This window comes from Melospiza melodia, chromosome 3 (assembly GCF_035770615.1).
Source record: "Melospiza melodia melodia isolate bMelMel2 chromosome 3, bMelMel2.pri, whole genome shotgun sequence".
Lineage (NCBI taxonomy): Eukaryota > Metazoa > Chordata > Aves > Passeriformes > Passerellidae > Melospiza > Melospiza melodia.
The window spans coordinates 138,746,246-138,800,708 of record NC_086196.1 but is presented as its reverse complement, the minus strand read 5'-3'; the positions used below and the strand labels follow the sequence as shown (position 1 = coordinate 138,800,708).

General features: G+C 53.0%; 2 protein-coding genes across 3 annotated transcripts; one reads left to right on the top strand and one right to left on the bottom strand.

Moving 5' to 3' along the window:
* The first annotated feature begins 26,147 nt into the window (after window positions 1-26,147).
* SCARA3 (scavenger receptor class A member 3) lies at window positions 26,148-33,075 on the top strand. Its single transcript, XM_063153393.1, has 7 exons — window positions 26,148-26,293; window positions 26,887-27,062; window positions 27,642-27,740; window positions 29,427-30,461; window positions 32,041-32,494; window positions 32,623-32,905; window positions 33,013-33,075. Exons 1-7 carry the CDS (start codon window positions 26,148-26,150, stop codon window positions 33,073-33,075), a joined length of 2,256 nt encoding a protein of 751 aa, XP_063009463.1.
* Window positions 33,076-36,365: 3,290 nt separating this feature from the next.
* LOC134416513 (coiled-coil domain-containing protein 25-like) lies at window positions 36,366-51,649 on the bottom strand. Of its 2 annotated transcripts, XM_063153225.1 has the most exons (10): window positions 51,452-51,649; window positions 49,292-49,339; window positions 48,584-48,623; window positions 45,419-45,470; window positions 44,621-44,696; window positions 43,288-43,391; window positions 39,827-40,029; window positions 38,553-38,598; window positions 36,556-36,617; window positions 36,366-36,519 (listed from the first exon to the last, which is right to left on the bottom strand). In XM_063153225.1, exons 1-9 carry the CDS (start codon window positions 51,474-51,476, stop codon window positions 36,588-36,590), a joined length of 624 nt encoding a protein of 207 aa, XP_063009295.1. In that variant the 5' UTR covers window positions 51,477-51,649; the 3' UTR covers window positions 36,366-36,519; window positions 36,556-36,587. The 2 variants fall into 2 exon arrangements, with proteins under 2 accessions (XP_063009295.1, XP_063009294.1); XM_063153224.1 differs by having other exon boundaries at window positions 36,366-36,617.
* Between the last annotated feature and the right edge of the window lie 2,814 nt (window positions 51,650-54,463).

Genomic DNA, 54,463 nt, shown 5'->3' with positions numbered 1-54,463 from the left:
TAAAATAGTAATAAAAATGGTAATAAAATAGCAATGAAATAGTAATAAAATAGTAACAAAATGGTAATAAAATAGTAATAAAAATGATATTAAAATAGTAACATAATAGTAATAAAATAGTAATAAGTGTTATTAAAATAGTAATAAAATAGTAATAAAATGTTAATAAAATAGTAATAAAATAGTAGTAAAATGGTGATAAAATAGTAAAAAATTAGTAATGAAAATAGTAATAAAATAGTAATAAAGTAGTAACCAAATAGTAGTAAAAATGGTAATAAATCAGTAATAAAATAGTAATAAAAATGGTAATAAATTAGTAATAAAAATTAGGATATTCGGAATATTAAAAGTATAACACAACAATATAAATAAACAATAAAACAATGGAAAGTAAAGAATTCACTTTAAAATTTACTTTAGAATACAAAACAATATAAAGTTTTTTACTTTAAAATTTACTTTAAAATGGGAAACAATAAAAAGTTTTTTACTTTAAAATGTATTTCCAAATACGAAACAATAAGAAGTTTTTTACTTTAGAATTTACTTTAAAATATGAAACAATAAAAAATTTTTTATTTTAAAATTGACTTTAAAATAGGAAACAATAAAAAGCAAAGAATTCTGGATTTTCGGGTGCCTGGGACTCGGCCAAAAAAGGATTTTTACATCTTTGCTAACCAAGGATTACCCTTGAATAGCAATAATTTATTGCGTATTTATACATTTCTACACGATTTAAACATTATTTTTTTTAACTCAGGGCGTTTGTGCTGAACTTCAGCTTCCTCCTCACCCAATTTGTAAATGAACCTTTTGTTCCTCCAGGTCTGGGAGTTCCTGATAAGGAGAAAATAAATTCAAGGAGAAAATAAATCCAAGGAGAAAATAAATCCAAGGAGAAAATAAATCCTTGTCTCGGGACCTTGGTGGCTGCTGCTCTTATCTCTGTGCGAATGTGAAGAATTTCTGGGTTATCTTTTTAAACTTTCTGTTAGCTACAGAAAGTATTTGACATCACAAGTTCCTATTTTAGTGCTATTTTACGGCCTAAAAACTGAATTTACCACACCGCTTAAAAGAGATTATTACAGCGCTAATTAAATGAGATTAATACAGCATAACGTCGCAACATAACAAATAGTGTATTCATTCTAATTACTATATAGGACTAATTAATTTTTATTAATTTTAATTCTTAATTTAATATTTGCCAAGAGCCAATCAGATCATGGGCATTTCACACATAATTTATATGCAGTATGCTAATAGACACTCATCAATAATTTCCTGTAAATATTCCTCTTATTTTCGATTCTTGAAATGTATGTCACTATAATATAATATATAATAAATAAAAGATAAAATAATATAATGTCACATATGATATGATATGATATATTGCATTGCATTGCATTACATTGCATTACATTACAATATTATATTATATTATATTATATTATATTATATTATATTATATTATATTATATTATATTATATTATATTATATTATATTATATTATATTATATTATATTATATTATATTATATTATATTATATTATATTATATTATATTATATTATATTATATTATATTATATTATATTATATTATATTATATTATATTATATTATATTATATTATATTATATTATTAAAATGTGTAATATGCTAAATACGTAAAATACTCTATACGTAGCATATATATCTAATATAGTATATAAATAATATATAATACACTATATGTATCATATATTACAGATGTAATATACCATATCTATAATATATATTATATTTAGCGATATAAAATATCGTGTATATTATATATAATACATAATATGAAGATATATGTGCTAATATAATATGTGCTAATATATATAATATAATATAATATAATATAATATAATATAATATAATATAATATAATATAATATAATATAATATAATATAATATAATATAATATAATATAATATAACATAACATAACATAACATAACATAACATAACATAATATAATATAATATAATACATTATATAAATATAAATATATAATAATATACTTAATATTATAAAGTAAATAAATAATATATTATGCAATATCTATATTATATCTGTTAAATGCTATATCTATAATATATAATATGCTGTATACAATATGGTATATATCATAAATACAATATAATATACAATGCAAAGTATATACTATATATAATATAGTATATTTTTATATATGATATACTATAATATATATTTTTATACTAGATATATAATTTACTGTATATATAATATGCTATGTATATAATCTATAATATACTATGTAAATTACATGCTATGAAAAATCTACAATATATTATATAAAGAACTTACTATTTATATAATACATTATATACTATGCGTATGGTATACAATTTATATAATATATAATATGCTATATCTGAAATAAATGATTTACTATATATAATACAGCATTAACATAACATCATAACATAATATAATATGGTATAACATAATATTTATGTAATATATATTGAGTGATTTATCCTTTTGTTCTCTTCCTTTTCTGCATCTTGGATTTTTGGGGCTCCTGCATTTTTGAGGGTACTGGACTTTTGGGGATCCTGGATTTTGGGGTCCATTCCTGCATCCTGGATTTTGGGGCTCCTTCCTTTTTCAGAGCACTTGGATTTTTGGGAGTCCTGGATTTTACAGGGTCCGTTCCTGCACCCTGGATTTTGGGGGGATGCTGGATTTTGGAGATCCTGGACTTTTGGGGATCCTGGATTTTGGGGGTCCATTCCTGCATCCTGGATTTTGGAGATCCTGGATTTCTGGGGCTCTTGGATTTTTGGAGATCCTGGATTTTTAGGGGTACTGGATTTTGGGGATCCATTCCTACATTCTGGATTTTGGGAGCTCCTGGATTTTCGGGTGTCCTGGATTTTGGGGGCTCGTGGATTTTGTGGGATCCATTCCTTCTCCCTGGATTTTGGAGGGATGCTGGATTTTGGGGCTCCTGGGTTTTTGGGGCTCCTGGATTTTTGGGGATCCCGGATTTTGGGGGCCCATTCCTGCACCCCGGACTTATGGAGATCCCAGATTTTGGGGCTCTGGATTTTGTGGCTCCTGGATTTTGGGCTCCTGGATTTTAGGGCTCTGGTTTTTGGGGGCTTCTGGATTTTGGGGCAACTGGGTTTTGGGGGGATGCTGGATTTGGGGCTCCTGGATTTTTGGGGCTCCTGGATTTTTGGGGCACTGGATTTTGGGGATCCCGGATTTTGGGGATCCCGGATTTTGGGGCTCCTGGATTTTTGGGGCTCCTGGATTTTTGAGGATCCTGGAGTTTGGGTTCCATTACTGCACCCTGGATTTTTGAGGATCCTGGATTTTGGGAATCCTGGATTTTTGGGGTCCATTCCTGAACCCTGAACTTTTGGGGGTCCTGGATTTTGGGGCTCCCAGATTTTGGGGATCCTGGATTTGGGGGACTCCTGGATTTGGGGGCTCCTGGATTTTTGGGGTTCTGGATTTTGGGGATCCATTCCTACATCCTGGATTTTAGGGGACCCCGGATTTTGGGGCCCTGGATTTTGGGGCTCCTGGATTTCTGGGGCTCTGAATTTTAGGGCTCCTGGATTTTAGGGCCATGGAGTTTGGGGATCCCAGATTTTGGGGGCTCTAAAATTTGAGACTCCTGGATTTTGGGGATCCTGGATTTTTGGGGCTCTTGGATATTTGGGGCTCCTGGATTTTGGGGCTCCTGGATTTTTGGGGCTCTTGGATATTTGGGGCTCCTGGATTTTTGGGGCTCTTGGATATTTGAGGCTCCTGGATTTTTGGGCTCTCCCCGCCTCTCCCTCGCTGCCCCCTGGATAACCTTTAAATCTGCGCATGCGCACTGAGCTCTGAGTTACGTAATTAAACAATTATGCTCCAATTATCCTCATTAATTCATAGATAGAATCGCAGCTTGGATTCCAAACCTGGAATCGTCCCGACTTTGTCCGTCCCAAGGCCAGGATCAGAATTGGGATCTTGTTTATCCCAGCATTCCACGTGTGTCCTGATTTTCACATAAAACATTTGTGATTTTATTAAAAGTAATAAAAGAAAAATGTATATATTATATTATATTATATTATATTATATTATATTATATTATATTATATTATATTATATTATATTATATTATATTATATTATATTATATTATATTATATTATATTATATTATATTATATTATATTATATTATATTATATTATATTATATTATATTATATTATATCATATCATATCATATCATATCATATCATATCATATCATATCATATCATATCATATTATTATATATTATTTTTCTAATATATATTAGATATATCTCTATAATTCTATTATACATAATGTATATTTTAATCCATATATAAAATAAATGTAATATTTATAAAATATCTATTCTATGTAAATAATTATATACATATATATTTTTTTATTTTCTAAAATATTGATATAGTTACAATTTACTCAGCATAAATCATGTCCATTTATCACACTAATCACATCTACTTTTTATTTTCTACTTTATAACAAGCAATAACAAAAAAGTATTTATATATAATATATTACAATATATTTTGGAAATAAATATATATTTTTCTTATATGTATAATATATATATCCATATATAACTATATCTATATTATATATAATATAGAATCGTTTTATCTATAGATAATATAGATAAAAATACTTATATTAATAGATATACTAATATATATTAATATATATTTTAATATTGTAAATTATTGATATAGTTACAATTTAGCTGGCACGAATCCGATCCATTCATGACCCCCATGCCCCCCTCCAAATTCCCACCCCAAATTCCTTCTCCTTCCCAGAGCTGCCACATTCCTGGGTGTTATAAATGATCAGCCAGAAATCTGAATTAATGAATTAATTAGAAAAATCTGAATTAATAAATTAGGAAGATTTTATTTTTGTGACTAAAAAGATACAAAACCCAAAGCCCAGAAGCTCAAAGCCACCACAGCCAAAGGAACAGCACCGAGCCAGGAATGGGCGCTGGGTGCTCCTGGATCCTCTTGTCAGATCGGATCTCCCTCTGTTCACGTCATAAATGATCAACGAGAAACCCAAATTAATAAATGCGAAAGATTTTATTTTCGTGACTAAAATTTCAGTTCTCAAAACCCAAACTTGATTCTAAAAACCCACAGCCAAAGGGACAGCGTCGAGATTGTTGCTGGGTGAACACAGATCCGGCCTCCATCGCATCAAATCCCCTCTGTTCATGTTATAAATTATCAACAAGAAATCCAAATAAATAAATGTGAAAGATTTTATTTTCTTGACTAAAAATTCAGTTCTTTAAAACAGCCAAAGGGACAGCGTGGAGCCTGGGATCGGCTCTGGGTGAACCCAGATCTGGCCTCTATTGCATGGGATCCCCTCTGTCCATGTGATAAATGATCAGTCAGAAATCCAAATTAATAAATGCAAACGATTTTCATTTTGTGACTAAAAATTCAGTTCTGAAAACCAACAGCCAAAGGGACAGCGTTGGGATCAGCCCTGGGTGAACACAGATCCGGCCTCTATCACATTGAATGCCCCTCTGTTCATGTTATAAATTATCAACAAGAAATCCAAATTAATAAATGTGAAAGATTTTATTTTCATGACTAAATATTCAGTTCTCAAAAACAGCCAAAGGGACAGCGTGGAGCCTGGGATCAGCTCTGGGTGAACCCAGATCTGGCCTCTATTGCATGGGATCCCCTCTGTCCATGTTATAAATTATCAACGAGAAATCCGAATTAACAAATGCGAAAGATTTTAGTTTGGTGACTAAAACTTCAGTTCTCAAAAGTCAAAATCAAAGAGACAGCGTCGAGCACGGGGTCAGCACTGGGTGAACCCTGATCTGACCTCTATCACATTGGATATCCCTCTGTTCATGCTATAAATTAGCAATCAGAAAGCCAATTTAATAAGTGCAAAAGATTTTATTTTCATGACTAAAAATTCGGTTCTCAAAACCCAAATTCAGTTCTGAAAATCCCCAGCCAAAGGGACAGCGTGGAGCCTGGGATCGGCACTGGGTGAACACAGATCCGGCCTCCATCGCATCAAATCCCCTCTGTTCATGTTATAAATTATCAACGAGAAATCCAAATTAATAAATGCGAAAGATTTTATTTTGGTGACTAAAAATTCAGTTCTCAAAAGTCAAAATCAAAGAGACAGCGTCGAGCCTGGGATCGGCACTGGGTGAACACAGATCCGGCCTCCATCGCATCAAATCCCCTCTGTTCATGTTATAAATTATCAACAAGAAACCCAAATTAATAAATGTGAAAGATTTTATTTTCATGACTAAAACTTCAGTTCTCAAAAACAGCCAAAGGGACAGCGTGGAGCCCGGGATCGGCTCTGGGTGAACCCAGATCCAGCCTCCATTGCACCGGATCCCCCTCTGATCATGTAATAAATTATCAACAGAAATCCAAATTAATAAACGTGAAAGATTTTATTTTGTGACTAAAAATTTTGGTTCTCAAAACCCCCAGCCAAAGAGACAGTGTCAAACACGAGATCAGCACTGGCTGAACCCAGACCCGGCCTCTATCGCATCAAATCTCCCTCTGTTCATGTTATAAATTATCAACAAGAAATCCAAATAAATAAATGTGGAAGGTTTTATATTTGTGACTAAAAATTCGGTTCTCAAAACCCAAATTCAGTTCTGAAAACCCCCAGGCAAAGGGACAGCATCGAGCCTGGGATCGGCTCTGGGTGAATCCTGATGCCGAATTTTGCCCCAAAAGGCAAGAATATCTGCTTAAGAGACTCAGTCTAAGTCAGATAAGCAGGAGGTATTTTATTGCGACGCGTCGGAGAAATCACAAAATGGATTTCTGAGCTATGCACAGCAAAAGCGGGTTTTTTATACAATTTTAAACAAGGATTACATCATTTATTACATGCATATTCATAGGCAGGCGGAGTCCTCCGGGAATTCTTGGTCTTCCTTAGTTGAATTTTAAGCTTTTCCTAATTTGGACTTCTTCCTGTTATCTTTGGTATGTTTTTCCATGGCTTGGCTGAAGTTACTGTTGTACTTGGCTTGATCCTAACGGCTTGGCAGGTCACTTTAACTTATTGGCTTCCACTTCTGTTTCTTCAAATATTCTAATTCCAAAGTTTCTTCTGTGAGTGTATTTTAGATTATTTATTAATGTATCTAGATATCTGATTAAAGTTCTTCCTAATAGTGTATTTTAGGTTATTTATTAACTTCTGCGATTCCCTTGATATACTTTTAAGTGTCTTTTAATTCCTTTATTTCTCAAAAACTATTGTTCATTATAATAAATGGCTTCAGTGTTCAGATTTGTGTTCCTTGGGGACTCCGCTTATCTCGATGGATGGGATTTATCAGGTTCTGGTCACCCCGGGGTGTTCCATGGGAAGCGCATCCCTGCTCCAGCCACGTCCTTTCATTATTAAATAAAGAATTTTCCTCCTGCTGCCGCCAAGTTTTGTGATTCCAGCGTCTCTGGGCTATCCATGCTCAGAGGCCCATTGGCTATTTACTTTATTTTACCATTTTTATTTTGTACATTTCCCGCCTAAGCATGAATTATTTCACATTATATATTACATCCATAAGTATGAATTATTTCACATTATATATCACATCCATAAGTATGAATTATTTCACATTATATATTACATCCATAAGTATGAATTATTTCACATTATATATTACATCCATAAGCATGAATTATTTCACATTATATATCACATCCATAAGCATGAATTATTTCACATTATATATCACATCCATAAGTATGAATTATTTCACATTATATATCACATCCATAAGTATGAATTATTTTACATCACATATTACAGTAATTCCATTGCGCCAATCTGTCTGTGGTCTGTCCGTTGTCAGAGGCTGGTTGGATATTTAATTTATTTCACAATTTTTTATTTTATATATTTTCCGTCTAAGCCTGAGTCACTTTACATTACAAATTACACCCTTAAATATGAATTATTTTACATTGCATATCACAGCAACTTCGGTGTGGCAATCTGTCTGCGGGCTGTCCGTGCTCAGAGGCCCGTTGGATATTGAATTCATTTTACAATTTTTATTTTATACATTTTACACCTAAGTATGAATTATTTTACATTGAATATCATAGTGGCAATGTTTCTCTGGGCTGTCCATGCTCAGAGGCCCACTGGATTTTCCTCAGACGTTTAATTTATTTTACAATTTTTATTTTATACATTTCCCGCCTAAGCATGAGTTACTTTACATTGGGATCCCCCAAATTCCTGCCTGAAATTCCAGCCTCAAATTCCTGGAGTTGCACATTCCTGGGGGAAACTGAGGCACAAGCCCCACCTTCATCCTGGGATCCCTCAAATCCCTGCTGGTTCCTGCAGCATTCCTGGGGAAACTGAGGCACGAACCCCACCTCATCCTGGGATCCCCCAAATTCCGGCTCTTTACTGCAGCATTCCTGGGGAAACTGAGGCACAGCACCCCCAACATCCTGGGATCCCCCAAATTCCCGCCCCAAATTCCTGGAGTCGCACATTCCTGGGGAAACTGAGGCACGAACCCCACCTCATCCTGGGATCCCCCAAATTCCGGCTCTTCACTGCAGCATTCCAGGGGAAACTGAGGCACAGACACACACACACACACACCCCCCCCCCATCCTGGCATCCTCGAAATTCCCGCTCCAAAATTCCCACCTCGAATTCCCGCTCCTTCCTGAAGCTGCCGCATTCCTGGGGAAACTGAGGCACGAACACCCACCTTCATCCTGGGATCCCTCAAATTCCGGCTCTTCACTGCGGTATTCCAGGGGAAAACTGAGGCACAAACCACCCAACATCCTGGGATCCCCCGAATTCCCACCCTGAAATTCCTGCCTCAAATTCCTGGAGTCACACATTCCTGGGGAAACTGAGGCACAAACACCCACCTTCATCCTGGGATCCCTCAAATTCCGGCTCTTTACTGCAGCATTCCAGGGGAAACTGAGGCACAGACACACACACACACACCCCCCCCCCATCCTGGCATCCTCGAAATTCCCGCTCCAAACTTCCCACCTCGAATTCCCGCTCCTTCCTGAAGCTGCCGCATTCCTGGGGAAACTGAGGCACAAACACCCACCTTCATCCTGGGATCCCTCAAATTCCGGCTTTTTACTGCAGTATTGCAGGGGAAACTGAGGCACAAACCACCCAACATCCCGGGATCCCCCAAATTCCTTCTCCTTTCTAGAGCTGCCACATTCCAGGGGGAAACTGAGGCACAAACCACCCAACATCCCGGGATCCCCCGAATTCCCACCCTGAAATTCCCGCCTCAAATTCCCGGAGAAACTGAGGCACAAACCCCCTTCATCCTGGGATCCCCCCAAATTCCCGCTTCTTCCTGCGGCATTCCGGGGGAAACTGAGGCACAGCTCCCCCAATCCTGGGATCTCCCAAATTCCCGTTCGTTCCTGCGATATTCCTGGGGAAACTGAGGCACAGCCCGCTCCAATCCTGGGATCTCCCAAATTCCCGTTCGTTCCTGCGATATTCCTGGGGAAACTGAGGCACAGCCCGCTCCAATCCTGGGATCCCCCAAACTCCCGTTCGTTCCTGCGATATTCCTGGGGAAACTGAGGCACAGCTCCCCCAATCCTGGGATCTCCCAAATTCCCGTTCGTTCCTGCGATATTCCTGGGGAAACTGAGGCACAGCCCGCTCCAATCCTGGGATCCCCCAAATTCCCGGGCTGCAACATTCCAGGGGGAAACTGAGGCACAGACCGCCAATCCTGGGATCCCCCAAATTCCTGGAGCAGCACATTCCCAGGGGAAACTGAGGCACGGCCCGCCGGGTCCCGCCCGATCCGTCCGTCATTCCCGGGGAGCAATGGGAACCGGGAACCGGGACAGCGGGGCGGGGGCGGGGCGGGGCCGGGACCGCCCCCATCCCGCGGGGACTCGGACCCGGATCGGGACCGGGACCGGGATCGGGATCGGCACCGGGACCGGGATCGGGATCGGGAGCTGCACCGGGACCGGGATCGGGGACCCCCGGCCCGACCGCGGAGCCCGGAGCGGGTACGGGACACTCGGGGGGCTGCGGGATCCGGGAATGGGAGGGGAAATTCCGGGAATGTGCGAGGATCCCGGGAATGTGTGCGGGACACTCGGGAATGGGAACGGGCCCCGGGAATGGGAGAGGGACCCGGGAATGGGAGAGGGACCCGGGAATGGGAACGGGATCCGGGAATGAGAACGGGACCCCGGGAATGGGAGAGGGACCCCGGGAATGGGAACGGGACCCCGGGAATGGGAACGGGCCCCGGGAATGGGAGAGGGACCCCGGGAATGGGAACGGGACCCCGGGAATGGGAACGGGACCTCGGGAGTGGGAACGGGTTCCCGGGAATGGGAACGGGATCCGGGAATGGGAGCGGGACCCCGGGAATGGGAACGGGACCCCGGGAGTGGGAACGGGACCCGGGAATTTGGGGGGATCCCGAGAACGCATGCGGGGGACTCGGGGGGCTGCGGGATCCAGGAAATGCGGGCGAGGTCCCGGGAATGCAGGAGGGACCCCGGGAATGCGTGCGGGACACTCGGGGGGCTGCGGGGTCCCGGGAATGCGAGCGAGACCCCGGGATTGGGGGGGACCCCGGGAATGGGAGCGAGGTCCCGGGAGTGCGTGCGGGGATCCGGGAATGTGGGAGAATCCCGGGAATGCGGGGGGGGACCCCGGGATCGGGGCGGAACCCCGGGAATGGGAGCGGCGTCCAGGAATGGGAACGGGACCCCGGGAATATGAGCGGGACACTTGGGGGGCTGCGGGACCCCCGGAATGGGAACGGGACCCCGAGAGTGCGGGGGGATCCCGGGATCGGAGCGGGACCCCGGGAATAACGGGGAAGTCCGGGAATGTGGGGGGACGCCGGGAATGCGTGCGGGACCTCGGGAATGTGGGGGGATCCCGGGAATAGGAACGGGACCCCGGGAATGAGAACGGGAGGACCCCGGGAATGGGAACGGGACCCCGGGAATGGGAACGGGACTCTGGGAATGTGGGGGGATCCCGGAAATGGGAACGGGACCCCGGGAATGGGAACGGGACCCCGGGAATGAGAACGGTACCCCGGGAATGCGGGGGGATCCCGGTATCGGAGCGGGACCCCGAGAATGGGAACGGGACCCCGGGAATACGGGGAGGACCCCGGGATCGGAACGGGACCCCGGTAGTGCGGGGAGGGATGCCGGGGTTGGGCCGGGCCGGGCCGGTCCCTCCCGGGTCGCGCTCCGCGGGGGCCCTGTCGCGACATGTGGGGCCGTGTCCGGACATGTCAGGACACGTCGGGCCGGGTTTTCCCCGCGTTGTGCGGGACGCGCCCTCTCCCGGGGGCTCCTTTTCCCTTCCCGATCCCGGGGGTCGCTGCCCCCATTTTGGGGGGTCCCAGCCGCGCTTTGGGGGGGAGGGGAAATTTGGGGCGCAGCCGGGATGGGGGAGGGGCGGCCGTGCCGGGGGGGAGGGGCACTCCCGGCTCTGCTGATTTATTAAAAATACCGATATCGATATCGATCCCGTACCGATATCCGACTGTCAGGGACAAACGCTCGCACAGTTTAGAGTTGGAAAATACGGGTTTATTGTGGGATCGCTCCCAAATTCACACCGCAATTTACAGGCGATCGATCACAGAGCCCTCATTTTATCCATATTTGGGTACTGAACACCCAAAATACAAATATTCATCACTTCGGTAATTAGTTCAGAAGTCCTTAAGCATGATAATTAGTTCAAAAGTCGTTAAGCATGCGCAGTTTGTTCCTCGAAATGGGTCCGTGGTCCCTTCCATGGGGAGGGGTCCCAAAATGAGGAAGTGAATGAAGTTTTCCTCCTTCTGACCTTTTCAATGCAAACACGACAAATTAACCCTTCGTAGAACTCCCACTCCCGTCTTCAATTGGTGTCAGAACAGAGGAATTTGTCTTATGTTCCTACAATTGTCCTATATTCATCAATTTCTATTCATCAATTTCTATTCATCGATTTCTATTCATCAATTTCTATTTATCGATTTGTTTTTCCATTTCTATTTATCCGTTTCTATTTATCAGTCAAAAGCTATTTATCAGTTTCTTAATTCTTCATTATAAACTCAGCTAACCCAACATGGTGCTAACAGACAATCCATTATTGGTTAACTACTCTTAAGTTCATCAAGGCCTGCCTATTTATTTTAATTAACTCCAGCAAAGCTGATCTCCAACTAAAATCTTCTCTAAAAATCTCCGAATCCATTAAAGTTTGCGTCTCTCTGAATTCACTACAGTTTCTGTTTCTCTGACTTCATTACAGTTTCTGTTTCTCTGACTTCATTAGTTTGTGTCTCTCTGAATTCACTAAAGTTTGTGTGTCTCTAAATTCATTACAGTTTGTGTCTCTCTGAATTCATTAAAGTTTGTTTCTCTTAATTCATTGAAGTCTGTGTTTCTCTGAATTCCTTAAAGTTTGTGTCTCTCTGAATTCACTAAAGTTTGTCTCTCTCTGAATTCGCTAAAGTTTGTGTCTCTCTGAATTCATTGCAGTTTGTGTCTCTCTAAATTCACTAAAGTTTGTGTCTCTCTGAATTCACTAAAATTTGTGTCCCGCTGTTCCCGCAGCTCCGACGTTCCCTGGGATCGGGAATCGCGGCCCGGAATCACCGGAGCGGGCACGGGCTCGGGCGGTGACCTCGGTGGCCCCGGAAAGAGCGCGCACCTTCCTCCTCATCCTCCTCATCCTCCTCCTCCTCCTCGTGCCCGACTTCCTCTTCCTCCCCCGGGCACGGAACCGTCGGGCGGCGGCGGCTGCGACACCGCAGGGACACCGCGGCACTGGCGGCAATCCCGGGACATCGCGGCGCTCACGGCATTCCCGGGACAATCGTGGGACTGAGACAATTCCTGGGACACTCTTGGGACTGAGAAAATTCCCGGGACACCCCCGGGACACCCTTGGGTCATCCCCGGGACATCCCCGGGACATCTCCGGAACTGCCGGAATTCCCGGGACACTTTTGGGACTGAGAAAATTCCCGGGTCATCCCCGGGACATCTCCGGAACTGCCGGAATTCCCGGGACACTTTTGGGACTGAGAAAATTCCCGAGACACCCCCGGGACATCTCCGGAACTGCCGGAATTCCGGGACACCCTTGGGACTGAGAAAATTCCCGGGACACCCCCGGGACATCTCCGGAACTGCCGGAATTCCCGGGACACTCTTGGGACTGAGAAAATTCCCGGGACACCTTTGGGACACTCTTGGGACTGAGAAAATTCCCTGGGACACCCTCGGGACATCCGCGGGACATCTCCGGGACATCCTCGGCACTGCCGGGATTCCCGGGCCGCTTTTGGAATTTCCAGGACACTTCTGGGACTCTGAAAATTTCCTGGACACCCCTTGGGACTCAAAAAAAAAATTCTTGGAACGCCCTTGGAACGCTCTTGATACTGAGAACATTCCTGGGACACCCCCGGGACTGCCGGAATTCCGGGGCCGCTTTCGGCGCTGCCCGCAGCCCCGGCGAGCAGAGGAGGCGCCGTTGCCGTCCCGCTCTCCGGGGCCATGTTCCGCTTCCTGCCCCGCTGCAGGAGGAGGCGCCCCGAGGATGCCCCCGGGGCCGCGGATCGCGGAGCTCTCCCGGAGGAGTTTTCCACCCAGTCCCGGCACCGGCAGCCCGGGCAGGGCTGGGCCTGCCTGTGGAGGCACACCGGGACGCGGCATTGCCCGGGAACCGGGCACACCGGGACGCGGCATTGCCCAGGAACCGGGCACACCGGGACGCGGCATTCCCCGGGAGCCGGGCACACCGGGAGGCGGCATTCCGCGGGAGCCGGGCACAACGGGACGCGGCATTCCCCAGGAGCCGGGGACACCAGGACGGGGCATTGCCCAGGAACCGGGCACACCGGGACGGGGCATTGCCCGGGAACCGGGCACACCGGGACGGGGCATTCCCCAGGAACCGGGCACACCGGGACGCGGCATTGCCCAGGAACCGGGCACACCGGGACGCGGCATTCCCCGGGAGCCGGGCACACCGGGACGGGACATTGCCCGGGAGCCGGGCACAACGGGACGGGGCATTCCCCGGGAACCGGGCACACCGGGACGCGGCATTCCCCAGGAGCCGGGCACACCGGGACGGGGCATTGCCCAGGAACCGGGCACACCGGGACGCGGCATTCCCCGGGAGCCAGGCGCACCGGGAGAGACGCCGGGATACCGGGAGAGGCGGGAGCCGGGCCCGGGTGTGCGCAGGTGAACGGGAAAGGGCCGGGGAGCGGCGGAGCCCGGCAGGAGCAGCCGCAGGTGGGGAACAGCCCCAGAGGGACCCGAGCCCTCGGGAAGGACTCTGGGGACAAGCCGGGTGTCCCACGCCAGGCCAGCAACGGGAATGTGCCCAGGGAAGGGACGGATCGGCCTCGGCGTCGGGCCCCGCTCCCACCGCGGGCTGGGAACAGGGAGGATGAGGAGGGAGAGCCCGGCAGCAATTCCCGGAGCCAGGAGAGGGACACGAACAAGGACAGTGCCACCCACAACGGGAATGTGCCCAGGGAAGGGACGGATCGGCCTCGGCGTCGGGCCCCGGCCCCGCCTCCGCTCCCACCGCGGGCTGGGAACAGGGAGGATGAGGAGGGAGAGCCCGGCAGCAATTCCCGGAGCCGGGACAAGGACAGTGGCACTGCCCTCCAGAACGGGAATGTGCCAAGGGAAGGAATGGATCAGCCCGGGTGCATTCCCTCGGTCTGGATTGCCAAAAGGGAGGATGAAGAGGGAGAGCCCGGCAGCAATTCCCGGAGCCGGGGGACGGTCACTGCCGCTGCCACCACCCCCGGAGGGGACAGACGGACGGAAGCTCTGTCGGGAGCGGAGCGCAGGGAGTGGCTCTGGCAGAGGCTGCTCCAGCTGGGAGAGGACATGGCGAAGTGGGAAGGGAAGGCCACGGCGGAGCTGGCGGCCGGGCTGGCGCGGCGCATCGCGGGGACGCCCCTCTGCAGCCACCCCGAGGGGCCGGGGGGCACCCGCAGCGCCCGGCGGGAGCGGAGCTCCGGAGCCAGCCCGGACCCCGACATTCCCAGCGGGATTTATGGAAGCCTCCTCAGAATGCTGAGAGCCAGCGGGAGCACCGAGAGCGCAGAGGAGGACCCGGGCTCCGGCTCAAGCTCGGGCTCAGGCTCAGGCTCAGGCTTAGACTCAGGCTCAAGCTCGGGCTCGAGCTCAAGCTTGGGCTGGGAGCAGGGCTCTGGAGCCAACCCAGATCACGACATTTCCAGTGGGCGTTACAGGAGCCTCCTCAGAATGCGGGGGCCGAGTGGGAGCAGTGAGAGCGCGGAGGAGGACTCGGGCTGGGAGCAGAGCTCTGGAGCCAGCCCAGACTGCGACATTCCATGTGGAAATTGCTTCATCGGAATGCTGAGGGCCAGCGGGAACGCTGAGAGCACGGAGGAGGACTCTGGCTTGGAGCAGGATCAGGATCAGGATCAGGCCGCCATGAACGGCGGGCAGGCTCCCAGCCGCCTGGAGCTGAGGTTCCCGGAGGTGTGGGCGCGCTCCCGGCTGGACTGCGGGCGCGTGGCCGAGGAGGTGCAGCTGGACGGGGCCCCGGTGCCCTTCCAGCAGCAGCGCCCGCTGCGCCCGGACGAGGAGGAGCAGATGGCGGAGCTGCTGCAGGAGTACCAGGACCAGAAAATCGTGGAGGTGGGCACCTCTGAATCCAACAATCCCTTGATTCTCTACCAAAAACCGCATGGGCGCGGCGTCCGCCTCAGCCTGGACTGCCGCGCCCTCAACGCCGCCACCCCCGTGGAGCCCCAGGAGCGGCTGGACCGGGACAGGCTCCTGACCTCCATCAACCCCCGCAGCCGCTTCTTCTCCGTGCTGGACCTGTCCAACGCCTGCCTCGCCATCCCGCTGGCCTCCAGTTGCCGGCACCGCTTCGCCTTCACCTTCCGGGGCCGGCAGTTCCTGTTCACGCGGCTGCCGCCGACGTTCCACGGCACCGGCTCCATCCTGCACCGCCGCGTGGCCGCCATGCTGAGCCAGCTGAGCCCCGACACCGCCCGCGGCGTCTTCCACTACTCCGACGACATCCTGATCACCGCCAAGCGCCGGCGGCAGCTGCGGTTCCGCACCCGCCGCGTGCTGCAGCTGATCCAGAGCGCCGGCTTCAAAGTGAACCGCGAGAAGACGCAGCTGGTGCAGCCCGAGGTGAATTTCCTGGGCCTGACCCTGAGCGCCGCGGGGCGCCGCGTGCCCCGCGAGAGGCTGAACCAGATCTGCCAGCACTGCGACGCTCCCGAGCCCTGGCATCCCGCCCGGCTCCGCTCCGTCCTCGGCGAGTTCAACGATCTGAAGGAATTCATCGCCGACTTCTTGGAGCTGGCGATGCCGCTGCAGGCCCTGGCGGTGCCGGAGAAGTGGCAAGGGGAGCGGGAATGGAAGTGGCAGCGGGAATGGCGGCAGGGAGGCTGGGAGCAGCTGCAGCGGCTGAAGGAGGCTCTGAAGGCGGCACCCACCCTGCTTTTCCCCAATAAATCCCGTCCCTTCGTGATCCGGCTGTCGGTGCACGAGTGCTCGGTGGGAGCCGTGCTGCTGCAGGAGAGGGAGGGAGAGCTGCTCCCGGTGCGGCACTGCTCCCACAGGCTCCGCGGCCAGAGCTGGGCCCCGCAGGACGCCGCGTGCCTGGCGGCCGCCCGGGCTGTTGAGGCCTTCCAGAGCCTCACGGGGCCGGCTCCCATCCTCATCCAGGGCCCCGCCGGGCGTTACCTGCTCCGGGGCGAGCCGCTGCTCGAGGGCTACACCTGCGACCCCGAGCTCCCGGAGGGATGGAGGCTGCTGGTGACCACCGAGGGCCTGGAGCGGCAGGAATCCCAAACCGTGCCGATCCCGCTGGCCCCGGGGCTGCAGGAATCCCAAACCGCGCCGATCCCGCTGGCCCTGGGGCTGCAGGAATCCCAAACCGCGCCGATCCCGCTGGCCCCGGGGCTGCAGGAACCCCGACTGGTGTCGATCCCGCTGGCCCCGGCGCTCTGGCAGCTGCCTGCCGACGTTCCCAAAGCCAACGTCTGGTTCCTGGCCGTGGAGAAGGGATCGTCCGGAAAACGGTCCGTGGCCTTTGCTGCCGTGAACCTGGAGGAGCGGTGGCTGCTGGGGCTGCGGCAGGGCTGCCAGAAGGAGGAGGCGTTGCTGGAGGCGCTGCAGGAGCTGCAGGAGCAGCACCGGAGCCGCCGCCCGCTGTTCCTCTATTCCAGCTGGCCCTCGCTGGCGCCGAGGCTGAAGCAGCTCGAGCGGAGCTGGCGCTACAGGCAGGGCACGGTGCCTGCAGCGCTGCGCCGGCTCCGCTCCTGCCCGGGAATGCTGCAGGTGCGCCAGGTGGGATGGCACGGCAACGTGGCGCCGGACGAGAGCAGATGGATGCAGAAGGTGAGAGCCAGAGCCAGAGCCATGGCCGAGAACCCCATGAAGAGCCGGAAGGTCTGGGAGCCGTCGGCGTACGAGCGGCAGGAGATCGTGGCGCAGTGCCACCGCCGGTGCCACGACGGCGTGCAGGAAACGCTGCGCCGCGTGCAGCACGTGCGGCCCTGGACGAACGCCCACGAGGACGTGGCGCGCTGGGTGCGGCGCTGCCCCCGGTGCCAGGAGGGGAATCCCATTCCCTATCCCGACCCCGACCCGGCCCCGCAGCGCGAGCGGGGCCCCTGGTCCCGGCTGCGGCTCAGCCTCTGCACGGGGCTCCTGGAGAGCCCCGAGGGGTTCCGGGCGCTGCTGCTGGTGCAGGACGAGCTCTCGGGCTGGCTCGACGCCTTCCCGCTGCGGGAGCCCGCGCAGCCCGAGGTGTGCCAGCTGCTGCTGCGCGAGGTGTTCGGGCGCTTCGGGAGGGTGGGCACGGTGCTGCTGGAGCCCAAGCCCGCCTGGCTGTGGGGGCTGCTGCGGCGGCCGCCCCTCCTGGGCTGGCACGGGCGCCTGGAGCCCGCGGAGCCGGCGGAGGGAGCGGCACCGGGGGTGGCCAGGGTGGCGCAGGCGCTCGGGAAGGGCTGGGCGGCCGCGCTGCCGCTGATCCGGGTGGGATTCGCGGCCCAGTGGGTGCGGGAGGAGGAGCTGGGAGCGCTGCTCTGCATCCCCGGGCTGCCGCTGGAGGTGCGCTGCAGGAAATCGGACTGGAAGGGGGAGTGCGGTGGGAATGGGAGTGGGAACGGGAATGGGAAGGAGAACGAGCTCTTGTGGCTGAACGCGATGGAAATCCCGGAGGGATACCGGCAAAAGGTGCAGGAAGCGCTCTGCTAGGAGCTGGCATCGGGATCTGGGATTGGGAACCAAGATCAGGGGGCTGGGATTGGGATCGGGATCTGGGAGTTAGGATCGGGATCTGGGAGCTGGGATTGGGATCAGGAAGCAAGATCTGGGATTGGGATCGGGATCTGGGAGCTGGGATTGGGATCAGGAACCAAGATCTGGGATTGGAATCGGCATCTGGGAGTTAGGGTCGGCATCTGGGAGCTGGGATTGGGATCTGGATCCAGGATCAGAATTGGAGAGCTGGGATTGGGATTTGGGATTGGGATCCAGGAGCCAGGATTGGGATCTGGGATTGGGATCGGGAACCAAGATCAGGGAGTTGGGATTGAGAGCAGGATGTGGGAGTTAGGATTGGGAGCTGGGATTGGGATCCAAAGCCAGAACTGGGAGCTGGGATCAGGAGCCAGGATTGGGAGCTGGGAGCCGGGACGGAGAGCCAGGATTGGGATCTGAGCTCAGGATCCAGGAGCCAGGATTGGGAGCTGGAATCTGGGAGCCAGGATTGGGATCAGGGTCCGGGATTGGGATCCAAAGCCAGGATCGGGAGCTGGGATCAGGATCTGAGATCCAGGATGAGGATCTGTGAGCTGGGATTGGGATTGAGATCCTGGATTCTGCATTGGGAGCTGGGATTGGGATTTGGGATGTGGGACGCAGGATTGGGAGCCAGGTTTGGGATCAGGAACCAAGATCCAGGAGCTGGGATCAGGGGTGGGAGCTGGGATCTGGGATTGAGATTGGGATCCAGGATTTGGACCCCGGATTGGGATCTGGGATCTGGATCCAGGATTGGGATCTGGGACCCAGGATTGGGATCTGGATCCAGGATTTGGACCCAGGATTGGGATCTGGGACCCAGGATTGGGATCTGGGATCCAGGATTGGGATCTGGGATCCAGGATTGGGATGCACCAGATCCGGGCCCCGCTGTGAGGCGCTGGGGGAGGTTGGGCTGTGCTGGGGGATTTAGGTGGGACATGGGCTGGGTTTAGGGCTGGGAGAGGTTTAAGCAGGGCTGGGAGAGCTTTTAGGCTCAACTGGGAGAGGTTTTAAGCTGGACTTTGAGATATTTTAGGCCTGGTGAAGTTTGAGGCGGGACTGAGAGGCTTTAGGGTGGGGCTGGTCTGTTGGGCAGGGCTGAGCAGAGCTTTAGGCCCGGGAGAGGTTTTAGACAGGACTGGGGCTCTTTTAAGCCAGACTGGGTTGGATTTTAGGTGAGAATTGGAACCTGTTAGAACTGGTGAGGATTTAAGTCGGGACTGAAGGACTTTTAGGCCAGGGAGAGATTTTAGGTGGGACTGAGCGAGGTTTTAGGCCTGGGAGAGGTTTTAGGCTGAACTGAGGAGTTTTTTGAGCTGGTGAAGCTTTTAGGCTGGACTGAGGAGCTTTTAGGCCAGGCTGGGAGGTTTTAGGCTGGATTGAGGAGGTTTTGGGCAGGACTGGGACAGGTTTTAGGCTGGATTCGGGACCTTTTAGGACTGGTGAAGCTTTAAGCCAGGACTGGGGCACGTTTAGGCCCGGGATAGATTTCAGGCCGGACTAAGCCTGGCTCAACCTCCTGCTCCGCTGGCAGGGACATGTTTTCCCTGGAAGGTTTTCTTATGGAATGTTTTCACTGGAGTTTTTCCCGTAGAATGTTTTCTTATGGAATATTTTCGCTGTAGTTTTTTCCCTGGGATGTTTTCCCTGGGATGTTTCCCCTGGGATATTTTCCCCCTGGGATGTTTTTCCCCTGGGATGTTTTTTATGGAATGTTCTTCCCCCTGGGATGTTTTTCCCCCCCGGAATGTTTTCCCCCGGGAATGTTTTCCCTCCGTTTCTACCTCTCGTTGCTTTCATTAAAACCGAGTTTAAACTCCAGCCTTGACTTTTCCTCCTTCTCCCGTTCCCGTTCCCGCCGGCTCCGGGCAGGATGGGGTTAAATCCTTGGAGGAGATAAGCGGGAATTCTTCGGGAATTCTCTGGGCAATCTCCACAGCCCCAAGGCCATTCCTCCTCCTTACATTCCAGGGGGAGTTTCTATGGAATCCACCCCCAGATCCAGGGAATTTTGGGGGCTGAATCTCGATTTGAATTCCAATTAAAATCCCAATTTTAATTCCAACTAAAATCCCAATATGAATTCCAATTAAAATACCACTTAAAGTCCCAATCTGAATTCCAGTTAAAATCCCAATTTTAATTCCAATTGAAATCACAATTTGAATTCCAATTAAAATCCTAATCTGAATCCCAATTAAAATCCCAAATTGAATCCCAATTTTATTTCCAATTCAAATCCCAATTTGAATTTTTCCAGGGGCTTTTCCCGAGGCTCCTTCCAAAGGTTCCGGACCCTCCTTTCCCACTTTTCCCATTTCAGGCTCCCTGAGCCCCTCTGGCCCCTAAAACCCCGGAATTCTGGAAAAACTGGGATGGGAAAAGAGCCCTGAGTGGTCAAAATCCCAGGAATCCCAAACTGGGATCCACCAGCCGGGAAATCCCGGAGCAGGATTTGGGATCAGCTCCAGGGGCTGGGAATTCCCAGGGATGGGGATGATGATGAGGAGGAGGAGGAGGAAGATCCCGGGATCCCCAAAATCCGGGAATGAGCTGAGGACACAGCCCGAGGAGGGCTCCGCTCCCTCAGATTCCTGGGAATTTTTAAATTCCCTGGGTGGGATGGGGGGGCTGAGGAACCTCGGGATGTTCCTGATCCCGTGGGAATCCCAGCCCTGCCCTGGGATCACCGGGATCACCCTGGGATCCAGGTGGGACCCGGCCCCAGACCCAGAGAACGTTCCCAGGATCCCTGATCCAGCCCCAGACCCAGAGAACGTTCCCAGGATCCCTGATCCAGCCCCAGATCCAGGGAATGTTCCCAGGATCCCTGATCCAGCCCCAGACCCAGGGAACGTTCCCAGGATCCCTGATCCAGCCCCAGACCCAGGGAACGTTCCCAGGATCCCTGATCCAGCCCCAGACCCAGGGAACGTTCCCAGGATCCCTGATCCAGCCCCAGACCCAGGGAACGTTCCCAGGATCCCTGATCCAGCCCCAGACCCAGGGAACGTTCCCAGGATCCCTGATCCAGCCCCAGGGAACGTTCCCAGGATCCCTGATCCAGGCCCAGACCCAGGGAACGTTCCCAGGATCCCTGATCCAGACCCAGATCCAGGGAATGTTCCCAGGATCCCTGATCCAGGCCCAGACCCAGGGAATGTTCCCAGGATCCCTGATCCAGGCCCAGACCCAGGGAAGGTTCCCAGGATCCCTGATCCTGACCCAGGGAATGTTCCCAGGATCCCTGATCCAGACCCAGGGAATGTTCCCAGGATCCCTGATCCAGCCCCAGCCCCAGGGAACGTTCCCAGGATCCCTGATCCAGACCCAGATCCAGGGAATGTTCCCAGGATCCCTGATCCAGCCCCAGACCCAGGGAATGTTCCCAGGATCCCTGATCCAGACCCAGATCCCTGAATCCCATCCCAGCTCAGAGATCCCGCCCCAAACCCAGGAATCCCATCCCAGATCTCTGTCTCAAACCCAGGAATCCCATCCGAAACCCAGGAATCCCATCCCAGACCCAGGAATCCCATCCCAGATCCAGGAATCTCATCCTGATCCCTGTCCCAAACCCAGGAATCCCATCCCAGATCTCTGTCCCAGATCGGGAATCGGGAATCCCACCCCAAACCCAGGAATCCCATCCCAGATCCCTGATCCAGATCAGGATTCCAATCCCAGATCTCTGTCCCAGATGAGGAATCCCATTCCAAACCCAGGAATCCCATCCCTGATCCCTGTCCCAAACCCAGGAATCCCATCCCAGATCCCTGATCCAGATCCAGGAATCCCATCCCCAACCAGGAATCCCCTCCCAAACCCAGGAATCCCATCCCAGATCCCTGTCTCAGGTCCAGGAATCTCATCCCAGATCCCTGAATCCCATCCCAGTTCAGGAATCCCATCTCAGATGCAGAATCCCATCCCAGACCCAGGAATCCAATCCCAGATCAGGAATCCCATCCCAGATCCCTGAATGCCATCCCAAACCCAGGAATCCCATCCCAGATCAGGAATCCCATCCCAGATCCCTGAATGCCATCCCAAACCCAGGAATCCCATCCCAGATCCCTGTTCCAGATCCAGGAATCCAATCCCAGATCAGGAATCCCATCCCAGATCCCTGAATCCCATCCCAAACCCAGGAATCCCATCCCAGATCAGGAATCCCATCCCAGGTCTGTTTCCCACATGAGATCCCCAAATCCAGGGGCCATTCCCAGCATCCCCATTTTCCAATGTCTGCCCCAGACCCATCCCCTATTCCCGCTCCAAATCCAGGGATCAGACCCGAAATCCATCCCCCATCCCTGCCCCAAATCCGGGGATCAGACCTCAAACCCATCCCCCATCCCTGCCCCAAATCCAGGGGTCACATCCCAAATCCAGGGGTCAGATCCCAAACCAATCCTGCCCCCAAATCCAGGGATCAGACCCCAAACCCATCCCCAATTCCCGCCCCCAACCCCAGCCCCGTTCCCGACCCCATCCCCAATTCCCGCCCCCAATCCCAGCCCCGTTCCCGACCCCATCCCCAATACCCGCCCTCAATCCCAGCCCCGTTCCCGACCCCATCCCCAATTCCCGCCCCCAATCCCAGCCCCGTTCCCGACCCCATTCCCGATCCCGCCCCTTTCCCCTCCCTGGGGGCGGGCTCGGGATCGGCCGCTCCTTTTCCAGCCCCGATCCCAAATCCCGGTTTTTGGTGGCCGCTGTCCAACCCGGCCGGGGCGCGCTCCTCCTGCTCTTCCTGCCTTTCCCACTTTTCCCTTTTTTCCACCTTTTCCCTCTTTTCTCTCTTTTCCCCCTTTTCCCGTTATTCCCACTTTCCCCACTTTTTCAACTTTTCCCGCTATTCCCGCTATTCCCGTTTTTCCTTCCCGCTATTCCCGGCTGTCCCCGCTTTTCCCTTTTTCCCGGTTTTTCCCGTTTTTCCCGTTTTTCCCGGTTTTTCCCGGTTTTTCCCCGCTCGCTCCCGCCGGGAATCCCGCGCTCTGCCCCCGGGGCGGTTTCGGGGCCGCGGGGCCGGAGCGGGGGCGCCGCTCCCGGAGCTGCTCCGGGCTCGGAATTCCGGGAATTGGGGGCGCTGAGTCCGGCCCGGGGAACATGAGAGGTGAGCACCCGAAATCCCAACCGGGGGGGATCCCAAAATCCCACCCGGGAATCCCAAAATCCCACCCCGGAATCCCAAAATGCCACTGGAAGGGGATCCCAAAATCCCAAATCCCCTCCCCCAAAATTGGAGGGGATCCCAAAAACGCACAGGAGGGAATCCCAAAAACCCACCCGGGAGAATCCCAAAATCCCACTGAGGGAGGATCCCAAAACCTGTCCGGGAGAATCCCAAAACCTGGCCGGGAGAATCCCAAAATCCCACTGGGAGGGGATCCCAAAATCCCACTGAGGGAGAATCCAAAAATGCCAAGGAAGGGGAACCCAAAAATTTACAGGGGCAATCCCAAAATCCCACTCAGGAATCCCAAAAACCCACCCAGGAGAATCCCAAAAATCCCACTGGGAGTGGATCCCAAAAACCCACCAGGGGAGAATCCCCAAAATCCCATTGAAGGGGATCCCAAAAACTTACAGAGGGAGAATCCCAAAATCCCACTCGGGAATCCCAAAATCCCACCCAGGAATCCCAAAACCTAGCTGGGAGAATCCCAAAATCCCGCCGGGAGGGGATCCCAAAACCACCTGGGGAGAATCCCAAAAACCCACCCAGGGAGAATCCCAAAACCCACTTGGAGGAACCCCCAAAATCCATGGGCGGGAAGGAGATTCCAAAACCCCACCCAGGGGGGAATCCCAAATTCCCACTGGGGATATCCCAAAAATCCATTGGGGGGAGAGGGGGATGGGATTTGGGCTCCCAGGGATCCCTAGAATGGGATTTGGGATCTCGGGGATCTCTGGAATGGGATCTGGGCTCTCAGGGATCCTTGGGATAGGATTTGGGATATCAGGGATCCCGGAATGGGATTTGGGATCTCAGGGATCCCTGGAATGGGATCTTGGAGCTCAGGGATCCCGGGAACAGGATTTGGGATCTCAGGAACCTGGGATGAGATTCGGGATCTCAGGGATCCCAAGATGGGATTCAGGATCTCAGGGATCCCTGGATAGGATCTGGACTCTCAGGGGTCCCTGGAACGGGATTTGGGATCTCTCGGATCCTTGGAGTGGGATTTGGGATCCCAGGGATGCTCAGGATGGGATTTGGGATCGCAGGGATCCAGGACGGGATCTGGGTGGGATTTGGGATCGCAGGCATCCGGGACGGGATCTGGGTGGGGTTTGGGATCGCAGGGATCCAGGACGGGATCTGGGTGGGATTTGGGATCGCAGGGATCCAGGACAGGATCTGGGTGGGATTTGGGATCGCAGGGATCAGGGATGGGATCTGGGTGGGATTTGGGATCGCAGGGATCCGGGACAGGATCTGGGTGGGGTTTGGGATCGCAGGGATCGGGGATGGGATCTGGGTGGGATTTGGGATCGCAGGGATCCAGGACAGGATCTGGGTGGGATTTGGGATCGCAGGGATCCGGGACGGGATCTGGGTGGGATTTGGGATCGCAGGGATCGGGGATGGGATCTGGGTGGGATTTGGGATCGCAGGGATCAGGGATGGGATCTGGGTGGGATTTGGGATCGCAGGGATCAGGGATGGGATCTGGGTGGGATTTGGGATCGCAGGGATCAGGGATGGGATCTGGGTGGGATCTGGGATCGCAGGGATCAGGGATGGGATCTGGGTGGGATTTGGGATCGCAGGGATCAGGGATGGGATCCGGTGTCCCTGACCCCGCTCTCTGTGCCCGCAGAGGCCGTGGCAGCCGAGGAGGAGGAGGAGGAGGAAGAGGAGGAGGCGCGGCCGCCCTTCGGCCCCAAAGGGAGAGGTGAGCGGGGTTTGGGGTCAGGTTCAGGGTCGGGGTTTGGGGTCAGGTTTGGGGTTTGGGGTCAGGTTTGGGGTCGGGGTTTGGGGTCGGGTTTGGGGTCAGGTTTGGAGTTGGGTTTGGGGTCAGGGTTTGGGGTCGGGTTTGGGGTTTGGGCTCAGGGTTTGGGGTTTGGGGTCAGGTCTGGGGCCGGGTTTGGGGTTTGTGGTCGGGTTTGGGGTCAGGATGTGGGGTCGGGTTTCGGGTCTGGGTTTGGGGTTTGGGGTCAGGTTCAGGGTCGGGGTTTGGGGTCAGGGCCATGGGGAGAGGCCCATCCCAACGCCGGGATCCCTTCCAGGCCATTCCCGTTCCCAGTCCCGGTCCCGGTGCCGCGGGGATCCCGGGCTGGGCGCGGCCGTGCGGATCCTGTTCGGGATGGCCGCGATGATCCCGGCGGCCGTGGCCACGCTGGGAACGCTGGGTGAGCGGGATCGGGAATGGGATTGGGATTGGGATCGGGGTGGGGATCACAATCAGGATCCTGTTTGGGATGGCCGGGATGATCCTGGCGGCCGTGGCCACGCTGGGAACGCTGGGTGAGCGGGATTGAGTTGGGAATGGGATTGGGATTGAGGTTGGAATTGGGGTCAGGATTGGGATCAGGATCCTGTTCGGGATGGCCGGGATGATCCTGGCGGCTGTGGCCACGCTGGGAACGCTGGGTGAGCGGGATCGGGAATGGGATTGGGATTGGGATCGGGGTGGGGATCACAATCAGGATCCTGTTTGGGATGGCCGGGATGATCCTGGCGGCCGTGGCCACGCTGGGAACGCTGGGTGAGCAGGATCGGGAATGGGATCGGGATCGGGGTGGGGATCACAATTATGATCCTGTTCTGGATGGCCGGGATGATCCTGGCGGCCGTGGCCACGCTGGGAGCGCTGGGTGAGCGGGATCGGGAATGGGATCGGGATTGGGATCGGGGTGGGGATCACAATTAGGATCCTGTTCGGGATGGCCGCCATGATCCTGGCAGCCGTGGCCACGCTGGGAGCGCTGGGTGAGCGGGATTGAGTCGGGAATGGGATTGGGATTGAGGTTGGAATTGGGGTCAGGATTGGGGTTGGGATCCTGTTCGGGATGGCCGGGATGATCCTGGCGACCGCGGCCACGCTGGGAACGCTGGGTGAGCGGGATTGGGAACAGGAATGGGACTGGGAATGGGGATGGGATTGGGATCGGGATTGGGAATGGGGATGGGATTGGGATCAGGATCCTGTTTGGGCTGATCCTGGCCACCGTGGCCACACTGGGAGCACTGGGTGAGTGGCACGGGGAATGGCATTGGGATTGGGGTCAGGATTGTGATCAGGATTGGGGTTGGCATCGGGATTGGGATCAGGATCAGGATTGGGATTGGGGTCAGGACTGGGTTTGGGATTGGGATCAGGATCAGGATTGGGTTCAGGATCGGGACCAGGATCCTGTTCGGGATGGCCGGGCTGATCCTGGCCGCTGTGGCCACGCTGGGTGAGCAGGATCAGGATCGGGATTGGGAAGGGGATTGGAATTGGGATTGGGTTTGGTGTAGAGAATGGAGTTGGGAATGGGATTGGGGTTGGGATTGCGACTGGGGTCAGGATCATGATCGGGAACATGATTGGGATCCTGTTTGGGTTGATCCTGGCTGCCATGGCCACGCTGGGAGCGCTGGGTGAGTGGGATTGGGATCAGAATTGGGATCAGGGTCAGGATTGGAGTTGGGATCAGATTCAGGTTGGGATTGGGACTGGGGTTGTGATTGGGAGTGGGGTCATGGTCGGGGTTGGGATAGCAATCAGGATTGGGATTGGGATTGGGATTGGGATCAGGGTCAGAGCTGGGGTCGGGATTGCCATCGGGTGTTCCGGGAATACGATCGGGGTGGGACTCCCAGAGCCCCTGGGATCCCTCAGGAATTATCCCGGGATGGGGGGGATTGATCCATGGGCACCGTGGGCATCACCTGGAGGGGAGATCCCAGAGATTCCCAGGTGGATCCCAGGGATCTGCCACTCCCAAAGGATCAATCCTGGAGGATGTTGGATTCCAGCAATTCCCAGGGGGATCCCAGGGATCCCACATTCCCAAGGGATGGAATTCCCGAGGGGGTTGGACCCCAACCCCTCCCAGGTGATCCCCAGGGATCTCCCATTCCCAAGGGATCAATCCTGGAGGATCTCTGGCAGATCCCAGCCCCGGGAATGCCCATCCCGATCCTGCGGCATTCCCACATTCCCGCGTTCCCGGGCAGCGTTCCGGAGGGTGGATTCCATCTCCGCGGAGATCAGCTCAGCCCAGGCCTCGTGGGAGCGCAGGATCCTCTCCCTGCACCAGGAGCTCCAGGCAAGGGGTGAGATTTCCAGGGATTAATTCCCCTTTTCCCGGGATTCCCCTTTCCCTGGGATTGGGTGAGCTTTTCCAGGGATTCCCCTTTTCCAGGGATTCCCCTTCTCCAGGGATTGGTTGAGCTTTTCCAGGGATTCCCCCTTTTCCATGAATTTCCCCCTTTTCCAGGATCTCTCCCTTTTCCCAGGATTCCCCCTTTCCCAGGATCTCTCCCTTTCCCAGGGATCCCTCCTTTCCCAGGGATTCCCCCTTTCCCAGGGATTCCCCCTTTCCCAGGGATCCCTCCTTTTCCAGCTCCCCGCTTTTTTTTCCCAGGATTTTGGGCAGATCCCGAGGGTGGGGTTGGTGGGGTGGGGCTTTGGAGAAGATCTCCCAGTGCCCAGTGCCAGGATCATGGAATCCTGGAATTCCAAAGGATTGGGGTGGGATAAGGCTGGAATTGTCCCACTGCCCAGCTCCAGGATCATGGAAGCCTCCAATTCCCAAGGATTGGGGTGGGAAGGGATTTGGGTGGGATCAAGCTGGAATTTCCACAGTGCCCATCTCTGGGGTGATGGAATCCTGGAATTCCGTAGGATTTGGGTGGGAAGAGATTTGGGATCAGGCTGGAATTTCCCCAGTGCCCATTTTCGGGATCATGGAATCCTGGAATTCCAAAGGATTTGGGATAACAACGGGATAACAAGGGGATAACAACAGGATAGCAATGGAATAGCAATGGGATAACAAGAGGGCAATCAGATAACAACGGGATAATGGGATAATGATGGGATAATGGGATAACGATGGGACAACAGTGGGATGAGAACAGAATAGCAACAGGGTAACAACAGGATAACGATGCGATAACGATGGGATGGCAACGGGATAATGACGGGATAGCAACGGGATAACAATGTGATAACAACGAGATAACAACGGGATAACAGTGGGATAAGAACAGGATAGCAATGGGACAACAACGGGATAACAATGGGACAACAACGGGATAACAATGGGATAACAACGGGATAACAATGGGATAACAACGGGATAACAATGGGATAACAACGGGATAACAACGGGATAACAATGGGGTAATGACAGGATGGCAAGGGGATAATGAAAAGACAATGGGATAACAATGGGATAAAGATGGGATAATGGGGATAACGGGATAACGAGGTAATGGGATAACGGGATTGTGGGAAAACGGGATAACAATGGGATAACAACAGGATAAGGGATAACGGGATAATGGGGATAATGACGGGATAACAATGGGATAACAACAGGATAAGGGATAACGGGATAATGGGGATAATGACGGGATAACAATGGGATAACAACAGGATAAGGGATAACGGGATAATGGGGATAATGACGGGATAACAATGGGATAATAGGGATAACGGGATGGCAGGATAATGGGATAACAGGGCAATGGGATAATATGATAACGGGGTAATGGGATAATGGACTAGGGGATAATGGGATAACGGGGTAACAGGATAACAACAGGATAACAGTGGGATAACAGGATAATGGCATAAGGGGTAATGGGATAACGGGATAACAACAGGATAATAACAGCATAACAGGGTAATGGGATAACGGGGTAAAGGGATGATGGGATGGCAGGATAATGGGGTAACAGGATAACAGAAGAGTGGAATAACAGGATAACATCCAGATCCTGTCCCCATCTCAGGCGGGAGAAGCTCCGGGAACGGCTCCGTGTTCTGGGACACGGCGTCGCTGGGCCGGGAGCTCTCGGAGCTGCAGCGGGAGCTGTCGGAGCTGCGGGAGACGCTCCAGGCGCAGGAATTCCAGCTGGAGCAAACCGCCTACAGCCAGGCCCGCCTGGCCAGTGCCGGCTCCGACCTCTCCATGGGGCTGGAAATCTGCTCCGGTTCCCTGAGGAGCATCGGCCGGAGCCTGGAGCGGCTGCGGGATTGGGCTGGGGAGTGCCAGGGCGGCACCGCCCGCCTGCGGAATTCCCTGCGGGATCTGGCCTGGCGGGAATCCCAGCTTGGAGCAGCGGTGGAGCTGCTGAATTCCAGCCTGGCGCAGAACTCCTGGCGTCTCCGTGAGCTCCAGGAGGACGCGGCCGAGGAGGCGCCGGCGCTGCGGGCGGCGTCGGCCGCGGGGCAGAGCCTGACGCGGCTCCTCGGGACGCTCCGCGCGGATTCATCCCGGAGCGCGGATCAGCTCCGGAGCTTCCAGGCGGGGCTGGGCCCGGCCACGCGGGAAACCTCCCGGAATTCCGAGGGGCTGCGGGAGCTGGCGGCGCGTCTGCTGGCGCCGCAGCTGCGGCTGGACGGGGCCGCGGCGCGGCTGGAGGAGCAGCGGGACGGCGCGCAGGAGCTGCGGCGGCGCCGCGCCCGCGGGCACCAGCGCGGGCAGGAGCGGCTGCGGGAGCTGCGATCCCGGCTGGAGTCGCTGCGGGAGGAGCTGCGGAGCGTCGAGGCCGGCGCGGGGGAGCACGTGCGCGCCACGCTGCGCTTCCTCGAGGCCGCGCGCGATTCCTGCGGGCGGGAGCTGCGCGGGCACGGCCGGGAGCTGCGGGAGATGAGCAGGGACGCGGCGGCGAGCCGGGCGGGAACGGAGGAGCCGCGGGAGCGATCCGGGATCCTGGGAATGCGGCTGGAGCTGGGCGTGAGGAACCTGAGCCTGGCCGTGCAGGAGATGAGGGCGGTGGATGCGCGGCACGGGGAGATGCTGCGGAACGCCAGCCAGATCCGAGGTCAGCACGGAGCCGGCGAGGGAATGTGGATTTAACCGGGATGGGGCGGGACTGGGGGGTCCTGATCCCCGGGAATGATCCCGGCTGAGGTCTGGGATGGACTGGGATCAGCAGGGAGGTGACTCTTCTTGGGATGGGGTGGGATTTTGGGAATCCTGATCCCAAGGAATGTGGAGAAGAATCCCATCTTTCTGGGATGGGCTGGGATCACCCCATGGGTGTGGGGCTGTCCCAGGGACAGGTGACCCTTCCCTGAATTAGGGCTGGGAGGAGGATCCAAACCCTCACTCTGAAGTTTGGGATGGGACCGGGATCATTCCATGGATATGGGGCTGTCCCTGAGACAGCAGGGAGGTGACTCTTCTTGGGATGGGGTGGGATTTTGGGAATCCTGATCCCAAATCTGCTGGAGGATCCAAACTCGGAGGTCTGGGATGGGCCGGGATCATCCCATGGGTTTTGGGGCTGTCCCAGGGAGAGGTGACCCTTCCCTGGATGAGGGGTGGGATTTTGGGAACCCTGATCCCAAATCTGCTGGAGGAGGATCCAAACCCAGAAGTTTGGGATGGCACCGGGATCATCCCGTGGGTTTGGGGCTGTCCCAGGGAGAGGTGACCCTTCCCTGGATGAGGGGTGGGATTTTGGGAACCCTGATCCCAAATCTGCTGGAGGAGGATCCAAACCCAGAAGTTTGGGATAGCACCGGGATCACCCCCTGGATGCGGATCCCAGGGACAGAGGGCGCTGCCCCCTCTGGATGAGCGGTGGCGGTTCGGGATTTGGGGATGTCCCGACTCCTTCCGGTGTCACTCTCCCCTGTCCCCTCAGCACGGAGCCAGCGGCTCTTCCCAAACCCCCTGGGTGGAATTCCTGCTTTTCCAGCACCGGAGCATTCCTGGAATGGAATTCCCAGTTTTCTGGGATCAGAGCATTCCCCAGATGAAAGTCCCGGTTTTCCCGGGACTGGAGCATTCCCATTCCCCGTGTGGCATTCCCAGTTTCCCCAAGACCGTTCCCATTCCCCGTGTGGCATTCCCGGTTTTCCCGGAGCACTCCCATTCTCCATGTGGAATTACCGGTTTTCCTGGGATGGAATTCCCGGTTCTCCCGGGATCATTCCCATTCCCCAGATGAAATTCCCATTTTCCCAGAAGCATTCCCATTCTGTGATGGAATTCTCATTTTTCCCAGGAGCATTCCCATTCCCCATGTGGAATTCCCAGTTCTCCCAGGAGCATTCCCATTCCCCGTGCGGCATTCCCGTTTTCCCGTGACCATTCCCATTCCTCATGTGGCATTCCCAGTTTTCCCGGGATGAAATTCCCATTTTTCCCGTGACCATTCCTCGTGTGGAATTCCCATTTTCCCGTGACCATTCCCATTCCCCGCGTGGCATTCCCGGCTTTTCCCGGGATGAAATTCCCATTTTTCCCGGGACCATTCCCATTCCCCGCGTGCCATTCCCGGTTTTTCCCGGGATGAAATTCCCGTTTTTCCCGGAACCATTCCCATTCCCCACGTGCCATTCCCGTTTTTCCCGGACCGTTCCCATTCCCGTATCCTCTCTTTGTCGTTCCAGGCGTTCCGGGGCTGCCGGGGCCGCGCGGCCCCGAGGGCGACACCGGGCCCGGGGGCGCTCCGGGAGCTGCGGGCCCCGGGGGCGGCCGCGGGGATTGGGGAGCGCCGGGAGCGCCGCCGGGAGCGCCGCCGGGAGCGCCGCCGGGAGCGCCGGGAGCGCCGGGAACGCGCGGAGAACCGGGCCCGAGCGGAGCGCCAGGGAGCCCCGGGCCCAAGGGCGCCAAGGGCGGGATGGGCCTGCCCGGAGCCCGCGGGGAACCGGGGACACCGGGCGGGAGCGGAGCCCCGGGAGCCCAGGGGGCACCGGGGACAGAGGGACAGCCCGGGGCCCGCGGGGAGACCGGGACAGCCGGGGAACCGGGGACAGCGGGGCAGCCCGGGGAGAGGGGAGAGCCGGGAATACCGGGACTGCCGGGACCGCCCGGGCCACCGGGACCGCCCGGACCGCCGGGACCGTGACTGGGACAGGGACACGGGGACAGCGGGGCAGCCCGGGGAGAGGGGGGAGCCGGGAATACCGGGACTGCCGGGACCGCCCGGGCCACCGGGACCGCCCGGACCACCGGGACCGTGACTGGGACAGGGACACGGGGACAGCGGGGCAGCCCGGGGAGAGCCGGGAATACCGGGACTGCCGGGACCACCAGGACCATGACTGGGGACAGGGACACAGGGACAGCGGGGGAGCCCGGGGAGACGGGAATACCGGGATTGCCGGGACCGCCCGGGCCAGCGGGACCGCCGGGGCCAGCGGGACCATGACTGGGACAGGGACAGCGGGGGAGCCCGGGGAGAGCCGGGAATACCGGGACTGCCGGGACCGCCCGGACCACCGGGACCGTGACTGGGACAGGGACACGGGGACAGCGGGGACAGAGGGGGAACCCGGGGAGACGGGAGCGCCGGGAATACCGGGGACACCGGGACCATGACTGGGACAGGGGGACAGAAGGACAGGGGACAGCGGGGACAGGGAGAGCCCGGGGAGAGGGGAGAGCCGGGAATACCGGGGACACCGGGACCGCCCGGACCATGACTGGGGACAGGGGACAGTGGGGACAGCCCCGAGAGAGGGGAGCCCCGGAGACACCGGGATCCTCACCGGGACAGCCACAGGGGGACACAGACAGGGGGAGGGGACAAGGACACAGAGAGGGACAGGGGGACAGCAGTGCCATCCCCAGGACAGGGGACAGCGACACACGGACAGGGGACACGGACAGAGACAAGGGGACAGCAGTGCCACCCCCAGGACAGGGGACAGGGACACAGGGACACGGACAGGGGAACAGAGACACGGAGGGGGGACAGGGGCAGGGGGCAGCAATGCCACCTCCGGGACCGTGATGGGGACAGGGACGGGGGACAGCAGCGCCATCCCCAGGACAGGGACAGCGACACAGGGACACGGCCGTGTGTCACACAGGGTGACAGGGGCAGGGACACAGGGACGCGGCCGTGTGTCACACAGGGTGACAGGGGCAGGGACACAGGGACACGGCCGTGTGTCACACAGGGTGACAGGGACAGCGCCACAGGGACACGGCTGTGTGTCACACAGGGTGACAGGGGCAGGGACACAGGGACACGGCCGTGTGTCACACAGGGTGACAGGACAGCGCCACAGGGACACGGCCGTGTGTCACACAGGGTGACAGGGGCAGCGACAGCGGGACAGGGACGGGGGGACGGCAGCGCCACCCCCGGGAGGGGACACGGGGACAAGGCCAGGAACTGGGACAAGGACGGGGACAGGGACCCCAGTGCCACCCCCGCGGTGTCCCCTCGTTGTCCCCTCTGTCCCTCCCAGCTCGGGGCCAGGGCCGGTCCCCGCCCCCGGGAATTCCTTGGGAATTTTTTGGGGAATTTTTCGGGAATCCGGGGGGGTCCCGGCTGGGCCTGGGGGTGTCCCCAAGGTGTCCCCGAGGTGTCCCCGCGGTGTCGCGGCTCAATAAAGGTCCCTGTGCACCCTGAACTGGGAATGCCGGGAATTCCGGGAATTCTGGGACAGCCCAGCAGGAACTGGGAACGCTTCGAGCCCCAGATCCCAAATCCTGGCTTTAGGGGATCCCAAATCCTGAATTTAGGGGATCCCAAAATCCTGAATCTAGGGGATCCCAAATCTTGGCTTTAGGGGATTCCCAAATCCCAGCTTTGGGGGATGCCCAATCCCAGATTTAGGGGATCCCATCCCCTCTTCCCTCATCCCAGGCTGGGATTCCCAAATCTCGAATTTAGGGGTTCCCAAATCCCAAATTTCGGAGTTCCCATTTCCTTTTCCCTCATACCAGATCCAGATCCCAAATCCCGGTTTTAGGGGATCCCAAACCCTGGTTTTAGGGGATCCCATCCTCCCTTCCCCCTCATCCCGGGCTGGGATTCCCAAATCCTGGTTTTAGGGGACCCCAAATCCCGAATTTAGGGGTTCCCATTCCCCTTTCCCTGATCCAGATCCCAAATCCCAGTTTTAGGGGGACCCCAATCCCGGTTTTAGGGGATCCCAAACCCTGGTTTTAGGGGATCCCATCCTCCCTTCCCTCATCCCGGGCTGGGATTCCCAAATCCCAAATTTTGGGGTTCCCATTCCCCTCTCCCTCATCCCGTATCCAGATCCCAAATCCCGAATTTCGGGGTTCCCATTCCCCTCTCCCTCATCCCGTATCCAGATCCCAAATCCCAGATTTAGGGGATCCCCGATCTCGGTTTTAGTGGATCCCAAGTCCCAAATTTCGGGGTTCCCGTTCCCCTTTCCCTCATCCTGTATCCAGATCCCAAATCCCAAATTTCGGGGTTCCCATTCCCCTCTCCCTCATCCCATATCCAGATCCCAAATCTCGGTTTTAGGGGATCCCCAATCTCGGTTTTAGGGGATCGCAAATTCCAAATTTCGGGGTTCCCATTCCCCTTTCCCTCATCCCGGGCCGGCATTCCCAAATCCCAGCTTTGGAAGGTCCCAAATCCCGAATTTAGGGGACCCCAAATCTCGGCTTTGGGGGAATCCCAAAATCCGGGCGCGGCCGCTGGGAAAACGGCGGGGAGGGGGGATTTGGGATTTGTGGGAATTCTGGGGGGGAATTTCTGGGAATTTTGGGGGGGGATTTGGAGCATTTTGTAATTTCAAGAAATTTAGGGGAATTTTTGGGGATTTGTGGGAGGAATTGAGGGGGCTGAGACCGGGAATTCATGGCAGGGATGGGATCGGGCTGGGATCATCCCAGTGGGATCTGGGGGAATTTGGGGAGGATTTGGGGGCGTTTCTGCGGGATTTTGGGGGGAATTTTGGGAAATCTTGGGGAATTTGGAAGGGCTGAGCCCCGGGAAGGGTTGGGATCATCCCGACGGGATTTTGGGAGCATTTTGGGAGAATTTGGGGGGGATTTTGGGGGATTTGGGGGGAACTTGAGCCCTGGGAAGGGTTGGGATCGTCCCAATGGAATTTCGGGAGAATTTGGGGGATCTGAGCCCTGGGAAATGCTGGGATCATCCCAACGGGATTTGGGGGGAATTCTGGGGGGGGCTGACCCCGAGGACGTGCCAAGAACATCCCCACGGGATTTTCGGGCAATCGGGGAGGATTTGGGGGAATTCCCTATTATTCTGGATTGCCCCCCATTTTCCCCACTTTTTTCCTGTTTTTTTTTTCCACTTTTTCCCCCATTTCCCCCCGGTTTTTCCCAGTTTCCCTGTGTTTTCCCCATTATTGCCAGTCTCCCTTCATTTTTCCTCCTTTTCCAGTTTTTCTCAGTTTTTCCATTTACCCCCTTTTCCCCCATTTTTTCCCTATTTCCCCCGCATTTTTTCCCAGTTCTTCCCATTTCCCTCACCTTTTCCTGGTTTTTCCCAGTTTTTCTGAGTTTTCCCCCAGTTTTTCCCTATTTTCCCCCATTCTCCCATTTTCCCCCATTTTTCCAGGTTTTCCCTGTTTTTCTCTGTTGTTCCCATTTCCCCCCCATTTTTCCAGGTTTTTCCCATTTTCACCAATTTTTTCCTGTTTTTTTTCCCTCCGTTTTTTCCCAGTTTCTCCCAGTTTTCCCCCCATTTTTCCTCATTTTCCCATTTTTCTCAGTTTTTCCCTATTCTCCCCCCATTTTTCCAGTTTTTTCTGGTTTTTCCCAGTTTTTCTCTGTTCTTCCCATATCCCCCACTTTTTCCTGTTTTTTCCCAGTTTTTCTGAGTTTTCCCTCAGTTTTTCCCTATTTTCCACTTTTTCTTCCCATTTTCCCCCTATTTCCCCCCCATTTTTTCAGGTTTTCCCTGGTTTTTCCCAGTTTTCCCCATATTTTTTCCCAATTTCCCCAAATCTGAAGAATTCCAGAGGCGGCCCCGGCCGATCCCAGCCTTTGTTCCTTCGTTGGCTCCGACATTCCCGGGAATTCCCCCCAAAGTCCGGGAGCGCTCCCGAGGTCCCCGAGGGGCCGGAGCCCGAGTTCCTGTTCCTGGGATTTCCATTTTCCTGGGAATTTCCATTTTCCTGGGAATTTCCATTTTCCTGGGAATTTCCATTTTCCTGGGAATTCCGGAAGGATCCTCCCGGGGACGGAGGGATCCTCACATGAAATCGTCGGAGTCGTTCCCGTCCTGCGGGGAGAGAGGGAATTTGGGAATTGGGAATGTGGGAATGTGGGATTTTGGGAACTGGGAATTGGGAATGGGGGGGATGGAGGAATAGGAATGGGGAATTTGGAAATGGGAATGTGGGATTGGGGAATTTGGGAATTGGGAATTTGGGAATAGGGGAATTCGGAATGTGGGAATGTGGGAATTTGGGAATTGGGAATGGAAACTGGGAATGGGAACTGGGATTGGGAATAGGAATTGGGAACTGGGAATTTGGGAATGAGAATTGGCAATGGGGGAATGTGGGATTTGGGAATGGGAAAGGGAATTGGGAATGGGGGAATGTGGGATTTGGGAATGGGAATTGGGAATGGGGGAATTCCCATGGGGACACTTTGGGGTCTGGAGCTCTGGGAATTCTCGTCATTCCCATTCTCATTATTCTCAATCCCACCATTCCCAATCCCATTCCCATTATTCCCAGTATTCCCAATCCCATTATTCCCATTGTTCCCATTCCCATTATCCCCACTCCCATTATTCCCATAATTCCCATTCTTCCCCTTATTCCTAATCCCACTATTCCCATAATTCCTATTCTTCCCATTATTCTGAATCCCATGATTCCCAATCCCATTATTTCCATCATTCCCATCCCCATTCCCAGTCCCATCTCCATCATTCCCATATTTCCCATTATTCCCACTCCCATCCCCATTATTCCTCCTATCCCCATCCCATTCCCAATCCCATTATTCCCAATCCTGTTATTCCCATCCCATTTCTCCAATCATTCTCATTATTCCCAATCCTAATCCCATTCCCATTATTCCCATCCCCATTATTCTCACTGTTCCCAACCCCATTCCCATCCCATTCCCATTATTCCCATTCCCATTATTCCCAATCCCATTCTCATTATTCCAATTATTCCCAATCCCATTTTCCCCACTATTCCCATTAATCCCATCATTCCCATTCTTCTCAATCCCATTATTCCCATTTTTCCCATTCCCATTATCGCCAATCCCATTTATCCCATTCCTATCAATCGCCTAATTGCCATAATTCCCATTCCAATTATTCCCAATCCCATTTATCCCATTATTCCCATTCCCATCGTTCCCATTATTCAAATCACATTCCCATTTTTCCCATTCCCATTCCAATCCCATTCCCATTATTCCCATTCCAATTATTCCCAATCCCATTTATCCCATTCCTCCCATTTTTCCCATTCCCATTAATCTCATCATTCCCACCATTGCCATTATTCCCAATCCTGTTATTCCCATTTGCATTCCCATTCCTCCCATTTTTCCCAATTCCATTCCCAATCCAATTATTCCCAATCCCATTATTCCAAATCTCATTATTCCCTCTCCCATTCCATTCCCAGTCCCATCATTCCCAATCCCATTATTTCCATTCCCATCTTTCCCATTATTCCCAATCCCATTCCCATTCATCTCATTATTCCTATTATTCCCATTCCAATTACTCCCAATCCCATTATTCCCATAATTCCCATTAATCCCATCATTCCCAATCCCGTTATTCCCATTCCCATCATTCCAATCCCATTCCTATTATTCCCACTATTCAAATAACATTCCCATTATTCCAAATCTCATTATTCCCATTCCAATCCCATTCCCATCTTTCCCGTTATTCCCATTCCTCCCATTATTCCCAATTCCATTCCCATCACTCCCATTCCAATTATTCCCAATCCCATTTTTCCCATTATTCCCAATCCCATTATTCCAAATCTCATTATTCCCTTTCCCATTCCAGTCCCATTCCCATTCTCATCATTCCCATGATTCCCAAATTTCCCATCATTCCCATTCCTCTCAATCCCATTGACCCGGGTATTCCCATATCTCCCATCACTCCCATTTTCCCCGTCCCTTTCCCGAGGAATTCCCGGAATTCCGGGGGCTCCCTGCTCACCTGGTTGGAGGACATGTTCTCGGCCTTCATCAGGGACGAGTAGCTCCTGCAGGGACAATTCCCACAATTATCCCGGAATTCCCACTGAAAACCCAGAGTGGATCTCAGAATTCCCAAGGGTTTTCCCTCTGGAATTCCGCCCCTCGTCGGTTATCCCGCAATTCCTTTTTCCTGAGGTTTTGCTCTGGGATCTCCCAGCTGGAAATTCCTGGATTTGGGATCCCAATCCCAGATTTCCCAGCCTGGATCCTGGGAAATTCCCAATCCCTCCTTTCCCAGCCTGGATCCCAGGAAATTCCCGGGTTTCCTTCAATCCCAGATTTTGTGGAGCTCAGGGAAGCTCCCAAGGGAATCCTGGGAATCCCAAATCCCTGGGGCAATTCCAGAGAGGATTCCAGAGAGGATTCCAGAGGCAACTGGGGCACCTCTAAAGGGAATTCCAGAGAAAATTCCAGGAGCAATTCCAGAGGAAATTCCAAAAGGAATTCCAGAGGGAATTCCAGGGGCATCCAGGGGCAATTCCAAAGGGAATTCCAGAGAAAATTCCACAGCAATTCCAAAGGCAATTCCAAAGGTAGTCCAGGGGCAATTCCAGAGGCATCTGAGGGAATTCCAGAGGGAATTCCAAAAGGAATTAGAGCAATTCCAAAGGGAGTTCCAGAGGAAACTGGGGCAGTTCCAGAGGTGATTCCAGAGGCAATTCTGGGCTCTCTCCCCCGGCATTCCCAGTCCCCACTCCAGGACTGAAGCCGGGATTCTCCTTGGAAAACCCCCAGGAGCTCTGATCCCGGAATTCCCACCAGACATTCCTGGCACTCCCACTAAACATTGGTAAATACTTCCACTAAACCTTCCTGGAATTCCCACCAGACATTCCCACCACTCCTGGCACTCCCAGCATTCCCGGCATTCCCACCTGAGCTCCTCCATCTCCTTTTTCTGGCGCTGCTCCTCGCGCTGCTCCTGCAGCTCCATCCAGCGCCACCACCAAACATTCCCAACAAACGTTCCCACCAAACATTCCCAACATTCACACCAGACATTTCCGGAATTCCCAATAACCATTCCCAGTATTTCCAGCACTCCCAGAATTCCGGGAATTCCCACCTGAGCTCCTCCATCTCCTTTTTCCGGCGCTGCTCCTCGCGCTGCTCCCGCTGCTGCTCCTGCAGCTCCATGCGGCGCCGTCACCAAACATTCCCACATTCACACCAGGCATTTCCGGAATTCCCAATAACCATTCCCAATATTTCCAGCATTCCCGGAATTCCCACCTGAGCTCCTCCATCTCCTTTTTCCGGCGCTGCTCCTCGCGCTGCTCCCGCCGCTGCTCCTGCAGCTCCATGCGGCGCCGCCCCCGCTCCTCCCGGTCCCGGCATTCCCGCTCGGCCGCCAGGTCCGGGAAGCGCTCCACGCGCGTCCGCTCCAGCCGCCGCAGCTGCTCCGCCCCGCGCCGCTCCACCGTCACCGAGCGCACCTGCAGCAAACGGGTTAGACCGGGATTAAACCGGGTTTAGACACCGGGATTAAATCGGGGGTTGAACTGGGATTAAAGCAGGGGTTAAACTGGGAATGAAACCGGGGATTAAACCAGGGTTTAATGGGGGTGCGCTGCTCCGCCCCGCGCGGCTCCACCGTCACCGAGCGCACCTGCAGCAAAGGGGTTAGACCGGGATTAAACAGGGCTTAGACCGGGATTAAACCGGGGTTAGACTGGGATTAAATCGGGGGTTGAACTGGGATTAAACAGGGGTTAAACCGGGAATGAAACCGGGGATTAAACCAGGGTTTAATGGGGGTGCGCTGCTCCGCCCCGCGCGGCTCCACCGTCACCGAGCGCACCTGCAGCAAAGGGGTTAGACCGGGATTAAACAGGGCTTAGACCGGGATTAAACCGGGGTTAGACTGGGATTAAATCGGGGGTTGAACTGGGATTAAACAGGGGTTAAACCGGGAATGAAACCGGGGATTAAACCAGGGTTTAATGGTGGTGCGCTGCTCCGCCCTGCGCCACTCCACCGTCACAGAACGCACCTGGAATCGGGATTAGACTGGGCTTAAACAGGGCTTAAACTGGGATTGAACTGGGCTTAAACCAGGGCTTAAACTGGGGTTAACCCGGGATTAAACCAGGATTGAACTGGGGTTAAATCAAGGATTGAACCGGGGTTAAACTGAGAATGAAACCGGGGATTAAACCCGGGTTTAATGGGAGTGCGCTGCTCCGCCCCATGCTGCTCCACTGTCACCAAACGGACCTGGAATCGGGGTTAGACCAGGGTTAAACTGGGGCTTAAACTGGGATTGAACTGGGATTGAACAGGGGTTAAACTGGGGATTGAACCGGAGTTAAACTGGGATTGAACCGGGGTCAAACTAGGAATGAAACCGGGGATTAAACCCAGGTTTAATGGGAGTGCGCTGCTCCGCCCCGCGCCGCTCCACCGTCACCGAGTGCACCTGGAATCGGGGTTAGACCGGGATTAAACTGGGGTTAGACCGGGATTTAAACTGGGATTGAACTGGGACTGAACCGGAGTTACACTGGGATGGAACTGGGATTGAACCGGGCTTAAACCAGGATTAAATCGGGATTAAAGTGGGAATTGGGATTGCACTGCTCCACCATCATGGACCACACCTGGGAAACAGGAATTAAACCAAGAGTTAAACCGGGAATTGAACTGGGAATTAAAGCGGGAATTAAAGCGGGAACGGGGCTGTTCCCAACAGGTGATGTGTCCCGGTGCTGCGCTCTGCTGGCGATGCCGGGAACTGCAGGAAATCCGGGAATGGGGGCAGCTCCCAACGGGACAAACGTCCCAGTCCTGGTTTGTGTTGGGAATTGTGGGGGAAATTGGGAATGCAGAATGTTCCCGGTGTTCCCATTCCTGGATTCCCGAGGTTCCCATTCCCAGATTCCAAAAGATCATTCCCACATTCCCACTGTTCCCATTGTTCCCATTCCCACTGTTCCCATTCCCATGTTCCCATTCCCACGTTCCTGTTGTTCCCATTCCCAGTTCCCGCTGCTCCCATTGTTTCCATTGCCAGATTCCCAATGACCATTCCCAAATTCCTGAGGTTCCTATTCCCAAACTGATTCCCGAGGTTCCCCATTCCCAATTCCCGCTGTTCCCATTCCCACATTCTTATTCCCATTCCCACTCCCACATTCCTTTGTTCCCAAATTCCCACATTTATTCCCATTCCCATGTCCCTCACCTCCTTGTGCTGGTGGAAGCTGATCTGTTCCCACTCCCATTCCCACTTCCAATTCCCGCTGTTCCCATTCCCACATTCTCATTCCCATTCCCACTCCCACATTCCTTTGTTCCCAAATTCCCACATTTATTCCCATTCCCATGTCCCTCACCTCCTTGTGGTCAGGTACATAGGAATGGGAATAAATTGGTGGAAGCTGATCTGTTCCCACTCCCATTCCCACTTCCAATTCCCACTGTTCCCATTCCCACATTCCCAGATTTATTCCCATATCCATTCCTGTGTCTCTCATGTCCTTGTGCTGGTGGAAGCCAATCTGCTCCCATTCCCAATCCCTGCTTTTCCCATTCCCCCATTCTCGTTGGTCCCATTCCCACATTCTCAAATTCCCAGATTCATTCCGGAATTCCCAGATTTATCCCCAGATTTATTCCCATCTCTCACGTCCTTGTGCTGGTGGAAGCCTACGTGTTCCCATTCCCATTTACACATTCCCAGATTTTTTATTCCCATTCCCGCCCCTCACTCACGTCCCTGTTGCAGTAGAGGCCGATCTGTTCCCATTCCCAAATTCCCAGATTTCCCGTGTCTGTCTCATGTCCTTGTGCCGATGGAAGGTGATCTGATCCCATTCCCATATTCCCATTCCCAGATTCATTCCCAAACTCCCAGATTTATTCCCCTCTCTCACTCACATCCTTGCTGCAGTGGAAGCCAATCTGATCCCATTCCCATTTCCCATTCCCATATTATTCCCAATTTATTCCCATTCCCCCACTCACATCCTTGCTGTGGTGGAACCCGATCTGTTCCCATTCCCAATCCCCAGATTTATTCCCAAATTCCCAATCCCAAATTCCCGGATTTATCCCATCCCACTCACGTCCTTGCTGCGGTGGAAGCCGATCTGATCCCATTCCCAAATTCCCAAATTCCCAATCCCAAATTCCCAGATTTATCCCATCCCACTCACGTCCTTGCTGCGGTGGAAGCCGATCTGACCCCATTCCCAAATTCCCAGATTTATTCCCAAATTCCCGGATTTATCCCATCTCACTCACGTCCTTGCTGCAGTGGAAGCCGATCTGACCCCATTCCCCCATTCCCAAATTCCCAATCCCAAATTCCCAGATTTATCCCATCCCACTCACATCCTTGCTGCAGTGGAAGCCGATCTGACCCCATTCCCAATCCCCAGATTTATTCCCAAATTCCCAGATTTATTCCCAGATTTGTCCCATCTCACTCACGTCCTTGCTGCGGTGGAAGCCGATCTGTTCCCATTCCCAAATTCCCAATCCCAAATTCCCGGATTTATCCCATCCCACTCACGTCCTTGCTGCGGTGGAAGCCGATCTGACCCCATTCCCAAATTCCCAGATTTATTCCCAGATTTATCCCATCCCACTCACGTCCTTGCTGCGGTGGAAGCCGATCTGATCCCATTCCCACATTCCCAGATTCATTCCCAGATTATTCCCATTCCCATTCCCATTCCCGTCCCACTCACGTCCTTGCTGCGGTGGAAGCCAATCTGCCCCACGTCCATGTCGGGCGTTTTGCGCAGGTTGCTCCAGGGCGTGTAAACCACGGTCACCGAGCTCAGCTTGCAGCCTGGAAACGGGGTGAAAACGGGCAAAAAAGGGCAAAAACAGGATAAAACAGTTAAAAATGGGGCAAACCACCGTCACCGAGCTCAGCTCGCAGCCTGGAAACGAAACGGGGCGAAAAAGGGCAAAAACAGTAAAAAAAAAATGGATAAAATCGGATAAACCACGGTCACCGAGCTCAGCTTGCAGCCTAAAAACGGGGAGAAAACGGGCAAAAAAGGGCAAAAATTGATAAAAATGGGGTAAAATGGGGTAAACCACGGTCACCGAGCTCAGCTCGCAGCCTGGAAACGAAACGGGGCGAAAAAGGGCAAAAACAGTAAAAAAAAATGGATAAAATCGGATAAACCACGGTCACCGAGCTCAGCTTGCAGCCTGGAAACGAAACAGGGCGAAAAAGGGCAAAAACAGTAAAAAAAAAAGGATAAAATCAGATAAACCACGGTCACCGAGCTCAGCTTGCAGCCTGCGGGAAATGGGGCAAATGGAAAAATAGGGGAAAATGGGCAAAAATGGCATTAAATGGGATAAAATGGGGTAACCACCATCATCGAGCTCAGCTTGCAGCCTAAAAACGGGGCAGAAACGGGGGGAAATGGGAAAAAACAGGATAAAAATGGATAAAAACGAATAAACCACGGTCACTGAGCTCAGGTTGCAGCCCGCGGGAAACGGGGTGAAAATGGGGGAAAATGGGCAAAAACGGATAAACCACGGTCACTGAACTCAGCTTGCAGCCTGGAAATGGGGCGAAAATGGGCAAAAATGGGAAAAATGATCAAAAATGGGGTAAACCACGGCCACCGAGCTCAGCTTGCAGCCTGGAAATGGGGCAAAACCAGGCAAAAATGAGATTAAAACAGCTAAAAAGGGGATCAGCTTGCAGCCTGCAGGAAATGGGGTGAAAAAAGGCAAAAATGGGGAAAAAATGGGGAAAAATAACCAGAGAAAGTTCAGGTTTTCCTGGAGTTTTCCCAGGCTTTCCTGGCATTTCCCAGGGTTTTGCCTGGATTTTCCGGGGTTATCCCAAGATTTTCTGGGGTTTTCTGGAATTTCCCAGTGGCTTTCTCAGGATTTCCTGAGGTTTTTTCTGGGGTTTCCCAATGTTTTTCCCAGGATTTCGTGGTTTTGTTTTTTTTTTTTTTTTTTGTTTTGTTTTTTTCCTGGGATTTCCTATTTTTCTCCCATTTTCCCAATTTTTCTCTCATTTTTTCCCATTTTTTTCCTGGGTACCTTGGATGCTGTTGGCCTTCACCAGGTGGGCGCAGTCGCTCAGCACCTCCTTGGGGATGTCGTCCATGGTCTGGCCCTGCGGGGAATTCCCAAATTCCAAGATTCCCAAATTTCCAACTCATCCCATTTTTACATCCCCTTTTCCCCAGGTTTCCAGAAAATATCCCCACGTTTCCCAAGAAATATCCCAACTTTTCCCAAGGTTTCCCAAGGGATATCCCAATTTTCCCAAGAGTTCTCCTGATTCTCCCAAGGTTTTTCCCGAGGTTTCCCCTGGGACATCCTGGCTTTTCATGTGGTTTTCCAGGGTATATCCAACTTTCCCCGAGATTTTTCCCATTTTTCCCAAGGTTTCACGAGGAATATCCCCGTTTTCCCAAAGGTTTTTCCCAAGTTTTCCTTGGGGGTAATCCCTCTTCTTGCAGGGTTTTTCCCTGATTTTCCTGAGGTTTTTCCCAAGGTTTTTCCTGAGATTTTCCCTGAGTTTATTCTGTATTTTTCCTGAGTTTTTCCCACTGTTTTTCCCGTGGTTTCCCAGGGGACATCCAGGTTTTCCCGAGATTTTTCCCAAGTTTTTCCCAAGGTTTCCCCAATGTTTTCCCAAGGCTTTTCCAAGGTTTATCCTGTGGTTTCCCAGAGGATATCCCGATTTTCCCAAGGTTTTTGCAAAGTTATCCCAAGGTTTCTCCGAGTTTTTCCTGAGGTTTTTCCCAAGTTTTTCCTGAGGTTTCGCTGAGGTTTTCCCAAGATTTTCCCGAATTCCTCCCAAGATTTTCCCAAGGTTCTCCCTGGAATTACCTGGTGCAGCCGCAGGTAGACGTGGGCTGAGGAGAGTTTATCCACATGGAACCTGCGGGAACAGCAGGAAAACTGATCCAGGAATTCCGGGAATTCTGGGAATTGCAACCCAGGAATTGCAGGAATTCCCCAGAGCCAGAGCCAGCCCTGGGAATTCTGAGCCGGCAATTCCGGGAATTCCAGCCCGGAGCCAGCCTGGGAATTCTGAGTTGGCAATTCCAGGAATTCCAGCCCGGAGCCAGCCCGGGAATTCTGAGCTGGCAATTCCAGGAATTCCAGCCTGGAGCCAGCCCTGGGAATTCTGAGTTGGCAATTCCAGGAATTCCAGCCCGGAGCCAGCCTGGGAATTCTGAGTTGGCAATTCCAGGAATTCCAGCCCGGAGCCAGTCTGGAAATTCTGAGCCGGCAATTCTGGGAATTCCAGCCCGGAGCCAGCCCTGGGAATTGCCGATCCCAAATCCATGGGAATCCAGGATCATCCCCACAGGGAACGGGGCCTTGGGGGGAGAATTCCTGGGAATCCCGAGGAGAGGACTGGGGAAAATGGGAGAAAAGTTGGGAATGAAGCAGGATCCAGGGGAAAAACGGGATCAGGGGAAAAACGGGATCAGGGGAACAAATGGAGTCAGGGGGGAAATGGGATCCAGGGGAAATCCAATGGGATCCAGGGGAGCAAATGGGATCAAGGGCAACAAACAGGATCCAGGGAAAAATATGGGATCCAGGGAAACCAATGGGATTTGGGAAAACAAACAGGATCCACAGAACACACGGGATCCGGGGAAATCCACTGGGATGCAGGGGAACAAACGGGACCCAAATGGGAAGAAATGGGATCCAGGAGAACAAACGGGATCAGGGAAACAAATGGGATTTGGGAAAACAAACAGGATCCAAACAGGATCAGGGGAAAATGGGATCCAGGGGAACAAACGGGATCAGGGAAACAAATGGGATTTGGGAAAATAAACAGGATCCAAACAGGATCAGTGGAAAATGGGATCCAGGGGAACAAACGGGATCCCAATGGGATCCATGGGAACAAACAGGATCCAGGGAAAAATGAGGTGCAAACGGGACTGGGGAAACAAACGGGATCCAGGGGGAAATGGGATCCACAGGGACAAACGGGATCCAAACGGGATCAGGGAAACAAACGGGATCCGGGGAACAGAGAGGATCGGGGGAAGTGGGATCCAGGGGAACAAATGGGATCCAGGGAAATCCAATGGGATCCAGGGAAACCCAATGGGATCCAGGGAAATCCAATGGGATGCAGGGGGACAAACAGGATCCAGGGAAAATGGGATCCAAACGGGATCAGGGAAACAAACGGGATCCGGGGAACAGAGGGGATCAGGGGGAAGCGGGATCCAGGGAAATCCAATGGGATCCAGGGAAATCCAATGGGATGCAGGGGGACAAACAGGATCCAGGGAAAATGGGATCCAAACGGGATCAGGGAAACAAACGGGATCCGGGGAACAGAGGGGATCAGGGGGAAGCGGGATCCGGGGAAATCCAATGGGATCCAAAGAGGACCAAGGAAACAAACGGGATCCAGGGGAACAAATGGGATCCAGGGAAATAAAATGGGATCCAAACAGGAGCAAGGAAACAAACGGGATCCAGGGGAACAACCGGGATCCAAATGGGATCCAGGGAACAAATGGGATCAGAGGAACAAAAAGGATCCAGGGGACAAATGGGATCAGGGAAAAATGGGATTCAAATGGGATTCAAATGGGATGAGGGAAAAATGAGATCCAGGGGAAAAACGGGATCAGGGAAACAAATGGGATCCAGGGGAATCCAATGGGATCCAAATGGGACACGGGACAAACGGGATCCAGGGGAACAAATGGGATCCACAGGAACAAACAGGATCCAGATGGGATCAGGGAAACAAATGGGATCCAGGGGACAAACAAGATCCAGGGAAATCCTGTGGGATCCAGGGAAAAAACAGAATCCAAGGAAAAATGGGATCCAGGGGAAAAACGGGATCAGGGAAACAAATGGGATCCAGGAGAATCCAATGGGATCCAAATGAGACCCAGGGGACAAACGGGATCCAGGGGAACAAATGGGATCCAGGGGAATCCAATGGGATCCAAATGGGACCGAGGGGACAAATGGGATCCAGAGGAACAAATGGGATTTGGGAAAACAAACAGGATCCAGATGGGATCAGGGAAACAAATGGGATCCAGGGGGCAAACAAGATCCAGGGAAATCCTGTGGGATCCAGGGAAAAAACAGAATCCAGGGAAAAATGGGATCCAAATGGGATCAGGGGAAAATGGGATCCAGGGGAACAAATGGGATCCAAATGGGATCAGGGAAAAACAGGATCCAGGGAAAAATGGGACCCAAACAGGACCAAGGAAACAAACAGGATCCAGGAGAATCCAATGGGATCCAGGGGAACAAGCGAGATCCAAAGGAACAAACAGGATCAGGATCAGAGGAACAAAAAGGATCCAGGGGACAAACGGGATCCAGGGAAAACCATTGGGATCCAGGGGAACAAATGGGATCCAAATGAGATCCAGGGGAACAAACAGGATCCAGGGGAAATGGCATCCAGGGAAATCCAATGGGATCCAGATGGGATCAGAGGAACAAGGGGGATCAAGGGGGAAACAGGATCCAGGGGAAAAATGGGATCTGGGAAAACAAACAGGATCCAGATGGGATCAGGGAAGCAAATGGGAGCCAGGGAACAAACAGGATCAAGGGGGAAACGGGATTCAAATGGGATCAGGGAAAAATGAGATCATCCAGGGGGAAAAATGGGATCCGGAGAAATGGGATCCAAGGGAACAAATGGGATCAAGGGGAACAAAAAGGATTCAGGAATCAAAAGGAATCAGGGAAAAATGGGATCCAGGGGAATCCAGTGGGATCGGGGAAACAAACAGGATCCAAATGGGATCCATGGGAAGAAATGGGATCCAGAAAAACAACTGGGATCCATGGGAAGAAATGGGATCCAAGGGAATCCAGGATCCTGGGAAACAACTGGAATCTAAGGGAACAAACGGGATCCAAATGGGATCCATGGGAATCCAGGACCCCTGATCCCCCCACCCCCAGCTCCTGCAGCCCCCCCAGATCCCCATTCCCGATTTCCCGGTGGAATTCCGGGATCCCGGCGCTCACCAGACGTCCTCGGGCCACCCGTACTTGATCAGGTCCTCGTCTGCGGGAACGGGAACGGGGTCAGCCCCAAATCCGGGATTCCAACCCAAATCCCAGAATTCCCACCCCAAATCCAGGGATTCCAACCCAAATCCCAGAATTCCCACCCCAAATCCAGGGATTCCAACCCAAATCCCAGGATTCAAGCCCCAAATCCAGGACCCCTGCCCCAAATCCAGCCCTAAATTCCCAGATTCCAGCCCCAAATCCTGCCACAAATCCCAGAACTGTAACCCCAAATCCAGCCTGAAAATCCCACCCTAAACCAGGAATTCCCACCCCAAGTCCCAGGACTCCCATCCCAAAATCCCAGAATCCCGATCTCAAATCCTGGGATTCCCACTCCAAATCCCAGGATTCCCATCCCAAAACCAGCCACAAAATTCCCCCCCCCAAAAAATCCCTGAAATTCTGAAAATAGACCTTCCCCCAAAAACTGAAATTCTGAAAATAGAAAATTCCCACAAAAACTCCTGAAATAATTCCCCAAACAATTCCTGAAATTCCCCCAAAGTGATCCACAAAGTCCTCCAAGAAATTCCAAATTCATTCCTGCAATTCCCAAAATTTCCCCCCAAAAACCCAAAAATTTCCCAGAGAATTTCCAAAACTCAAAAAACAATCCCCAGAATTCCCAAAAACTCCCAGAATTCCCGGTGGGTCACTCACTCTCGTACTTGTCCTTGCCCATGTAGATGGTGTAGACAGCGGCAGCGGCTGCGGGAAAACCAGGAATGGATTCGTGAAAACGGGGAATGGATCCATGGGAAATCCGGGGAAACCCCGGGAATGGATTAATGAAAAATAGGAATGGATCCATGGGAAACCCGGAAGGGATCCATGGAAACCACCCGGGAATGGATCCATGGAAAACCCACAAATAGGTGCATAAAAACTGGAATGGATCCATGGAAAACTTGGGGAAAACCTGGGAGAAACCTGGGAATGGATCCATGGAAAACCCAGGAATGGATCCATAGAAAACACGGGAATGGATTAATGGAAAACCCGGGAGTGGATCAATGAAAACTATGGAATGGATCCATGGAAAACTCAGGAACTGATCTATGGAGAACCCCAGGAATGGATCCATGAAAAACCCAGAATGGATGTGTGGAAACCTGGGAATGGACCCATGGGAAATCCGGGATTGGATCCATGGAAAACCTGGGAATGGATGAATGAAAACCATGGAATGGATCCATGGAAAACCCAGGGAAAACCCAGGAATACATCCATGGAAAACCTGGGAATGGACCCATGGGAAATACGGGATTGGATCCATGGAAAACCTGGGGACAGATGAATGAAAACCACGGAATGGATCCATGGAAAACCCAGGAAAAACCCAGGAATGGATCCATGGAAAACCTGGGAATGGATCCACGGAGAACCCAGGAATGGATCCATGGAAACCTGGGGAAAAACTCCAGAATGGTTCCATGGAAAACCCGGGATGGATCCATGGGAAACTGGGATTGGATTGATGCAAAACCCGGAATGGATCCATGGAGAAGTGGGAGTGGATCCATGGAAACCTGGGAAAAAGCCGGGAATGGATCCATGGAAAACTCAGGAATGGATTAATGGAAATCAGGAAAGGATCAATGGAAAACCCAGGTATGGATCAGTGGAAAACCAGGGAATGGATCCATGGGAACCCCCATGGAAAACCAGGAATGGATCCATGGAAAACCTGAAATGGATCCATGGAAAATCTTGGGATTGGATCAATGGAAATCGGGAATGGATCAACGGAAACCGAGGAATGGATCCAAGCAAAACCTGGGAATAACCTGGGAACGGATCTAAGCAAAACCTGGGAATGGATCCATGAAAAACCCAGGACTGGACCCATGGAAAACCCAGGAAAAGATCCATGGAAAACCCGGAATGGATCCATGGGAAACCCAGGAAGGGATTAATGGGAAACCCGGGGAAAAGCCGGGATTGGATCCATGGAAAACCCAGGAATGGATCAATAAAAACCATGGAATGGATCCATGGAAACCTGGGAACAGAGCCATGGAAAACCTGGGACTGGATCTTTGGAAACTCGGGATTGGATCCTTAGAAACCCCCATGGAAAACGATCCAGGAACGGATCCATGAAAAACTCAGGAAAAAACCCCAAAATCCAGCAGAATTTCTGGATTCCTGGGAATTCTCTCCTGGGAATTTTTTCCCCAGGTTTTTTGGGGAGCCCAAATTCCCTCCCTGGGCTTTTCCAGGGAAATCTGGAATTCCTGTGGGGTTGGATGCCTGGGAATTCCGGCACATTCCGGCTGGAATTCTCAAAATTCCCAAATTCCTCCCAAAATTCCCAAATTCCACCCTGCTCCTGCCTTTTATTTTGGAATAGTTGCATCATAAAATTCCCAAAATCCCAAAAAATCCTTATGGGAAAGTGGGAATTGAAAATAGTCCCGGATTGGGCTGGAAAATGCAGGGAAAATCCAGAAAAAATGAAGGAAAAGTCCTGGAAAACTGCAGGAAAATCCAGGAAAAGTCACCCCCTGAAATTCGGCACCAAATTGGGAATTCAAGGAGAATTCCCGGATTTTGCGGAGCCATTCCCGGTTTTCCCCGGGAATTCCCGGCAGGAACACTCCCGGGATTTGTTTTCCCGCGGGAATTCCGGAACTCGTGGGAAAATCCCGTGGGAAAACCTCGGGGAAAGGAGAAATCCCGGGAACTGCGGGGATTCCGGGGGGGCTGCAGGAAAAGGGCGGGAATTGGGGAGCAGGGCGGGAATTGCAGCGGGAATTGGCGGGAAAAGGGGATTGGGGCGGGGATTCCCCGAGAATTCCCGGGAATTCCCTCTCTCACCGTTGGAGGTGAAGTAGAACACCATGGCTGCGGCGGCGCTGATCCCGCTGCTCCCGGCGCTCCCGGTTATCCCGGGTTTATCCCGGTTTTCCCGCTTTATCCCGTTTTTATCCCGGTTTTTCCCGGGCCCGTCCCGGGGCTCCGCCGCCTCCTCCGCAGGGAAGGCCCGGCAGGGAAGGGGCCGTGCGTAATGACATCAGAGCTGCGTGCGGAGAATGCGCATGCGCAGAGCAGATATGGAGTGCTCGGTAACGAAAGCTGCGCGTGTGCGGGCGGCCATGACACTGTACGGAAATCCCACTGCGCGTGCGCACACTGGCCGTTATGCCGTTCATAAACGTCACTGCGCATGCGCCGAACGGCCATGACACTGTACGGAAAATAGATCTGCGTGTAAGAGGGCGGCCATGATAGCTTACGGAAAATGGAACTGCGCGTGCGCAAAACGGCCATGACACTGTACGGAAAACAGAACCGCCTCTGTGAGGGCGGCCATGACACCGTACGGAAAATCTCGCTGCGCATGCGCAGTGCCGTGGGGGATGTCTTGTTTTTTCCTTTTCTTTCCTTTTTTTTTCTCGCCTTGGTTTTTTCCTCTCTTTCCTTCACTACCTCCTCTTTTCCCCTTTCCTTTTCCTCTTCCCATTTCCCCTTTTCCTTTCTTTCTCTTTTCCTTTTTTCTTTCTCCTTCCCGCTATTTTCACCCCCTTCCCTTTCCCTCTTTTCCCTTTCCTTTCTCTCATCTCATTCCTTGTTTCCTTTCCTTTCTTCCCCCCTTTCCTCTTCCCCCTCCTTTTCCCTCTCTTCCCCAATTTTTTTCCTTTTTTTATCCCCGAAAATGGGGGGGATTCAACAATTTGAACCGAATGAACATCCCAGGCTAGGGATCGATCACCAAAAGGGAACCATACCTTCCCAGCTGGGCCATATCAGAGCAATAAAGGAGAATTTATTTGGAGTTTTGGTGGATAAAATGTGAAAGATCCACTCAAGAGCCGCCTTTTCTCCTTTTACCCGTTTTTCCCCTTTTCCCATGCTGGCCACTGGGGCTTGGAGCACCCCGGGGCGGTGGAAGGGATGCCCGCCCACAGCAGCTCCCCGGTGCCGTAATTAACACAAGAATCCTTAATTAGCGCCTCGTTACCCGCCCATTAACTCCCAACCCTTCCGCATTCCTTCCCTTCCCTCAGAATCTCCCGCGCCCGGGACGCGCGGACGAGAGACTACAACTCCCATCAGCCCCCGCGCGCCGCAGAGCGAGGAAGAGCCGCTGTGTTCTCGCACAGCACGCTGGGAGCTGTAGTCTAATGGAGTGCCCGCGCGGAGAGCCGCGCTCTCTGATTGGCTGCAAAGCAGCCGGGGCGGGCACAACCCGGAGCCGCGCGCTGTTCAACCAATGGCGAGGGAGCACAGCTGGATGACGCGGCGCTCAGCCAATGGGAGCGCAGGGCGGGCGGTTCGAAGGCGCGAGGCTGAAGGCGGGAAGCAGCCATGGCGGAGGCGGCGCTGAGGTGAGGAAGCGGCTCCGAGGGGGCTCTGAGGGGGCTGTGGAGAGGCTCTGAGGGGACTCTGGGGGAGCTCTTAGGGGGCTCTTTGAGGGGGCTCTCTGAGGGGGCTGTGAAGGAGTTCTGAGGCGGGAGCTGTGAGGAGGCTCTGAGGGGGCTCTGATGGAGATCCAAGGGGGCTCTGATGGAACTCTGAGTGGGCTCTGATGGAGCTCTGAGTGGGCTCTGATGGAGCTCTGAGGGGGCTCTGATGGAGATCCAAGGGGGCTCTGATGGAGCTCTGAGTGGGCTCTGATGGAGCTCTGAGGGGGCTCTGATGGAGCTCTAAGGGAGGCTCCGTGGAGGCTTTGAGGGGTCTCTGAGGGGCTCTGAGAGAACTCCGAGAGGGCTTTGCGGGATCTTCGAGCAGATTTGATGGGGCTTTGAGGAGGATCAGAGGGGCTTCGAGAGAGCTCCAAGGGGCTCTGATGGAGCACTGAGCAGCTTTGAGGGGGCTCTGACGGAGCTGTTGTTTTGCGGGGACAAACAAAACTCCACAGCTTTGTGAAAGTTTATTACCTCCGCTATGTTTATTATTACAGCGCCGGATGCATGTGGAGATTACTCTCCTTAAAAGACATGCATGCCTCTGGAATTCCAGATCCTTTTTTATCCCCCTCTGAAATACTTCAGCGTGCAATTTTACAATAGGTTCATGCATATTCATTTTTGCAAATTTCGGGTGACATTTGCCGCTAGTTCTTCTTTATCAGAAACAATTCCTAGGTCAGGTTAACCTGCTCTCATAGCAGGTTTTTGTCTCTCTGTCTCTCCCCCTTTATCTCTGTCCTTTGGCTGAAGCAGTTTCTCTGAGCCTGGGCTTTTTACGAGAACGGGCAGTCAGACTAAACCAGCTATATTTTCAAACTAGATGTACATTTCACCTAAATCCAAATGCATTTCTGCTCTGGAGAATTTCTGCTCTGCCTCACTGTGAGGGAACTCTTGGGCGTCTCTGATGGAGCTCCAGGGGAGCTCTGAGGGCATGTGAGTGGAGGAGCTCCAGGGGAGCTCTGAGGGGATGTGAGTGGGCTCCAAGGGGCTCTGATGGAGCTTCAGGTGAGCTCTGAGGGGATGTGAGTGGGCTCCGAGGGGCTCTGATGGAGCTCCAGGTGAGCTCTGAGGGGATGTGAGTGGGCTCCAAGGGGCTCTGATGGAGCTCCAGGGGAGCTCTGAGGGGATGTGAGTGGGCTCCAAGGGGCTCTGATGGAGCTCTGAGGGGATGTGAGTGGGCTCCAAGGGGCTCTGATGGAGCTCCAGGGGAGCTCTGAGGGGATGTGAGTGGGCTCCAAGGGGCTCTGATGGAGCTCCAGGGGAGCTCTGAGGGGATGTGAGTGGGCTCCAAGGGGCTCTGATGGAGCTCCAGGTGAGCTCTGAGGGGATGTGAGTGGAATGGGCTCCAAGGGGCTCTGATGGAGCTCCAGGGGAGCTCTGAGGGGATGTGAGTGGGCTCCAAGGGGCTCTGATG

Bases quoted from the DNA above. Each gene is read 5' to 3' on its own strand.
- SCARA3 (XM_063153393.1), top strand. From the start codon at position 26,148: ATGATCCTGGCGGCCGTGGCCACGCTGGGAACGCTGGGTGAGCAGGAT. The intron at 26,294-26,886 runs GTGAGCGGGATC...CTGGGTGAGCAG, and splicing joins GGCCACGCTGGGAGCGCTGG to GATCAGGATCGGGATTGGGA. The intron at 27,741-29,426 runs GTGAGATTTCCA...TCCCCATCTCAG, and splicing joins CCAGGAGCTCCAGGCAAGGG to GCGGGAGAAGCTCCGGGAAC.
- LOC134416513 (XM_063153224.1), bottom strand. From the start codon at position 51,476: ATGGTGTTCTACTTCACCTCCAACG. The intron at 44,697-45,418 runs GTAATTCCAGGG...AATTCCCCGCAG, and splicing joins TCTACCTGCGGCTGCACCAG to GGCCAGACCATGGACGACAT. The intron at 40,030-43,287 runs GTGAGTGGGACG...CGTTTGCTGCAG, and splicing joins GCTTCCACCGCAGCAAGGAC to GTGCGCTCGGTGACGGTGGA.